Raw genomic sequence first — 72089 nt, forward strand, 5'->3', positions numbered from 1 at the left:
ATTTGTAAAATGGGGATAATAGTAAAATCTACATCTCACAATTTTGTGAGGACCAAATGTGTTATTTATTATAAAGCATTTAGCAAAATCCCTGGAACATATAAGCACTTACGTTAGCTGTTATTATTATTTAATTTACAGCATAATATATATATATATATATATATATATATATATATATATATATATATAAGAACTATTGGTAAAGGAAACACCATGAGGAACACTTCATTATAACAAACTAGCTACTTGCCTCAAAAGGAATGTAAATTAACAAAAAAATTAAATAGGGTCAATCTACATATTTCTACATGAAATAATAATCTGTGATTAAGGAAATTGAAAGAAATTTATTGGTTCTTTGTTAAAAGTAGGTTGACAATGAAATTAAATAATGAAATGCAATTTATTTTATGCTACTTTGAGAACTTTAAACTCCAGGTCACCTCACAATATAATACACAATACTTTCAACCACATCTTTACATAAAACATCTTATAAAATCACATGACTATACTCAAAGAACAATAATTATATTTATACAAAACTAATGAGTAATTAAATTAAGGTGCAGTAGCTTTTTATTTTCAAATAAAATATTAGCACCATACTGGATAAAAATGGTCTAAAACTATTGGTTGGGTTGTTCTTTTTTCTTAAATAACTAAACATAATTCCCTTCCCCTCAACAAAGTATATGTGTTAATATGTAAAATCAGTCTACTATATGTAATTTTATTTTATTTTTTTGCATTTTTCTCCAGTAAAGAAAAAGAAAGTAAAAACCTTCATAAAATTAAAAAGAAGTCACTCAACAGTGGGTCCCAACAGATGCAAAAGTAGACATTTCACGACGTATGGTACTAAAAGGAGAGAGCTCTAGTTCTGTGGTATACTCATTATCATTGTCATCACTGGTCACTGTTGAAGACTTCTGAATGCACTCATCACAGCAGCAGCAGCAGCATTCCATAAAGGCCCGACTGAAAGGTTTGCAAAGACAGAAAAGGAGAACAGGGGTGACACAAGATTTAAAAAACAAAAGAAATTGACTGATGATATGGAGAAGGTCCATTGTCTGCTCAGAGACCCCTGTAGCCATATAGGCTGTGACGATGTTGCAGATGTTCTCAGGAATGATGCAAAATCCATATAAAATGGTCAAGGCGACTACGGTGCAATTCATCTGGCTTTCAAGCTGAATCTGTCTCTTGTTCCCTCTTGTGCAAGCTTTCTCAGCTTTGCGGATTTTCCTTGCAGTCACAAGGGAGCAGGTGATAGTGAAAAGTGTGGGCAAGCAAAAATAGCAGCCAAAATACCACCAGAGTCTTGCACTATCGTAAGTGAGAGCTAGGACATAGATTGTGTCCGGGAGCTCAGGGGAAATCTTGATGACACACCTTTCTGCTGGAACTCTGTCACTAAAACCCAGGTCTTCTTTGCTGAGCTGTCTCAAGACAACCTCCGGGAGTGCTAAAAGTAGAGCACCAACCCAGATGACCGCGAGTTTGGCGGTGGTAGAACTACAATTTTCAATCATTTCATAGTACATTTGAACATTAGTGGCAGCCCGGAAGCGATCTATACATAGAGCACATAAGGTGAATGTGGTGACTCCCAGAGAAGCAACCTGTGAAAGGGAAATGGAACACATTTTAATCCACTGAGAATACCTCAGGCACAGACAAGTGAAACACAGCTAAGTCATCAACCATTCATAGAAGGATGCTGAGGTACCATGGTTTGAAGAATGGAAGTCAGCATCCACAGCTTCACTTGGTTCATCCCTGAGATCTAACGTGAATATTGTTATCATAGATACATCTGAGTTTGAGTCCATATTCTTTTCATTAAGAAAAGTCAGCCTCCACAGTCTCCACTTTAAGAGAGCATTACTAAAGTATCAAGCTACCTGTTACATGAAGCACAGTAAGATACAGGTAGTGAATCACTTTATTATTTATAAGTACAGGTCCTAATATTTTGTGGGTAAATTGGATAATTTAAAAATAAACAAAATAGGGCATCAAGAAACCCAGCAACAAAGAATTATTGTTGTTCAGAAGTGTTCCAATCTTTGTGACCCCATTTGGAGTTTTCTTGATAAAGATACTAGAATGGTTGGTCATTTTATTCTCCAGTTCATTTTGCAGATGAGCAAACAAGCAAACAAATGTGCCCAAAGTCACACATAACTGGTAAGCCAGATTTGAATTTAGGAAGGTTGAGTCTTCATGATTCTAGGGCTGGTACCACCTTGCCTAGCTGCCCCAATAAAAAAATTGTACATTATTATAGAGGAAGCTGATAGAGATCAGCCATTAAAATCCAAATATTTAACAGATAAACCAAACCTTAGAAAAGTTCAGTAGCTTGTCCAAAGTCAGAGTCAATTAATGGCAGAGCTAGGAATAGATCTCAAGTGGTGCACTGAACAGAGTACCAGGCCCAGAGTCAGGAAGACCTGAGTTCAAATATGACTCAGACACTTCTTAGTTGTGTGACTTTAGACAAATCACTTAACCTGTTTCCTTCGGTTTTTTTCATCTGTAAATTGAAGAAATGGCAAACTACTCCAGTATCTTTACCAAGAAAATCCTAAATAAGATCATAAAAAGTCATCACTGAAAAAGAATTGAACAAAAACTTAGCTCCTAGTCTAAAGTTCTTCCCCATCCCATGAAACTTTCCTCTATAGAAAGAATATGTCTACAAAGCAATTCACTGAAAGCATAATAGGAATCTCTGAGGCATCTCATCTCATTCTCTCATTTTATAGATGCCCCAAAATGATTTTAAGGGACTTGTCCAAGATTCCCAGCAAAGTAAGCCTCAGAGCTGAGACCAGGTCCATTGAGCCAAAACCAGTGGAGAGAAATACAGTATGAGTACTACAATGCTATTTATTGAGCTGAATTGGCCCCAATCATGTTTTTGGATGAGGATCTGCAGGATTATAAAGAATATTTCAGACAGCAATGGATCCAAGCAAACAGCCTAAATATGAGGAAAATAATGGTAAGAAACAATTCACAGAAGAAATGTACACCTCACTTTTGGTTGAAGAGACTTTCTCTGACCATCAAAATAGTCTTGACATCTAACCTATGGGTTAATTGATGAAGTAAAAGGTCTCATTTTACAATGAAGCATCCAGTGGATTCAATCCACTAAGAACGGGGAATATGGAGAGGTATCTCTCTCTTTGTTTTGTTAAACATTCTAGAACTTTTCTCTCTCTCCAATTCTTTAGTGGTCAATGTTTTAAGGGAGTAATAGAGAAAAAAAAATTGGTTCAGATAAAATGGAGCTATAGATATGGAAGATGAGGTAGAACTTAAAACTTCTCATTTTACTTAAGGAACCTGGGGCCTAGAACTACAAAACCTAAAGTTGCAGAGAAATGTATTGGAAGACTGGAGAGCGATTTGGAACTATGCTCAAAAAGTTATCAAACTGTGCATACCCTTTGATCCAGCAGTGTTACTACTGGGCTTATATCTCAAAGAGATCTTAAAGAAGGGAAAGGGACCCACATTGCAAAAATGTTTATGACAACCCTCTTTGTAGTGGCCAGAAACTGGAAACCGAATAGATGACCATCAATTGGAGAATGGCTGAATAAATTGTGGTATATGAATATTATGTAATATTATTGTTCTGTAAGAAATAACCAGCAGGATGATTTCAGAAAGACCTGGAGAGACTTACATGAATTGATGCTGAGTGAAATGAGCAGGACTAGGATATCATTATATACTTCAACGACAATACTATATGATGATCAATTCTGATGGATGTGGCCCTCTTCAACAATGAGATGAACCAAATCAATTCCAATAGAGCAGTAATGGATTGAGCTAGCCACACCAGCAAACTCTGAGAAATGGGTATAAACTACTACATAGAATTCCCAATCCCTCTATTTATGTCCACCTGCTTTTTTATTTCCTTCACAGGTTAATTGTACACTATTTCAAAGTCCGATTATTCATGTGCACCAAAATAACTGTATGGACATGTATACATATATTGTATTTAACATATACTTTAACATATTTAACATCTATTGGTCTACCTATTGGAGGAGGGGGTGGGGGGAAGGAGAAGTTGGAGCAAAAGGTTTTGCAACTATCAATACTGAAAAAATTACCTATGTGTATATCTTGTAAATAAAAAGCTATAATAAAAAATAAAAAAGAAAGAAAAAAAGAAATTTATTGGAAGAATCAGGCTTTGAACATCATACTGACTTATTTTACATAGAATTTGGGGAATAATTCATGAATATATGCAGTTATATCATGGAGAAACTCCTATCAAAAATATGTTTTCCATCTTAAGGGTATATATATAAAATGCAATGATGAAAGATCACTTCAAAAAAATAGCTTACATTATTTCATGCTTTAAGGTTTTACAGATATTTTACATGTATTTTCTTATTTAAACTTTACAACAGTTTTGTGAGGTAGGCAGGGTTTTATTCTAAATTTCCTGTTGTAGGTAAAGGGAGCCATAAGTGTAATTTTCCTTTTAAAATAGCTTAGATTTCCTCTAAATTCATTTATATTCCAGATGTTATGAAATGAATCTGAATTATAAGTCTATTAAAGGGTCCTTCTCAGTGGTTTTTCCAAATTATAATTAAGAAACATCTATAACGAATAAATTGCATGACAGTAATTAACTCACAAAATCATTTGAATATTAGTTGGTGCCATCTAAATTTTGCTTATCCAAACTTGAAATGCCTTCATGGTATGGTCAATACAATGATTTCTATCATAATTTTGAAATGCATTTGTTTATGTACAACTCATTAAAAATTCTTCGAGGATGAATGGTACAATTATGGACAATTATAAAACTATCATGTATACTGAATCTTCAGTATTTAATAGCCATGTCTGATTGATAAATTTCAGTGTCATTACAAAATGTTATGCTTTTCTTTGAAGCAGTGTCCTGAGAGAAATGGTATGAAAAAGATGCAATCTCTCATTAATTAAACTGCAACAGGAAGAATAATTAAAAGTGACAAAAACAGAACTATAAACATTTTTAATAGGCAAGACTATTATTAATTTAGTAAATTTTCAAGATCAGAGAAAACTCATAGTAAAAAAATGAAACATAATTAGAAAAATCAGAATTTGATTTTCAGGACATATTGAGCATTTTAAAAGGGGTGACACCTATGTAGAAAAAAAAGGGTGCCAAATTTAAAATGCTAATTAAAAAATGTCTATCCTTTTCATGTTAGAAAGAATGCTAAAAGTACATCTCCTTTCATACACTGTCCAAACAATTGTTTCGGTTCTGCAGAACACTTACTAGAAAAGTTTTAAGTTCATCCTTTTTGGCATGTGTGAGCATGGAAATAGATGTCCCTTTCTGCTAATTATAGAGAAGACATAGAGTGAGCTCTTGAAGATCCATGATAAAAGCTGTCCTTCATGAACTCCACATGCCCTCCTCCCTTTTCTGAATGACTCTGGTTTTTACTTCCAAATAGTACCAGTACTTAGAATTTAAAACTTAGCCCAGTGCTAAAAAATGTGACCTCAGTCAATTATAGATGATTTTATTCTCTCAATTTTTTGCATCTCCTTCTTTGTCTTTCTTATACCTTCTTGCTTTTTTCCTACTATCTTAATCATTTTAATTTCTCTTTTTCCTTCCCTTTTCCCCAGAGCCTAAGATCTTTCATTGGTATCTACTACAGGCAAGTATCTCAAAAAATATTTACAAAATAGAATTTATCTTCCCTCCCACAAAAAAATCAAAATCATTCTCCATCCTTCCTAATTTCTGTAAAGGCACCACCATCCTATCAATCACCTAGGTTTACAACCTTGGAGTCATCGTTGCCTATTCACTCCACATATCCAGCTGTCAAATCTTGTCCCTTCTTTTTTCTGCAATGTCCTTTGCATCTAACTCCCTTTCTGCCACTCTCATGGATACCATTAATGTCAGCTCTTGCAATCTCTCCCCTGAACTGTTGCAATTGTTCCTTATTGTTTTTACCATGTTCAGTCTCTCTTGCCTTTCCAATCTGCCACCTGCTGAATTCATATACCTAAATAGACATCTAAACATGTCAATCACCAGCTCAAGAACCCCTAGTAATTCATTATTTCTTTAGGATCAAACACCAATTACTCTTATTTAAAGTTTTTACCCAACTGACTCCAGCCTATATTTCCAGGCTGACTAAAATGCTATTATTGTTCAATCATGTTGAACTCTTTTTGATCCATTTGGGATTTTCTGGCATAGATACTGGGGTGTTTTGCCACTTCCTTCTCCAGCTTATTTTACTGATGAAGAAACTGAGGCACACAGGGTGAAGTGACTTACCCAGGGTCACATAGCTAATAAGTGTCTGAGGCCATATTTGAATTCAGGTCTTCCTGCCTCCAGGCCTAGCACCCTATCCACTGCATTACTGAAATGCCCCTTCTTTCAGCCAAACTGGAAGCCAGCCATGTATGTGACACTCCACCTCCACATCAAAGAATTCCTAATTTCCTTCAGGGTTCGGTTCAAGCCATTTCCCATAAAATAATCTGTCCTTACCCTTCCTCCAACAAAATTTACTATGCAAAGATTTGTATTTACTTATCTGCTGATATATATTTATTTCCTCCTAGTACCATTTATATTTCTTGAGGACCATTTTATGTTTGCCTTTGTACCCATTGCACTTAATTAGTATCTGGTACATACTAAGTAGGGCCTTAATAAATACTTATTGAATTAGTGAAAAGATGAATTACTCTATGGCTATGGGGGGAGGGGGGTTGGATATAAGAATATAACACTTTTTAAAAGTCCATGAGCCATGTTCTATCATGGATTTAAAAAAAAAAACCTCAGTAGGTCTTAGGTAAAATAAAATACAATAAAAAAATGTGCCCTGGAGTCAGGATGATCTGACTTTAAATCCTCCTTCAGACACTAATTAACTGTGTGATTCTGAGCAAGTTGCTTAACCTCTATTTGCCTCAGTTTGCTCAATTGTAAAATAATAGTACCTGCTTTCAAAGATAAAGGATCGCAAAGGATAAAATAACATTTGTGAAGTGCTTAGCATGGTTCCTGTTACATAGTATGTGTTATATTGTTGTTCGGTCCTTTCTATTGTGTCCTAGTCTTTGAGACCCTTTTGGGGTTTGTTTGTTTTTTGGCATTTTTTTCTCAAGCTCATTTTACAGATGAGGAACCTGAGGCAAACAGTGTTAAATGTCTTGCTGGGGGTCATGCAGCTAATGTCTGAGACCATATTTGAACTTATGAAGGTTAACTCTTCCTGATTCCAAACCTATCCATTGTATCACTTAGCTGCCCAAATGCTATATAAATGCTAGCTATTATTATCATTATGCTTGTTATGCTTGTTATTATTATTATAATTTGAATTCTTACATATAGAAAGAAAGCTATAGTAATATATTTACCAATAGTGATTTCAAAACTAGTAATTTTTCTAAGCTTTCACAAAACTACACTATATATGAAACACTTTTATTTCTTAGTGCGGTACTGTGTACTTGATAATCTCAGACTCCATTTGTCCCACCACCCAATCATCCAAATTAGTTCCAGGGAGTGATTTTGGACAAAGAGCAAAAATTTGACCCATTATATTTTGTTTTGTTGTAGTGGGGATCTTACATTAAATTTCTTCTCATTCAAAGAGACTGAAGGGGGAAAAAAACACAAAAGTATTCCTCAGGAACAGTAATCTGCTGGGATCCTGCCATAGAAATTGATCCACCACTGAGTGGTTTAATACAAACAAAACAGGGGAAGGGAAAACAATTGGGAGCAAGAGTAAACCAACTGTGAAAATGATACTGTTGAAAGAGATGATGAAGGCCAAATAAAGGTACCATTGTTATAAAACAAGCAAAGCCCTTTGGAATCCTTCTAGTACATATCAATAATTCTATTTCAATACCAAAAGGAAGAAGAATATACAATGATTGTATTCAGAGAGAAATCCTTATTTTTGAAGGTCAACTTAATTGTAAGCTTGAAATCCCTGTAGTGCAAAAATTTAATCAAAAGTTAAGTTTAGAGAGAGAAGAAAATATTATTTTTAATACAATTGCAATTTTCCTAAATCCAAGCTCACTTTCATTTGGTTCCAGAACAGTTTGTCCTATGCATTAGAAATATGTTTAAGTATATGAACCTATGTACCATTCTTTGTGTACAGTGACCCTCTAAGACTTCAGTTTTGTTGTTATTATCCTTGTTGTCACAGACACTTTTGACAAGTTGATGAAATATTTGGATCCTTTCTCAGAATAATGTTGTTAAATGAATAAAATGAAATCTATAGGGTTAAAAAGAAAATGAAATGAATTATATTAAAACACAGTTGTCAGAATGTTAAAAAAAAGTTTAGGGATCTCAGTTTAAGAACACCTGCTCTAAAACAAGAATATTAGTTTACAAAAAAAAAAACAAAAAACATTCATTTTAACTAAGTGTTAAAGCTTTTCCTTCATCTAAGTCATCTCTCAATGCCAGATTGTAGAGTACAGATAATTCTTGGCCCTACATGATTATGCCAGTAGAGAGAGATTAAATGTCTTGCTTGTGGTCGCAGAATAAGTGTCCACAATGGAATTTGAATCCAGATATTCCTAACATGCTAGATGTAGTAACAAATAGCTCACACTTAATAAAGAACCTGAAAATTTGCAAACTCATATCAATGCAATGATATAAATGGTTCAAATATTATTATCCCTATTTTATAGATGAGAAATTTGAGATTCTGAAAGATTATGTGATTTATGATCACAAAGAGAGCTAGTAAGTGTATGAGTCAAAATTTAAATGTGGGTCTCCTGACAAAGTCTAATATTATATCTCACTACTCCATTCTGGTCAGTAGTACCAAACTAGAAAGCCTTCAGTTACACAAAAACATTATAAGTCTGTTACCTGAGACAGGCTACATAAATCCAGAAACATTTATCACTAGAATTTGGCTACCCAAATAATTCTTTCAACTAAAGAAACCCAAAAGAACCATGTACTAAGATGATGAGATGCTGAGCTGGTTATCCTAGAGCTGAGTACTCACACTGATAAAATTAGAGAACTCTTTCTCTCTTTCTTCCTCACCTTCCTTTCCTTCCTTCTTTCCTTTCTTCCTTCCTTCCTTCCTTCCTTCTTTCTTTCCTTCCTTCCTTCCTTCCTTTCCTCCCTCCCTCCCTCCTTTTCTTCTTCTTTCCTTCCTTCTTCCTTCCTTCCTTCTTCCTTCCTTCCTTCTTCCTTCTCTGTCTTCTTGTCTCCTTCCTCTTCTTCCCTTTTCCTTTCTTTTATTTTCTTTTGCTGCAGCAACTCATAAAACTACTTATTAAGTTGGAATGCTAAAGATGTGTTGACATAGGTAGACAGAATACCTACATTGGTATAATCATGCAACTTTTGAAATATTAAAGTACCACTGATAAGTTATTCTCATGAGACTAACAGGAAAAAAGAGGATGAACACTGAGTATAAAATTCTAGAATTACAATATTTACATCTTATCTGGTCTAACTACTTCTGTTCATTGATAAAGAAACTTGAAGCCCAGACTTTAAGAGATTTTCCTAAAGTGACACAGTAAGTAGTATTACTAGTATTTGAAGCCAAGTCCCTGAATAAAATCCAGTGATTATTACACAGTGCCGTGTTTGGAATGCTTTTATTTGCATCCTAATGCCTTAGTTTAGTAGGTGATGCAGTGGAAGCCAGAAAGATTTCTTTTTCTGATTTCAAATCGGACTTCAGATATTTAGTAGCAATGTGACGCTGAGCAAGTCACTTCACCCTATCTGACTCAGTTTCCTCATCTGCAAAAAATGAGCTGGAGAAGGAAATGGCAACTTTTCCTGTATCTTTGCCAAGAAAACCCCAAATGTGGTCACAAAGTGTTGGACATGACTGAACACAACAATAATCTATTTACACTTTTCAGCACTGAAAAGCAATTTCTTCTCCAAAAAAGAGTTCCTGAACACCAAGGGAGAGATTTTGTTTCTCTTTTTTTGTAAGATTCAAAGCAAATGGTACATATAGGGCTCATGTATTTACGTGTGATGTGTTTATGGCTTCGATGATTGCGTCTTTTGAGTAGAATCCTGCTAAAAATGGGGTTCCTATAAGAGCCAAGCTGCCTAATATAATTGCAGAGGATGTGATTGGAAGAAGCGTAAGTAGTCCTCCTATTTTACGGATATCTTGTTCGTCATTAAGGTTATGGATAATAGAGCCAGAGCATAGGAATAGTATTGCTTTGAAGAAAGCGTGGGTGCAAATATGTAGGAATGCTAGGTATGGTTGGTTTAGGCCAAGGGCTACTATTATTAGGCCTAGTTGACTTGATGTGGAAAAAGCTACGATTTTTTTGATATCATTTTGGGTAACGGCACAAATAGCGGTAAATAGGGTTGTAATTCCTCCTAAGCATAGTACTATTTCTCAGACTGCAGTGAATCGATAATCTTTTATGAAAAATTTGCATTTAGAATGAATGTAAATAGTGACACTGAAAATGAAATACTTAAAATGGGCTAATTAAATCAAAATCAGGACAGAATGAAAGAGATTGTTTTATCTCCACAAATATATACCTCTCTAGGGTAAAGATTTCATGGCTAGCCAGACAGAGTAAAGGAGAAGTTCTTTCTTCCTTTTTTGATAGAGATTTTATTTGACATGCAAGCATACTCATTGAGTCATTAAAACAATGTCAGACCATTTGGACAAAGTCTATTTCACTAATATAATTACAGTCTTAAATTCATGACAAGAATATGAAAGAAAGGAGCAAGACTGGTATAATAGCATCATTTTTTATAACTTTTTCTTCCACTCTACTAGCACTTTTGCATAAACTTTGAAACAATCCTAATACTCACCTCAAAGTGGTTGCCATTTTAGAGAGAATCATGGAAGCAATATGATACAATTAAAAGAAAATAAATTTGGAGTGAGGAGAACTATGTTTGGATTTCAGTTCTGCCACTAACCAACTGTGACATTGGTCAAATCCTTTAATTTCACTTAACTTCAGTCTTCTCATGTATAAAATAAGAAAATGGTCCTGGATGACTTCTAAAATGACTTCAGCTCTAAATACATGATCCGGAAAAATGCAAGGATTTTTTCTCCCTTAATGGCTAAAGAGCAACTCAACCAAAGCTTCCACCAATCATAGTACCAATAGTACAGTATGGCTAGTTTATATAATGAAAATTTAGTTATCTCCCACTGAGGTGTTTATTGAGGGCTTCTCACTGTGATAGTTCAATCAGGAATATTCCTTTATATTGAAAAAATACATAAAAAGAAATAATATTATCCTTTGTCTTAAACTAAGTCACCAGTAGGAATTCATGGGAAATAACTCCAACACTCAATATTTTGTGAATAATTAGCAAATGATTTCAAAATAGAACACATTTGCTAAAATAAGGTCAAACAAATCTCCTCAAAGTCTTTGTTTTTTCTTAGGAATCCAATAATGATGTCCCTAGTCCATTACCAGCAACATTTGTACTTAGATTTGTTTTTTTTTCCCCCAATGGTGCTAATAATTCCATTCACTTATTAACATTCTCTTAACTTCCTTTCCTTGTCACTGCTGACACACATTACATGCTATTCAGAGTATAAATTTAGAGATGATTGTAAGTCTTTCTCCATTCAACACATGCTTATTAAGAACCCACCATAAGCCAGGTTCTATGAATACTAAGAGAAAAAAAAACAGACTAATCTCTGTCCTCAGAAAACTTGTATTTTTTTGGGAGGAGGAACAACTTGTACATTGATAAGCAAATTATACACACACACACACACACACACACACACCCCTGGTATTACTAATGTCTTGATGCAGTTTTTTAATAACTTCAGAAGTATAAATGCTACAAACTTACAAAAATTTCAAAGGTTATCATTTAAATGTTTAAATATTAATATGTTTCTTATTAAAATTCAATATAACCACCATCTGTACTATATATTGCTCTAGTCAATTTTAGAGCTTTGTTAAAAACATCAACTGCTGCTCAATGACTGAAAAGACTGCATTTGTAATCATAGCCTTAAGATCATCCAGAGAATAAGGTCTTGATGCATACATGACAGCTTTGACATGACTTGACACCAAAGGTCTAATGATTACTGACTACTGTGGTCAAGCAAGGTGGCCAAGCAAGAAGATGTCCTCTTCCAATCCACCAGTCTGTAAAATTCACATCCAGAAATTCCCACACAAATACATAACGACAAGGTGTCCATCTTGTGAAAATTAAAATTAAAAATTTATTATTCAAAATTAACAAAACTAATGAACATTAAATAAACTTCCAAATGATTTCTTGTAAGTTTTTTATTATACTTTTGATGTTATTAAAGCTGAAAACTATACTAAAGTGTGTGTGTGTGTGTGTGTGTGTGTGTGTGTGTGTGTGTGTGTAAGGTAATTTTGGGAGGGGGAAGGAAGGAAAACTGGAAGAGGTTTATAGAGAGTCCTTTCCCCCAATAGAGCTCCATTTATGTCTGAAATTACATAGTCAAATTTCTTTCCATGTGGTCCAGAAGATGTAATTTATTAAAAGTCCTGACATTCGAGTGCTGGATTTGGAGTTAGGGAAATATGGTTCAAATTCCAAAAATCATGAGCTTGAACAATTCATTTAACCTCTTGGGTCTTTAGCTTCTTCATCTGTAAAATGAAGGAGTTGCCTAAGGTCCCTTTCAGCTCTCAATCTATCATATGATCAGGTTCATAGATTCTTTACCCAACATAAGCCTGATTTGAGACAATAAGATTGCCTCAGATAGGAGAATGGAGGGTCAAATAGGAGAGAGCAGAAGATGGAGCATAGAAAGGCTTCTGGAATAAAATAAAAAAATGAAACACTCCAAAAGAGAAAAAAATGCCAAAACTAAACTTCACCTATTTCTCAGCTTTCCCTAGGACTACAGAATCTGACTATGGGACACTGAACACATTGAAGTATATCAGCTCATATAAGAATCAAACTGGGGGCCTCGTTAGCCATTATAGCATCATGGTCTACCCATCAGATACAATAAACATTAATAATGAACTAAAAAAAGGTTCTTCTAGACCATTTAAGATTAAACCTGTGGCTGCACCCTATGCAAATTGCCATTACACATTAAAAAAACTTTTGGAAAGTTTTCATGGAAAATACCTGTGCTCTCTTTCTAAAACAGAAAGAATAGATTTTTATATTTATCCAAAATGTTTTTTAAAAAAACCCAAAACCTAAGGAACAGATTGTTTTCACTGAAAGTAACTGTTCTGATATAGAGAGATCAGTAGCCTAGTCAGAACAAAATGGTCCTGGTTTAACTACTAAGTGTAAAACCTTGACAGTAAGCCTGAGGGAGAGCCTGGACCTTTCCTAGAAGGGACACTGGGCCTGGGCCAAATCACATTGTGTCTCCATACCCTTCTCCCTAACATTTTTTCAAAGGTGAAATCAGATTGACAAGAACAGTAAGAACTGCCCTGAGTTGGAAAATAGGCTACAAAAGGCAACAAATAGGCTAAGAATGGAACAAAAAGCTACGTGGAAAGGTAGAGAGGGCAGTTCCATCCATTCTTGCTGAAAACAGAGGAAGATATAAGCAGATTCTTGGTGTGTTCCTTGGAAACTAGCAAATGATGTCATTATGGCAGTATGAGTATTCCTTGGGAGGCTAGGACCCTTAGAGATCATGGCAGTTTGTCAAAATTTAAAGATAGCTTTCAAATTTGGACAGTTTACATGAAACTCAATTTTTCCCTCTAAAAAACTATGAATCTTCCTCTTGTGGCAAAAGGAGAAGATCCCTTTCTGAGCACCCAGATTTAAATCTCAACTTTAACATTCTCAACCTATATGGACTTTCTTTGGAACTTTCACCTGTAAAGTGAAAATGGCTGAATTATCTCTCTTAAGTCCCTTTCCCTTCTAGATGCTACAATTTATTTTATACATTTTTTTCAAGGATGAATGAGATAATATACATGAATATATACAATAGAATATAAGCTTCTTGAGGACAGAAACTATTTCTCTTTTGTCATATTTCCAGTACCTAGTATGGTATCTGACCCATTGTTTGTTTGTTTGCTTGTTTTTAATTTGGACTGTAATTTTATTAGTTTGGGGAATTTCCAGTGAGGGAACTCCCTCCACTAAGGCAGACAGAGTTGTTCTGAAACTGATCATTAAATAGTTGCCTGAAACATTATGAGGTTAAATGTCTTGCTTAGAATTACACAATGTATATCAGAGGCAAGACCAGAACTTCCTGACTTCCAGGTCCCATTCTCGATCCACCCCAGCTTGGCATAAGGTAGAGACTTATGGTTAGTGTATGTTTATTTTTTCCATGAAATTAGATATTCTCAGTAGAAAGTGCTGTTTTTATCACATAGGAAATTTAAAACATCCTAATTTTTAAATGAATGCTTGCTACCCAATCCCACTTAATCCTTACCCTTCCTTTAAGCCAATTTCAAATATCATCTCTTCCATAAAGCCTCCACTGTTATGTTAAACTATCCAGAAATAATTGTCCTCCCTTCTGAATGGTATAACATAACACTATAGATCTGCCTTAAGCACTTATCAACAATCTATATTATACTTATTGATGTAACCACTTTTCTACTAAACAACATTCCATGAAGGACCCAATTGTGTTTTTGTCCACTTTGCATTCTTTTATCTCATTATCTAAAACAGTACCTTGTTCTTATAGGGATTTGGTGACTATGTATAGAATGAATTTATTTATGTATACCTTCATTGAATATTTCCAAGTTGGAATTATTAACTTTGTAATCAAAATAAAATATAACTTTGAAAAATTTCTAGCAATGTTTTAACTTCTTCAAACTTCTCTAAACAGTTGAGCCAGATGACACTTAAAGGCAAGGTAAATGGTAACAAGAAAATAATTATCAAAAGATATTTATGATTATCCCAGTTGGGACTATTAACTTCCTAATTAAAATAAAATATACTTTTGAAAAATTCTAGCAATGTTCTAACTTCTTCCAACTTCTCTAAACAATTGAGCCAGCTGTCACTTATAGATAAGGTAATGGTAACAAGAAAATAATTATCAAAAGATTCATAACTGGCACATTTTATACCAAAGAACAGGTAAAAGTTCTAGAAATTTAGAAATCTAGAGTCTGATTAACTCATTAGGAATTCAAGAGTATGTTTCACCCTAGTCCTTCTAAATGGTGCCAGTATCCCAGATGAACTACCTTCTCAAAATCTATTCAGGAAGCCTAGAAACAGTGTATTGCTTTCATTTGGAATCCCTCTGAAACCTGCTTTGACATGGTTAGTCCTTTCTTACTTTCATTCCTTCTCCACCCCTATAAGGGATAATATGAAAGCATCAAGATAGCATTGGCATTATTTTTTTTCAAGACAAGGGACATCTGGAACCAACTTTTATTTCAATAAGCAATAAGAAAGATAGACATCCAGGTCAAGGTCTTAAATGTGAAGATGTCCACTAGGTCAATTACATTAAAATATTTATTTGGCAGAAACTAAAATCAACACATAGCCAGATATTTCTTCAATAACTGCATTATGTAGTCGATCTCAACCTGGGGGACATAGAACCTCCTTAATGGCCTGATGCACAATCAGTAGTAAGACAGACTTTCTTTTAATGCATTGTTTTGGGTTTTTTTTTTTTTTTTAATCACTGGTCCTGTAATATTCTAAGTGCAAAAGACCTGGAAGGTTATAAAGAAAGTTTTATGAATCAGGATCATAAAATAATCTTTTCACATCTGTAAGGTTATGAAGACTTTCAGGTTCTGTTTTATAAAACTAAAGCATACAAAATTTAATCTGTAGTTGTGAAAATTTAAGCTAAAAATAAAAATCCAACCAGATCTTAGGTAGAAATAAAATCCAAATAATAAATGCTATGCAAATGTGAACTGATATAAATGTATATAAAAACAGGGCAAGGACAGCATACAGAAAAATAATAGTTTGGTTCAAATGAGTAGCTATAATTTATGCCATAATCTAGAACTCATGATCTACACTGATGTACTTTGTGTTCTCTCTCTCCTCTCTCTCTCTCTCTCTCTCTCTCTCTCTCTCTCTCTCTCTCTCTCTCAATTACATTGAGTATTTAAGCCATATGAATTATCCAAAAAGTTTACTAATAATAATATATTTGGTATGCTGAATATACTAAAATAAATCTCCTATTAGCTTTCTATTATATTTAATAACAATACTAAATAGAGGTAATTTATAACTATATATGTGTCTGTTTATATATATGAACAAGAATATATACATACATATTTAAATAAAACATACATATGTAAATGCATATATACACAACTGTATATATCTATCTATGTATATACATGCATGTGTATATATGTATGTGTATACTGTTTGGTGATATAGTGAATAGAGAACCAGGCCTGGAGTTAGGAAGACTCACCTTCATGAGTACAAATCTGGCCTCAGGCACTTACTAGCTATATAACCCTGGGTAAGTCACTTTACCCTTATTGCCTCAGTTTTCTCATCTGTAAAAAGGATCTATATCTATATGTACACATGTATATGTATGTATATATGCCTGTGTATATAATACCTTTATACATAGCCAGATATACATATATGTGTGTATTATAATTAAAAATTGAAAGGTAATTAATATCTACCCCAAGGAAGAATAATTAGCCCGTTCATAAATAGTGTTTCTGTTTATATTTCATCAGCAAGTTTAAGAAAAATATATAGACAGCCATAAATATGGGAAAAAGTTCTTAAATCATAGAATCTATAAGGCAATGTTATATAATGAATAGAATGCTAGACTTGGAGTCAGGAAGACCTAGATTCAAACCTCACCTTAATCACTTTACTAAGCTGTGCTATTCTAAGCAAGTCACTTGCTCATTGTGCCTCAATTTACTCGTTTGTTAAATGAGGTTAGTCCCAATAGTCTCCCCGACATCTTAATACCTTTGTACACATGATCATAATCTAATGAATTAAAGAGAAACTATCTAGTCCAAATGATATCTAGTCAGAAATCTTCTTTAAAAAAGATCATAGATAAGTAATCATTGACTTTCTACTTGAAGACTTCCAGTAAGAAGAAACCTCACTGGGAATGATAAAGTTTATAAAACTCAAATCAAAACTTTTGCAATGCTCATAATTATAATATAAGCAGGAGGGTTAATTGTAACTAATTGATGTTGTTAAATAGTAGGATAAACAGATGTGTAATGAATCTATTTACTAACTGTTCTTTGCTGACAGTGTGTATTAGCTGGCAGTTTGTTTGGTCTTTAGCTATATCTTATACACAAAAATAAATGTTGACCATGAAACTAAAAATAAAACATTTTCACTGGCAGACAAATACTGAAAAGGATTATAAATAGATAGATAATAATATAATTACAAGGAAACAAAACATTTTCAAAATAGTGTATTCAACACGACAAGTGCAATTTCACTTTACAATATTTATTGCTGAAGATCTGGTCATAAAATTGCATGAATCAATTTTAAAAAAGCTACTTTGGGGTTAACCAGACACTCAATTAAATTAATTGAGATTGTACAATAACCACATATTCTATGCTTGAAAATAAGAAGTTTTCTTCCCTAATATCCTTATCTTCAAACCAAGATAGTTGGTTTGGACCAGACTTAATTCTAGTTCTAAAGAGATAACTCCATGGAGTTGAACATCTATGAGATAGCATTAAAAAAAAAAAAAAAAAAAAAAAACTGAATTTAAAGTTAACCAAATTTCAACTATAGATCTTACCACTATGAATGCCTTCTCCAGGTTTAATTTTCCTCACTTGAATTTTCATTCAAGGATTGTGCTAGATGATGTCTGCAGTCCAAAATGGCTCTAAATTTATGCTCAGTCACTCTGACATAACACTTCCTTTCTCAGCTAGTCACCTGAGTATCTGCTGTGTACTACATACTAGGTTAGCTTCCAAAAAGACAAAATAATTCATCATGTTCAAACTCTATCTTCAAGGAGCTTACAGTGACCAAGGAAAGAACTGGCAAATGTGTATGAAGGAATTAGTCATGGTATAGGACAAATTTTTCAGCGTATGGAACTGAGGGCTAAAGAGTATAAGTTCGGATCCTAGTTTACCTACTTATTTATTATCTACATGATCTTAATCACTTCACCTCTATGCTCTTGGTTTCCTCATCTGTTAAATATATGAATTAGACTAAATGACTTCTCAAGTACCATATAGCTCTAAATATATGATTTTATGAAAAGTATCACAAGAGAGAAAGGCATTAGCATACTCCACTAAATTGGCTGTACGAGACCCCAGAGGGGTACATCATTATAGGAAGGAGTTGGTTATAAATGGGTGGGAATGAATGATGTTACAGTAGAGTTTGACAAAGCTATAGTGAATTTTGATATCAAAGACACTTATTAAAAAATCATGAGGATATCATATATTGAAGCACTATTTGTAAAAATGAAATATAAATTACAGTTTGGAAGAGGAAAAAAACATCAAAAGTAAAAATGAAATTACTACATTGTGACATAGACAGACCCTTTCTGCAATATCATGTTCAGTTCAATATGCCAAATTTTAGGAAGCATATGGATGAGCTAGAGTGTTTAAAGGATTATAAGGATGGTAAAACGTGCAATTTATGATGCAGAGTAGCCCTGAAAAGGAAAGATGGGGGAACCTGACCACTATCTTCAAATATTGGAGGAGCTATCAGGGATAAGAGAAATATAGTTTATTTTGATTGACTCCTGAGGATAGCATTAAAACTTTGAATAAGTTACAAAGAAGGAAATGTTGACTTAATATAAGAAAAAACTTCCTAACAGTTAGTTGTCCAAAGAAGCAACAGTGGCTTTAGGAGATTGTGAGAGCCACATCCCAGAAAGTATTTAAGTAGAGTGGAGGCATATTTCCCAGGGATGGTATGAAGGAGTTGCAGGTCCTAGGTGAAATTTGGATTCTTTCTAGATGAAATCATGAATTCTTTAGTCCTGCCCACTCTTAAGATTCTCTGATTTCTGGTTTTAGTCATCATGATAACTACATGGAGATCTAACTCAAAATAGAGCCCCTTGAGGTGGGTCCTAAACAATGCCTAAGATTTGGAGTAGATAGAAGGATTAACAAAAGTCATTTTACATGGAGGGACTAACATGAGCAAAGACACAGAAATACACACACACACACACACACACACACAAAACCCACACAGAGTAAGTTTAGGAAGTGACTGGAAAAAAATTAGAGATGTATATGCCAAAAAGGAAATAAGAATAGAAAAACAATGTGCAAGGGAGATACGTGGTTGAAAAGTAAAATAACTGACAAAAAATAGCAGTGCTGAGGAAAAGATAAAACATAGAAAGTGAAAAATATGAATAAGAGATCTACAATTTCTGGGTATTTTTAAACAGGTACTTTAAAGCAGGTGGAACAGAAATTCTTGGGAAAATGTCAGAGGAGATGCTATAAATAATTTTTAGTTTCATTTAAATTTTTAAAGTAATTTGATAGTTTGGGAATATATAAAATGGATTACCATAGAATCACGGAATTTCAGAATTTGAAGGGACTTCAACAGCCATTCTGAAACTCATATCTGAAAAATAATTCCCACCAAAGCATATCCAACAAGTGATCATCCACCCTCACCATGAAGATTTCTAATGGAAGGAAAATGGTGTTGCACATCCTTCATTCTTGAAGAGGACCAATGATATTAACAGGGTGATGTCTTGATTTGCAAAGGAATTGATTTAAAGTCTGAGACAACACTCATTCATAAATAAAGGCTAGACAAGAACAGAAATATACCATTAACAGAAGTAGCCCTTGTGGGTAGTTCTAATTCTGAGTTTTTCCTGCCTTTAAGCTTAAATTTGCCTCTTTGCCATCTCTAACCATGCTTTCTGGGGGCCAATTCTTCTCCAGTACTTTAGCCAGCTTTCCAAGTTTGGTATCATCTACAAATTTATTGGGTATGCTTTCAGCCAAGTCATCTGTGTCGATGTATGCCTTCAATTAAGTTATTAATAAAAAAAAAAAAAGTTGAACATCAGTGGGCCAATAACTGATTCCTGAGGCAATTCACTGGCTAGCTCCTACTAGACTGACCTTAAAGCACAAATGAGTCTAGACATTAAACAAGTTTTGCGTTAATATAGTGGTATTATCACTGATTCTATATTTCTCTATGTTTTCCATCAGAACTGTTTATGATACTTTATCAAATACTTTGCTAAAGTCTGGGTAAACTATAACTGTAGCATTCCTCCAATATTCGAGTTTAGTAACTCTATCAGAAAAAGAAAATATGAGTAGTCTGCCATAATCTATTATTGAAAAAGTCATGCTGGCTCTTTATAATCACTGTTTACTTTTCTCCAATGCTCTATTCTAGTTGCTGCTGGGTGGTACATTGGATATAGTACAGGGCTCAAAGTTAGGAGAAATTCATTTTCTTGAGTTCAAATATGGCCTCTGATTGAACTAGCTGCATGAGCCTGAGCAAATCACTTAACCTTGTTTGTCTCAGTTTCCTCATGTATAAAATGAGCTGGAGAATAAAATGGCAAACCACTTTGGCAAGCAAACTCTGAAGGGGAGGAAGGGGGTCCTACTGAACAAAATGTTCTATTTCAGTCATTGAAGTTAAGACATATATTGTATATATATATATTTTTTGTTAAATTTAAGAATATAGTTTAAAGGGATTGAAAATTTACTTTTTTAATGGAATGGAGATTACTCCTACAAGTCACTGAGCTTTATTGAATTGAGCATCTCTTAATTTTTGTCAATTTATGAGAATCACAGCACAAAAATATAAGACTAGAGGAAACTTTAACAATAGAGTGAAGGAAAGTCATTATGGTTAAGGGGTTTGTATTATTCAGAGTTTTAAATTCAGAATTTTCTGATTTTTATAAAAAGAGCTGCCTAAAAAGTAGGGAAAGTTAAAAAAATAAGAAATACTAAATAGAACTTTTACTATATTGATTTTTGTTTTTGTCAGTTAGGGATGCCACATGCAATAAATGCCAGGAAACTTTCTAACCCTTGTAAAGATGTTAGTGTCTTCTAGAGGCAGAATTGCATCTTCCTCTTGCATTTTTGGTAATTATAGTTTATGGCTTACACTTGCTGATAGGAATTTCAATAACACTTTTGATAGTTTGGTATTTTAAAATCTTCCTATTAAATGCATTTTAGAAATCTTTTGGCACGAGTAAAAGCCGGAGTAGCAATAAAGAACACCTTGGAGAACAAAGAGAGAGATAAATCCCCAATTTAAAAAAAGAAGAGGGAAAAGATACAAACGTAAAATGAAACCCAAACACAAAAGAATTGAAAGTACCAAAATACAGAGGACAGAGGTTAGAATCTCAGGAATGAAACTTACTAAATGATTTTATATCTGTGGATTTCAGTTTCCCCAGAAATTGTAGAATCATGAGCTACTATTTACTATTAAATCAGGGGATAGAGTAAGGGATCTCAAGGATCCCTTTAAAATCTAATTTCTACAATCCTATAAAAGATAAAAAATCACTTTTAAGAGAGTAGGGGGATAAAAGTCAAAAGAAGAACTTTTTAGGAAGCAGAAGAGTAAATTCTGGGAGCAGCAGATTCCAATAGTTCCACCTCTCCAAGAAGACATTAAGAAATCAGAGGAAACTCAATTAAAGTAAAGATATATATATACATATATATATATATATATATACATATATATATATATATACATACAAATGTTATATATCATATACCTTCGGATTATAGACATTGGATCTTTTAAGTCCAAATTTCTCATTCTAAAGATGAGATCTAAAGATAATTATTAGATCACTTAGCTAACAATTATTTCCATTTGGATTCCAACTTGGAGCTTTTTGACTCTAAGATCAATAATCTTACCACAATATCATCTTGTATTTCTTAAAATTTCCTACAATGAGCATGTGTGTCTACTACACTATGTCCTTCACATAGTAGGTGCCTAATACATGTTTGAATTGATTTTAATTTCATCACTGACTAAATGAAGTGTTTTCTGTAATTCTGAATTACTTCTGAATTACTTTCTGTAACTTTAAGGGATTCTTTTTCTCCTGAGTTTTACTTTGAAAACTCCATTCTTAACTAGGTGGTTGTGTTGTGTTCCTTTTACCTTTATAGGTTTTTTTTCCATTTTTCTAATTTTATTCCCAGTTTGTACAACTTTCTGATTTTATGTCAGTCTTTAATTTTCAGCTGAAGTCAGGCTAATGTTTTTCTCTCACTTAAGAACTATTTTTCTGTTCACCCAAGAGTTTACCTTTAATCAGTAAAACCTATATCCATTCTACTATCAGACATAAATGGAATCAAAGGAACCTTTATATATAATGGATGCTGACAAGTTAACTAGCAAAATTCTCATATGCCCAACACCTTTAAATTAAACAATTCAGAAATGAATAATCTACCATATAAATCCTGTATTTCTAAGCTAACTGCCCCTGGCAACAGCTGAAATTCTGGACCTTGTGTAAAGAAATGATGACAATTGATTTAACAAGCATGGAATGCAACTATATCTACTCCTGTCAGGCTGATAAAGCATTCAATTTCCTGCCTTCTGCTTTTAGTTCTTTTAAACAGGATTAGTTTTTTTATTTCACTTCTCCTCTACCTTACGTACAGGAATAATGTACCAGGATGATCCTGGCACTGCTACTAGACAGAATCATGGGCTACTGTAATATTTACAGATTTCAATTCTTTGGGTCCTTAAATGAATTGGACAATTTGAATGGAGCTAAGCAGGGGCCAGCTGGCTAAGAACACAACTGGCAAAGGAGCACTTGGGCACTTTCCAATGGCTGTTGTTTAAATGAGAGGCCATTTTTAAAGCAAATTCCAACCACTACACTCAAGGCAATAATTGCAGAGGGAAGAAAAGTTTTTTGTTTTTTTTTTTTTTGTTTGTTTGTTTGTTTGTTTTTGTGGATGTTAATGATTATATACTCAAAGTTTTCCATTTCCCTCTTGAGAAAATTTCAGTTACCAAAGGTTTTTGTATTTTTTTTAAAGCAAATTATCCCTTAAAATTAGTGTGGAGCACAATGTTACATGTAACAGAATTTGACATATATTAAAAAACCACCACCAACAAAAAAACCAAAACAAAACAAAAAAACCTTGTCTTATGATAACCAAAGTCTCCTTTTAAGCTCATTTCTTTAAAAAAAAAAAAAAAAAAAAAAAAAAAAAAGGTTGTGGAATTAAGGAGAGAGGGAAGAAAATGAAAAAAAAAAAAAGTTCCATCACCTTAGCATGGAAGACAGACACCTTAGGTGACATGGGAGATTGTGAAATATATTTAAATATTTCAAATGAGGCCAGTTATACCTTTGTGGAAAACATTTTGCCTCAAACCAAGTTTTTAAGAAGGAAAGGAAAGAAGAAAGTTTAGTATGGTGCTTGATGATTCATATTTTCACATCTGGACACAATAGATCCATCCACATTTTCTGAGTGGAAAGCTGGGGGTGGGGGTAAGGGAAGGGGAGGGAATTGAGAAGAGACAAAAGTTTCTTTCCTTGTCCTGCTGAGTTCTGATGGTCCAAACCATTCCTATCTGGAGAGGCAAGCTTGTGTATCTCAGCTGCCAGTCCAAATGTATAATATGTCACAGGTGCCAAAGCGGGCAGCTCAAAGGGCATACACAAGCACTATCCAGACTAGTCTAGACATTCTATCAGCAGTTTTTCACCCCCCAGGGGTGGCAGAAGAGTTTAAAGGTGTTAAGCAAAGCCTCCAGTAGAAGCAGGAAAAGTGAGACAGGATGTAAGGGAAGCAGAACAAGAGGGGAAAAGGAGTGTTGATCAGGGAGTGGGGGGTGTGCTGAGTAATGCCTTGGGCAACACACCCACTTAAGGGATTGTAAGGCCAGTGGTGGTGACCCACAGCAAGGCTTTATTACCTCGAGATAGGGCACGATCTTGCAGGAGAAATCCTCTAGAAGCCATTTCTTGGTGAGCTCATGGAAGATGACCAGCGGCAGACAGAAAAAGATGATGAGGAAATCCCAGAAGGCCAGGTTAGCCAGGAGGGAGTTGGAGATGCTCCGCATGTAGTAGTTGTGGCACACGATGCACATCACAGCCAAGTTGCCTATTATGCCAGTGCCGAAGATCACCACGGACAGACACATAACAGCATAAGCTCCATAGGACTCCCGGGTCAGCGGATAAAAGGGGTTCTTGAGCTTGGGGCGCCGGTTCGTGCCGTTTCCCCCGCGGGGACCGCTCTTCTCCTGGAGTGCCCCTTCAGAGGATCCGTTTAAAGGCAATGCTTTAGCGGAGGTAGCTACTGTCTCCTCCTGCGCTTTTCTATCCACAGTGATTGCGCTCCCCGAGATAGGGGGACTGGTCAATGGGTCACCATGGGGTTTCCCCGCTCTCCTCCACCTGGAGAAAGGCTCCAGAGCTCCGGAGTGGGTCCTGACATTCTGCTCTTTGCTGCCTCCTCCATCAATATCCTTTTCACTCTTCTCTTCAGCCGTGTCCAAGGAAAATCTAAGGGCAACCGGTAGCTCAATCACCGCTGCTCTGAGAGGAACTAGCCAAATGTCAGGCCGCCTCTGTGCGGGGAAATGCGAAGTCCTGTGAGTCTCTGCCAGGTCTCCGAAGGGAGCCGTCAATGCATTTCCTTCTTTTTCCTCCTTCTTCTCTTTTTGTGCTTTGGCTACAGCTGTTCTCCTGGGGCTGCTGGACAACACTTTCTGCAACACGTCTCCCGATCCCCAAACTTCCCAGCCACGCTGTTCCGGGGTCAGTGCAGGCAAGTCTTTCTTCCCTAACCTGGTCTGGTTCCCAACTGCTAGGGCAGGAGAAACCGCGAGCTGCAGCAGGAGCAAGAGGCGTAAGGTGCAGAAGAGGGGCGCGCCTGGGGGTCGCATGGCTCAGCGTCACTCGGCACCTCGGGGCTGGCAGTGACTCCTTAGGACCGGCACCTGCTGCCCAATTTGGCTCCGAGAGTTAGACACATGTCACTGCAGGGAAGAGCTCCTCGGCGCACGGAAGGTGGCTTCCCCTGGGCCCACGAGGAGGAAAAGGCTGGAACCCCCTACACTATTCCGTTTGACGTTCTGTTCATTCCCCTAACTAAAGCCAGTCTAGGCTGAGCAACACCAGCGGAGTCAGAGTGGGGATCCTCCTTCCTCGTCGGAACAGGGACTGACCTTTGAAAAGTTGCAATCAACGCCTCTGACTATTAAAAGCATTAATGTTACAAGTGGGAAAGATAAAAAGCCCCCACTGAAAACCAACGCTCCTCCCTCTTTTTTTTTTTTTTTTTCCCTGTGACTCTGCCTTCTTAGTAACAGTTGCTCTGGCTCTCCGGTTGTCTATTTACATCCTCTGGATGTTGCTTTATCCCGTTGCAAGCAAAGGTCTCGGGAGACAGGGAAGAACAAGTCCTCTCCCCCAGACGATTGCTCGCCTAAGACAATCCTTCTCCTCCAGCACCTCTCCTAGTAAACAGGTTGCGTGGAGCCGTACTGGAAAGCGAGTCGCCCTAGAAAACTCTGGCTCCGCCTGACGTCTGGGACAAGCTCAGTTGTTACGGTTGGGGAGAACCCGGCATCTCGAGTCAAAGTTGCTTCCTCTCCTGCCCCAAGTTGCCCGGGGAGCAGGCCAGGCTGTCGGGTGACCAGTCCCTGGAAAGGACAACGCGCGGGGCCACGGGCTCTCCCGGAGAGCTGACTGCACTGGCACCCGCCGGAGCATGAAGTGGCGACTGACTGCCGGAGCAACCCGGGTGAAAAGCGCTAGGATTGAAACAGCTGCGACCGGGGCGGTGCATGGCCGGGGGGAAGGAGGAGGGCTGAGCAGTGGTTCCAGCTGCCGCCGCCGCCGCCGCCACCGCCGCCGCCGCCGCGCGTGTCCGTGAGAGCGCACAGCTCCTCTCTTCTTCCGACTCCTCCTCGGAGAGATGCTGGTTTGTGAGGAGACGGGTTCCCCTGGTGGTTTAGGGCTCACTAAATCCACACACACTACATTCAAGCCCTTTGTAATTGCTTCCACTTTCGGGAGGAGAGAGGGGTGGGGAATGTGGGGATGACTAGTGCGGGCGGTAGGGTGGAGAAGCCAAGCCCCCCAGGGCTGGGTTTCGGGGTTAGGGTTGGACTCGGGTAGTTCTTCCAGCCGTTGTAACTGGTCAGACGAGTCTGATTGCCCGGGCAGTCGAGAGGGGCCGGAGCCAGGCCAGGAAGGTACTCACAGGCGAGCCACCCAAAGCTATCTTGGCTACTGAGCATGCCCAGGCCAGAGCCACTGGGAGTTGCAAGGTGCGGCTCACACTTCCCTAGGTTTTCCCAGGAGCAGAAGGAAGACGCTGGAGAAACGATTAACTGCTACTGGGAGTGGGAAGGACAATAGGAAAAGTCTCAGCAGCATGGATCCGCTCTTACTGGGCTGCTAAATTAACAAGAGTCCATCCTAAGGGAGCGTAAATCCACACAAAGAACGTTCCGAATAGGATCTGTTTGTGGAGAATGGGAAGTCCCGGCTCGGCCCCACACCCCGTGTGGGCAAATTGGGTGGGTAGTTGGGCTTCCTTGTTTAGAGAAGGGATTCAGTGGGAGAGTCTTAAACAGGCTCTAGTTTTCTGGTGCCTTGACCCAAATGAAGAGGCAGCCTCAGGCTCCACAGCTTTTTTCCCCAAGCCTTGCCAGGAAAGTCTCGCCTTCCTCCGTCCCCCACACTCTCCGTCTCTCCAAGGAGGACCAAGCCCTTGTTTCTGTTTTCCTTTTCGGCAGCAAAAGGGGCTCAGGAAATTATCTGAATTTATAACCCTCTGGTCAGGCCTGAAAAACAGATCTGTGCCTCCCCTAACAGATGCCAATAATAATACATTAACATCTCTACTTCCCACAGTCCTGTATAATCTGAGACTATATGCCAGTTAACGCTTAAAAATATAAGAACTGGAATTTGTCATTTCCATTGCCTGCTTTGACACCAACTGAAAGAACAGCTTGAATGTCTTATTCCACCACAAAATTACAAAGAAAATGTGTTAGGACTGGTACTCTAAGAAAGGAGAATAGAGAACAATGCCCTTAATTAGTCCACCTTAGAAAACCTTTGTTATAGGACCCTCAATTACACAGTAATTAGAAAGATAAGACTCGACAGATTTTTTAGATGAAGGAAACAAATGAGGTAAATGAGCCACTAATACCAAGGGAGAGAGGCAAGTGGGGGAGGGGAAAATTGGTCAAATTGCCTCTCTACCCACCCTGACCATTTCTTTCCAGCGCTGAGTATGCCCTCATATGCCTCTAATGTGTTGATATTTGGGAAAGAGAAGGGAGAAGAGGAAATGAAGGTGAAATGGGGAAGGGAGAAATGCTCAGAAGTAACAGAATCTGAATAAAAGCTGTCAAAATAACTGCAAGGAGGGCTCTCTCACTCCCAAGATTATTGCACATATGTGCAAATTTAGTCTTTCTAGTTATAGAATGTTTATTCTCTTGCCTGCAACCAAGGTGGGGGTTGGGTAGAGGTGCAGGGAAACTCTCTTTTATATTCACTATCTAACTAAACACATCTAGTTTGGGCAGAGCATTATCCTCAACAGGTAACGGGTAACTGCAACACTTTTCCATACAACATTAAAAATGACATAGAAAAACAAAGAGTTCTAGGAAAAGGGGCACTGAATTTGAAGTCAGTCCCTGTTCTCAAATCTATACTCTGTTAAACTACCTATGGGACCTTAGACAAGTCCCTTTTACCTGTTTAGTTCTTCATCCATTCAAATGTAAAAATAATGGAATTAGATTAGGTGATATTTCAAATTCCTCCCAGCTCTAAATTCCATTATTCTAGAAACATTATGAACTGAAACAGTGCCTGACAAATGTATTGTTGTTGTTGTTTAGTAGTGTCTGACTCTTTATGATCCTGATTGAGATATTTTTGGTAAAGATATTGGGATGATTTGTCATGTCCTTCTCCAGTTCATTTTACAGGATGAGGAAACTGAGGTAAAGAGTATGAAGTGACTTTTCCAGAATCACACAATCCATAGGTATCTGAGGTCAGATTTGAACTCAGATAGATTTTCCTAACTTCAGGCCTAGTGATCTATCCACTGTGTACTTGGTTGTCCACTTGGCAAATAGGCTCTTAATAAATGCCTATGGATTCTTATGGGACTGGAAGAATATCTACCTCTCTTTTTCCACTACTATCTGTACCCATCTGCAAGCAATGGCACACCATTTCTTTATGGGGATTTTAACATAATGCTTCTAGATAGAATTCATCTGAATCATTTATATTCCCTTTTATCTCTTTATTTTTATTGACACAGAAAATAGTTCCCAAAACAACTGTGTGTTTTAGAGATTTTGAGGGAGAATTTCCCCAAACTTGGGAAAAAAAAGAAAATGGAAAACTCTATGACTGTTGGTAAGAACACTCTCCAATTCACCATTTGGAGGCTTGGTCTGGCAACCAATCATTGACTTGGGAAAAAAATTTTAAAAAACACATCTGAGAGTGTGAATATCACAAAGAAGACCATACATGAAAAGCAAGCAAAAAAGTCTGTCCAATTAGTAAATTTATTTCAAATAAACACAAATAACATCAAACATTTTATTTAAGCCTGAAGACTTTAAAAAAAGGTGGTACTTCTTCCAATGATAGGTGTATGCAATGGGAGAAATTGAGACTCAGTAGCCATTCTACTCACTTTGAGTCTCTGTAAAAATATCGATCAGAAATTGAGATGACTAATCATTGTCTGGTTTATGTCATCATTATTTATCTATAAGGACTGATTTGAACATGGGCTTAGCTAGGTCAGCATTCCATTGAGCTTGTAAAACAATATTGATTTTTGTACACAAAAAACACATATAAATAATAGCCTCTCTTGGTATTTCTGTCTAGTTTATTATACCTTATTCAGTATTTGTTGTGATGGAAAGGAAATATAAAATTAAGGAACAGAATTGATTAAATTGAAGTTTGAAATACAAATTTGACTTAAGTTGAATGAAATAAGACTTATTACTCATTATAACGTCTTCTTCAAATATGAATTCCTTAAAAAAACATTTTAATGCCATTCACTGAATTAAAAAGGATGTCTAATTCATATATCTAAAAAAGGACAATATGCAAACAATGACATGTAACTTTTTATGAGGATTTAAAAATTGTGCTTCTAGAAATCATTTCTCTGAATTATTTGTTAGTCTATTTTATGTCTTTGTTTTTATTGTTCTTAATCATTTTTAGTGCATAGATCACTATTTAGCAGGATAGAAGTCCCCAGCAACTATACTTGTGAGCTTTGGACCTCAAATCAAGAGCAGCTGAGTTCAAATTCAGCCTTGGATACTTACTGGCTATGTGACTCTGGACAAGTCATTTAACCTCTGTCTCAATTATATCAAGTATAAACAGGGATAATAATAGCATCTAATTCCCAAGGATATTGTGAAGATCAAATAAGATGCTGTTCATAAAATCCCTGGCACATAATTTATTTTTTCCTTTTCTTCTTGTCACCAGAACCTTAACTAGGTTTGGGTTACTGGAGGCCCCTAGTCCCTGAAGAACCCCAGAGGTCTCTGGGCCCTATAACTTAGAGAATAGACAATGCTTATAGTATATCAGCAGCACAGGAACAACTGCATTTATTATTTCACAAGAGTAATTAGTTAAAATAGGAAAGTACTAAGTGGAATGCTTTATTTCCTCTGACCTCTGAACATACTCCCTAGGTGATCTTATTCCCAGGTGCATCTCCATCTATAACAGCAGCCTTGACAACAGCCTTGCAGATATCACAGGGTCTTCACCAGTATCCATACCCACTAACTACAGAACTGAATAGATGGGTATATATTTTATGCCAACTGCTCAAAGAAAAAGTTTGTGCTGTTTGACCCAGATTCAAAAATTTCTTGTCCTGGCTTTGCTTGTCACTACAAGGGAAAAACAGAACAACTCAGAATTAATGGTATAATTGATAGTGCTTTGGAAGAGACCCAATGAGGTGATGTCTGTTTTTTTTTTTTAATTTATTAAATATCACAAGTAAATTATTATTTCGTGCCAGATAAAAAAACACATATAGTCAATGTCAGTCAATCAACAGTAGTATAAAGAGTAGTTCACAAGTTACCTGAGAGACCCTTTTGTTATTCAGGAGACTAAGTATATTGAAAAGAACCCAGTCTCAGAAGATTTGGATAAACCTTCAGGCTTTGCTACTTTCTAGTCAAATAATATTGGCAAATCACTTTGCTTCTCAGAATCTCAGTTTGCTCACCTGTAAAATAGTAATACTATTGCTTTTACTTACACACAATCTTACAAGGATTATAAGAAACAGTATGAAATTGCTCAATAAACATAAAGCATTACATCATAAAGAATTTTAAAGATATTTCAAGTGAATTCATGCTGATATTGGGAAGCATTTTGGGATCACCATCTACCAAAGAAAGATGGTAGAATGTCTGCCTTAAGGAATGCATTTGTTAAGTATAGGTACTTAATTTCTTGATTTAGATCCATTTGGGGTGGAGGAGGAGCATTTGGATTTCTGATAGTGTCAATTAGAAGGCCAAGACAGAGACAGAGACATCAACTTGGATCCTTTCTTATTTTTCAAGCAGGTGGGACCCAGGATGTCATCAAAAGGTCAACAATCCCAAATACTTAATATTTTGATGATAATAATAATAATAAATGGATAATCTGAGATATCTAGAAATCAAGTAACATCCTTGGATATACTTTACTATCTCAAGCAGAATTTGAAGCCACATCTTCCTGATTCTAAGTCCAGCACTCCATGCTGCTTTTCACATTACTTGAATATTCCATCCAGTAGAAGACATTAATTCAGGTATGCTTCATAATATGTATGTATTCCCAATTCACATTAGATTCTTGAGATGTGCTTCTCTTAATTTTTGAACAATTTAGAATTGTCCTGCAAGTAAAGTTCTTTCTTTGAGCCATATAAAAGTATTTCTTACTCCTAATATTGTTTTAACCCAAACAACAAGCTTTTAAAAGAGTTCTTTTAAGAATGATTGGCCCCAAACAATCCAGTAGAGAAGATGTAAGTCAAATCAATCCACAGAAAGGTCCATTTTTATGCAAAATATATAAAATTAGATATGTAGCTATTAAGATTGAATTGATTCTAGTATCCGATGTCCATAAAAAAATGAAAGTGTATCTCTATTTGAGGAATAAGAAGCTAAAAGAGAAAGAGTTTTTATAGATGGGAATACAACATTGATTTTGCTTTCTTGGTGACCTATTAATTTTTTGGCTACAGCAAAGAAATCAATTAGATGTACAAGTCTGAGCCTTGGATCTCTGGCACTTTTCAAAATTATTCCTTTGATTAGCAGTTGAATATGAGTAATGGCCAAACAAGGAATGATTTATGAGAGCTGTGAAACTCTACTCCAAGGAGTGGTCAAGAAAGGAGCCAACAAAGCTTATCCAGATTAATCATCCTAACTCCTACAGATTAGCTGCTTTTATTTTTCATTTCAGCCTTTTTCTTTCGAACACATGCTACAGTATAGGACAAGGTTTATATTCATCTTGTGATCTAAATTTTTGGGTATTTTTTCAAGGTGGGACAACTCAGTGAACCTACAAACCCTTTTTAGTTGACCTGACTTTATGGAAGGTGCCTGATCAGTTTTGTGAAGATAATTAATATTAAACAGACAAATTAACAAATAAACTAATAGATCAATAAATAATTAGCATTTTTATAATGCTTTCAGGTTTACAAAGTACCTTACAAAAGTCTTATTTGATCTGGGAGGTAGGTGCTATTATTATCATCTTCATTTTACAGAGGAGGAAATGGAGGCAAATAGGGTTAAGTGACTTAATGGTCCACGGTCACACAGCTAGGAAGTATCTGAGGACTGATCTGAAGTCAATCCCTTCTGACTCCAAGGCAGTGAGATGGTGCAGTGGATAGAGTGCTGGCCCTTGAGTTCAAATTCTACCTAAACCATTTACTATCTGTGTGATCCTAGGCAAGTCACTTAACCCTAACTACCTCAGTATTCTCATTTGTAAAATAAACTGGAGAAGAAAATAGTAAACTATTCCAGTATCTTTGCCAAGAAAACCTCAAATGGGGTCACAATTGCCAACCTTGAATCTAAAGGAATGATGAAGCATACTATTACCTCCTAACAGAGACGTGATAAACTCAAGATGCAGAATGAGATGTATGTTTTTAGATATGGAAATTGATTTTGCTTGCCTGTGCATATTAGTTATAAAACTTCCTTGAGGAGATTTATATGAACTGATGCAAAATGAAGTGAGCAGAACTAGGGGAACATTGTATACAGTAATAACAATATTGTAATGATGACCATTTGTGAAAGACTTAGCTACTCTGATCAACAAGTGATTCAAGATAATTCCAAAGGACTTTTGTAGAGTGTTGAAACTCTGAAAAGGTGTGCTTGAATCAGACAGCAGAGCACTTAAGGCTAATTACCTATTCAATGTGAGATAATGGATCTATCTATCTATCTATGTATCTATCTATCTATCTATATATAAGATAGATAGATACATAGATAGATAGATAAATAGATAGATATAGATATAGATAAGATGGTGTTATGATGGCTCTCCTCACCATTGGCACTTGCTGAATGTTTGATGGTGAAATAATCGTAAGCAAGAATTGGAGGGCTAAGGGAGAGAAGTCAGAGTTGGCTACAGGACAAGAAGAGAGGTTGGAGAGTCCAGACACCAGATAGGATACATCTTTGGCAAACCTCGTGGCCCCTTACCTGGCTCCTTCACTTCTCCCCTTAAAGACCAAAGACTTTGATCAATCCTGACTCTGATTGATCCTGAGGCCCTCCAGGGAGCTAGCCTGGACATTATGTTTGGCGCCCGAACACGGACTTCTTTAGTGAAATTATGATCAAGCTTTGTGCAGGTCCTTAGTCCATCTTGGGGGTGCCAGATATTATAGACATTTTTCTACATGGCTAATATGGAAATATAATTTGCATGACTTTACATGCATAATGAATATCACAGTGCTTGCCTTCTCAATAGATGGGGAAGAGACTGGGTAGGGAGAGAAGATGGCACTCAAAATTTTAAAAAAAGAATTCTTTAAAGATATGAGCTATTATTACTTTATTACCACATTTAATGTCAGCTCCTTGATGTAGGGACTATTTTTCTTTTTAATCCTTACATCCCCAATGCCTAGTACAGTGTCTAAATATCAATCTTTGTTGCATATGACTGAAGAAATCTTTCTAACTTTTATACCTCAAGGTTCTGAGGAGAAGTGTGTAGAAGCCAGCTTGAACTAGCTCAAAAAAACTGACTGTTTAATTTTGTGTTAGCATTTATACCTCAGAAACTGGCAAATGGTATAAACTAAGCTTGATTTATTATTTTATTTATGGCCTAAACTTAAAGCAATGAAAAAATATTGATAAGAAAAATTAAGCTTAAAAGTATGATGTGTGTGTGTGTGTGTGTGTGTGTGTGTGTGTGTGTGTACTTTTCCCCCTCAAGAATCAACTGTTAAACATTTACCAGCACATCACTGGGTTTAAGGAATCCTGAAGAGTTTGTATCTTTTCTAGTATTATTAACTCAACCTTTCATTGGCTGTGTTTCCCCCATTACCATCATTATTTGGCATCTATGATCAGTATTTCAGTTTCATGTAACCATTTAGCATTCAGAACTATTCTCCAGAAAGAGTAGCAGTCTTTTACCAAGTTTTCTTGCATGAGTTCTGAGACTGAGTCAGTAAACTTAAAAAAAAAATAGAAAATATCTAAGGGGAAAGTAGAATAATGAATAGAAGTGAGTAGAAGAATGCCTCTCTTTAATGTTTAGGTTTTATGTACTCCTTGATGAAGAGTGGAGAATAGAGAAAATATTTGAGAAACACTTTGAGTCTTTTACAACAGAGGCATCAAACATGTGGCCTTTAATTCCATTAGGCCCACAATATTTTCAAGTACCAAACCAGATTAAAATATAATTGTAAAATATTGAACAAAATAAGCAAAAATATGTTAAAAGTAGATAGTACATTTTAAAACTTCACCATGTGGCTAGAAGGGATCTGCCTGTACAGATTCTTTCTGAGTTGGATACTATTTCTTTTGAAGAAAAAACATTCTAAGACAGTCTTTCTTTTGGTACTATCTTCATATGACTTTTTGCTGGGTGCTTTGCAGATTGAGTTGAATCAGCATGCTTTCTGACCTTGATAAATTTATAATATGAGATAGGGGAGAGAGCTGCAAAAAGAACAGTTGGACAGCAAAGTATGTAACTTTACTGTTACCTCTTGGAGTTCATATATTCCTTTAATCTAGAGTGGCACTCTAAAAAGTTTAATGTACAGTACTTATTTTTCATAGAAAAAGACAGCTTGATTTTCTGTCCTAAAATTGATTGTGAAGAAATTGATAGAAACTGTATTTAAGACACCTGGAATTGTGGGAACTTAACAGTAAATAAACTGGATAAAGTATTGTTCTTAGGAACACCTGAGTTTAAATTCTGCCTCACACACTGTTTTTGTGACCCTGGGCAAATCATTTAATTGTTTACCTCTATTTCCTCATTTGTTAAATGAGATTAATAATAGCACCTAACTCCCAGGATTGTTGTGAGGATCAGATGGGATATTTGTAATGCAAACTGTAAACCTTAAAAAACCATATAAATGCTATTATTATTGTTATTATTATTATTACTATTATTATTATTATTCCTTACTATCTTTGATCATTTTTCATGTTGATAACAATCAGTGACCCTGGCAATAGCCAATTAAAAAGCATTATATTATTGAAAGGTAACATGATGTAAGGAAGGAAGAGGTGACTTTCTCATTAAGTAGCTGTTATGACCTTAGGCAGGTTATGGAACTGCTCTGGACCTCAGTTTCATCACTTGTAAAATGAGGAGCCTGGATGTCTGAGGCAAACTAGGGAAAGAGACAAAATTAAAGTATCACTTGAAATTTTCAAATAATAAATATTTCAAATTCTTCAAATTGATAGAAAACTATTTTTTGTAAGGCAGAACATGGAGAAGTTGAAAACCTTTTAGACCTTGTCTCTAGGGACAATTCCAATAGTGATTTATCATTACCAAAACAGGAAGGAAAACAGTACTTAGTGATTTTAGAAACTTACTTGAAAAATACTATGCAGGCAAGGTGCCTTAAAGGAAATGCAGATAAAAAGTATTGTGTGGTTCATTGTCATGCATAAGTGAACATTTTGAAATGAGGGGTAGTCATACTTTAAATGAAACTTTTTTCAGGTGCCAGTCAGCTAAGGAATCTCTCTGTCCTATGAATGACTTCTTTCTGACTAATCCATAAGCCTGGGACTTTCCCCTTCATTTTAATTATTGCAAACAGTTTCTTTATCTCTCAAATACACCTTGATGCTTTTACAGGGTCCTCCATATGTTTTAGATGTTTTAGATGATAAATTCCTTAAGATAGGATGCTATAGTTCAACTACATCTATTTAGAATGTAGTAAGGTATAGTTTTAAAAATGTTTCTTGTTTGACTCATTATCCAAAATATATTTTCTTCTTAATTACGCAGAGAATTGCTGTGAGGAAAACATTTTATATTTCATAAAGCAATAAAAAAACAAGATAAAACACCATCCTTATTTTTATTATCAAAATATTTCTCATACATCAGGTTCTCTTCTCATTCTGTTTAGAGTGAATTTCACCCAAATGATCAGTAGATTATGGAAAGAATATTCAATCTTGGATCAAAAGATCTGGCTTCAAATCATGAATCTGCCATTAACTACTGTGACATTTTGGACTAATTATTCTAACTCTCTGGATCTTAGTTTCATAGGATCTTATAATTATCAATCAATTGATAAATATGTATAAAGTACCTACTATGTACCAATTAGGGGCTAAATCAGTGGTGAAGTATAGAGCACTGAACCTGAAGTCAGGAAGACATCTCTCAGAATTCAAATTTGGCCTTAAACACTTATTAGTGATGTGACACTGGACATGGCCCTTAACCTGATTTATCTCAGTTTCCTCTTCTGTAAAATGAGCTGGAGAAAATAATGGCAAGTACTTCAGTATCTCTTCCAAGAAAACTTCAAATGTGGTACAGAGTCGGACACAATTAAAAAATGACAATAATAATATATGCTAGGCACAGGGGATACAAAAAGAGGCAAAAAAAAAAAAATAGTTCTGCCCTCAAATAGTTTACAGTCTAATGGATGAGATAACATGTAAATAAATATATGCAAGAGAATTTAGAAACCACGTAGTTCAATCTCATTTTATAGATGAAGAACTGAAGCCCAGAGCTGACTTACTCAAAGCCACATGAGTAGCAAATAGCAAAACTGAGATTTCAAACCAGATTCTCTCACTTTCAGTCATGGTGCCATGGCACATGTGTTTGAAAAGAAAAGATGAGGCAATGTTTATTGTGATATTCTTCTCTAAAATATAATCTTCTCTGGGAGCAGGTTTCTTGGGGGGCTTCTGGGAGCAGCCTTCGTTTCAGTTCAGTGTAATAATCACCTCACATGCAGCCAGGAGTTAAAATCCAAATCCTTTATTGTCTCCTTCCAAGTCTTGTCTCCTTCCTTGGGCCTGGTTATCTTTCTTAGAGGCCTATCTCTCTACTTGGTCCCAAGAGCTCCTGCCGCTAGTCCTTTGCCTCTACAGCTTCAGCTTCCAGCCAACACAAAGGTGGAAAATGGAATGAATCTGACTTTGCCTCTGAGAGTGGGCTTGTGTCTCAGTGGGCTTGTCCTTTAGTGGGCTGCTCCTTATATATGCTCTCTTAAAGGTGTGAATCTTGTGGAACTCTAATAAGTACTAAGTACATCTAGGGAACTGTTAAGCACCCTGCTAAACAACCATTGTCTCTATCAATCCCATTGACTTAGCACCTTGTAAGAATTCTAACAGTTTATAAGGAATACATGTATTGTGACCTTGTAGTTCATGTGTTTCCATGTGAGTTTACTGGGATTTAGCTTATAGGGAGGCACAAATAAGATATCCCTAGTCTCCTTCATGCATCCCTCTCTAAGAACAGATTTTGATCCTGCTAGGATGAAAGCAGGGGATTAGCACCTTGAGGCTGGCTTTTTTGCTTTCTTCAGAAAGAGTTAAATTGGGCTGGAATTGTAGCTATACCCCTTTAAATATTGTTAATATAAGGGATAATTTTTAGGTTCAAGCCATTCTTTTTATCTCTAGCCTTTTAATGGGGAAAGAGTATTTCAAGCTAAATCCAAAGGCGCAACTATCCACCAATTCTGTTACCCAAAGGCTATTAAATAAATGATAGCTAAGCTAATTTATCCAAGCCAATAGTAAATAGAAATCAGAATTGTGCAGATCAAAATATATCAAACATTTGCACCCAGAAAGAGGACTGTGGGGACTGAGTGTGGATCACAACAAAGTAATTTTCACTTTCTGATGTTCTTTGCTTGCATTTTGTTTTCCTTCTTATTTTTTCCCTTTTTCGATCTGTTTTTTTTCTTGTTCAGCATGATAATTGTGGATATATGAATTGCACATGTTTAATATATATTGGTACTTGCCATCTGGGGGAAGGGATGGGGAGAAAGGGGAAAAAAGTTGGAATGGCAAGGGTGAATGTTGAAAACTATCTATGTATATATTTTGAAAATAAAAAGCTTTAAAAATAAAAACTAATAATAATAAAACAAAAATGAGCTCTGTCAGTGGGAACAAGATATTTCAGCTCAACCAAGAGAAGTCCCAATTTCATTTAAGGGGAAATTCCTCAAAGTTTCGAGTGTGATAAAATGGGGATAGGGTCATGATGACGGTACTGGATTCTCTTCATTTTGATATCTTCTTTGACCCCTTTTCTTCTAGGAACTATCACTGAAGAGAACCTGGAATTGTATATATTCCCCCAAGAAATTAGAAGCCAAAAGAACAAGACTCTCTCTTGCCCCAAACTATAACCAATTCCTCTCTTTATTCAGGCAGGAAGCTTCAAGTAATTATTCTCCATCAAGGAGAAGAATTTTATATAGGTAGATTTGAGGACTATTCCTTCCCCTTTCTATTTAAACTTGATATCAAGTTTATTTTGCATTTTAATAGCCTTTATTCCCTCACCAAATCCCAAAATAAGTCGAATCAACATTTGAGATAAACTTCTCCAAATTAAGTAGACTGGTCTTTGGATAACAAGCATACAATCTAGGATTCTATCTTAGAAATCTTTCCAATATGGTGGGACATGGCACAGTTTGTAGTCTGTTGACAAAGGCCAGGATCACCTCTTCCATGTCTTAATAAGGAACTGTTGCAGAAATCTAATGGAAATTAGATATTTAGTTATTTGTATATAAATGAGGGGTAGGAAAGTGGTTTGGAATCTGATTTATTAAGGCTTTGTCTGATGATTTTAGACCATCAACTGTGCAAAAAAAAGATGTATGCAGTAAATCCTAATTAGAGGGCTAAAAAAAAATCTTATTTGTGTTAGGCCTGCAAAAGTAAGTGTTTAAGTTCCCTGATTTTAACAAAGTTGATCAAGAATGTTAAGATAATAAAATATTATTGCACCTTGGGAAATAAGGAAACAGATAGTTTCAGAAAAATCAGGAAAGTCTTGTATGAACTGATGCAGAATGAAGTAAACAGAACTAGGAAAAAAAATTATATAACATCAATATTGTAAGGACAGTCTCAAAAGACTTCAAAACTTTAATCAATATAGTGCCCTACCATAATTCCAAGGAACTGATATTAATGCTACCCATCTCCTGAAAAATAGACTCAAGATGTAGCATGAGATACATACTTTTGAGCATGGCCAATGTGAATTTTAATTTGCTTGATTATGCCTGGTTATTACAAGGGTATTATTTTTCTTGTTTATTGTATTGGGGTATGTTGGATTGGAGTAAGAGATAATGAATGTTTGTTAGTTGAAAAAAATAATCATGGCATTTGTAAAAAGATATAAACATAATGGGAATGCAAAGAATTTGAAATTTTCATAAATCTATATTCTTAGAACATGATGAGTATATACAATACTTTGTAGGGTTTTCCTAAGGGCATCTCAAAATTGAAATCAAACAAAGCTAGACATTCTCTCTCACTGTGTGAATTCAGCAATGCATGGTTGCTAATGGCAGTTTTTGCTACTGCTGGGAACCTTGGACTACCAAGGCTGCCATGAGCCTCCCCTGCAGGAGATTTGGAATTCTTGGGGGGGGTGGAGAATTTTCTACAAGAGCAGATCTGCCAAAGCAGATCTGTCAGGATCCACTCCTAAAGGTTTGTTCTCTGTGCTGACAAGAAAATAAAGAAAAATCACAGGAAAGGCAAATATCTCCATCAGAGATCAACCATAAATTAAAAGGTTTCCTGGGGATATAAAGCCAGAGGAGCACAAACATAGCTTTTTATTTACCAAAATGAATGGATTTTTGGCAATATTCAATGGCTATATTCAGCTAGGCAAGTTGGCTGAACTGCATCAGTGAAATCCCAGGTACAATTCAAATTAGGTTAAAACTTATTGGTAGGGACTGTATATAGATTCATTAGACTGGACCTTGGCATCACATCCTACAATTTTGTGACTAGCTGCTCTGTTCTACCTTCTATTTGTAGTCTAAAGAAATAAAAATTGGTAATGATGATTTGACTAATAACCTGTTAAATTCATCAGTGAATAAAGTTATTTGATTCCAGTGCTGTGAATTGAATGACACAAAGCCAGTTGCACCATTCACTGATCCTAGGAGAGATTAATCTTACTACAGTGTTTGAGCATTTAATGCAATTTAAATGAAGTACATTTTAAAAGAGTCTGCAAAATCTGCATACACAAGTGATACATTTTCATAATATTTAAAATAAAAATTCACAAATTTGTTGTTAGTACAATTAAGAAATTGCAATAGTTAGAGTTGTTTAAAAATCTGAATAAGCTTTAAAAATGTATGCTATTGTATATATAATGGGGTCAATTTAATGTAGTAGATAATGCATGCTGGGTTTGGAGTTAGGAAAAAACTGGGCTAAAGTTTCTATCTAATACTTGTTTATTTTATGGTTTTGGCGAGTCACTTCACATATCTGAGCCTCAGATTTTCATCTGTAAAATGGGATTAATTATACTATGTAGTAAATAGCTCACAGGGCTGTTGTGAGGCTCAAATGAAAGTGTCTGTAAAGTGCTTTAGAAATCTTAAATTATTTATATCAGGTATTATTACTATGAATAAGATATTTGGAGTCCATAAAGTATTGTTATGTGTCAAGATGTTAAAAATATAGATTTTTAGAGCATTTAGAATATGGATGAAAAGGTAAGTTATTGATTATGAAAAATTTGTAGTGCCCTAAGTAGTACCTAGGTGATCTGAAGAGGGTAATGAGCTTTCCTAAAAACCTTATCATAGATTGAATTAGGCTTTAGGGATAACTTTCTTTGCAATATATTATTTTTCTATTTCACTTTTTGGACAGTTCATGTTAATAGAGTTCTTTGCATTCAAATTATTCATTTCCATGGTTTTTATGGTCTCATTTTATTATTTGGCATTTCAGGAACTCCCATTTTTAGATCTGTTTTTAAAGGCCTGTTTCTTTTAAATTTTTTTTTAAATACTGAGGTTTGAAACTTAAAAGCAACTTCAGACTATTAAACACAACAAAGGAAACCCTGCAAGCTATCAAGGCTATTTGAAAATAAATAAATTTGCTTTTAACAAAAATATGGTATTTATACTTTATAAGGACTATTTTTAAAGCAGAGTAAAAGTCATAGTTAACCTGTTAATTCAAAATAGAAATAATATGAATGTCCTTGATCGTTAGTGTTCTCTACAATGATTCAAAAGCAATTAATGATTTTTTTAAAAAAAATTTCATAGTAGGTTATTTAATCCAACCCCATACCTAATACAGTAATACTTTATATAGTATCCTTGATATGTAATAATTCTTTTTGTCTCTCTCTCTCTCTCTCTCTCTCTCTCTCTCTCTCTCTCTCTCTCTTTCTGCTGAAAGTACAGCAGCCATTTATACCTCTCCCCCACTGCTAATTTTGGCAGCTTTGACCTGCTCCATTTTCATCCAGGGATGATTCATCCTTTTTTAGGCAGCATGTCTCCCTTTTGGGGGTAGAGATGGGGATGAAGGGGACTTACCCTATTTGTGTCAGATAATGAAAACATATTATTGGCCTGAACACAAGTGCAGTTTAATACTCCAAATACTCAAATGATCCACCAATCTTAGTCCAGTCTTCCCAATAGTAGGGACTACAGGATTGTGTGCCTATATATTTGTGTGTGTGTGTGTGTGTGTGAGAGAGAGAGAGAGAGAGAGAGAGAGAGAGAGAGAGAGAGAGAGAGAAACCCAGTCATTCAATGTCTTTTTAAAGAATGTCTAGATATGGGAATCTAGTACTACACATGGCTGACCATTTCATGGTTGGATGGCTCTGGTTGTTATAAAAGTCTGTCCTATTTCTCCTTTGTAAAGCTGGGTCATCATATGTTACCACATATGAGGTCTATCAGCAGAACCATTTTGACTCCAACCCTCCCATGGTCCCCAGTGACCCTTTCTTTAACTTTTAAGGATAAAAATCTCTTTTATCCCTAGTACTTTAAATCACCAGCCTGGCTTTTTTCTAAGGAATGAGGATAGAGGGAACACCATGACCATCCAATTTAACATTTTGTTGGTAAAATATAACTTTATAATTTACCCATGTGACTACTCCATGGCTTTTACTTTTCAAAGAAAAGATAAGGAAGAGAGGAGAGAGCCTTGTAATTAGTTAAATTCATCCAATTCTAAAATTAAAGGCTGAGAATACAAAATGTTTTTCAAAAGATACAGCAACTATTTTGAACACATACTTCAATTCAGAATTTTGGTTTATAAATAGAATTTGATCTACAGTATTATGGTGGAGAGAGTACTAGGTATGAAATTGGGGATGTGTATTTGAATCCGCATCTGTGATATTTATTAGTTATGTCACCTCTATCAAGGCACTTAGTTTCTGTGGAACTAATTTCCTATACAATATAAGGATTGGATTACATGATTTAGAATAGATGTCAAATTCACTAGCCTGAATCAGATTAAAATTTAATTTGAAAATGTTTCATAAAATAAATAATAATACAATACAACATAGATAATGTCAATTTATGGTTTTCTAAGTCACTATGTGGCTTACAGGGAGAGATAGTATGTTTTTTTTTTTTTATAACTGACGCTGATTTAGAATCTTTCTTTCATTTTTCAATCCTACACATTAACAAGATGGAGTATTATCCACCTCTAGTCTACAAGAATCAAAACATCTACTTTTACAGCTATATTTATGCACTCCTACTCCAGAATAGACTCAGTGATTCAGTTTGCCAGTTATACAAACAAAAGCCCTAGTACAATAAATTCAAAAGACCCGAAAAACACTTTTTTAGCAAAATTTTTCTTTTGTCTGTTTTTGAACAAATTTGTCTTCAATATTGACTTGGTCAAATATATTCTCTAATTTTATTGGAAACAAAACAGATTTATGCATAGCAGCAACATTTTCTATGAAGTAATTTCCCCTCCTCCCACTATCATGAAGAAACTTGGAAGTAAAAGGAATATTGGGGAACAGCCTAAAAATCATTAGTGACCCAGTGTACCACTGACCTAATTTTCTCCTTTTCCTTCTTTTTCTATTCCATTACATACCAGGTATTTTCCATTTTGAGTGGTTCCTATTTTTAATAATTATAATATTTAATGTTTATATAGTACTTTTTAACTTTTCAAAATGTTTCCAAATATTACCTCATTTTCTGTTTGCATCATTTGTCAATTATATTAAATAAAGCCTGATGACCATTAAATGATGAATCTAAGTCATACAGACCTTGCCATGTCATTTAAATTCTATGTGCCTCAGTTTCCTCAAACAGGTTATCCCAAAAATCTTTGTGCAGTGTTATGCTTTAATTGTTTAACACTGCACTAAAACATTTAGGACATTATGTTTTTAAAATGAGGAAGTTAGATTATATGATCTGTAAAGTGCTTTCCAGTTGTCATGTTCTGTGAGTTTAGTATCTAGTTATTAGAAGAAAGCAGGAGTAAAATCCTAGTGCTCTGATCTCTAATCCCATGCTATTCCTTCTCAACTTTATGTATAGACTTCTTTGCCATTTGTCTAAAAGAACATGGTAGGTGGATTTTTGAATTGTAGAGAAAATGGTGCCTAGGATCTATTATCTTAGTGTACCCTGACAGTCAGTGGCCCAAATATAAATTCTGAAATGCCTGTGATATTTTCATGTAAAATACTCCATGTGTATTCAGAGTTTTCTTTTTCTTGAAAACAGACAATAATCAACTATAACAATCAAGTTGTAGTTTAACAGTTAATTCTTTTGTGTCCCCATTTTTTTGCTATTGGTTTGCTATTTCCTTCTCCAGCTCATTTTACAATTGAGGTGATTGAGGCAAATAGAGTTAAATAACTTGTCTAGGATCACATAGATAGTAAGTGTGTAAGAGGGAATTTAAACTCAAATTTTCTCAGGTCCAGATCTGGCACTTTATCTGCTGCTATACTTAGCTCTCCTGTCCTTTAGCAACATGAATTTTTACCTAGTCAGCCATGAAGTGGTAATCATTTCTTAAATGCCTACTTTCTGTTAGGTATTAGGTGAGGATACATACCACAAATTGGAAACAGTCCCTGCCCTCAAAATAGATAGCTACCAGGTAAAGTGAGCTCCTCCCCCTCTGCTCTACTGCCCCCAGTCCCAACTTTAATGGCACTCATTTTATGCTATTTTCCTCAAGTATAGTTTATGGTATTTGCCTTGTACTCAGGTAATTCCAAGTTCCAGATGTAATGACCATGAAGGTAAGATGTGTATTAACTTCCACAAAAGGAATTCCACATTTTCAAACCACCACCTTGGATTTATACTGAAAGAAATAATTATAGACATTGAAAGCCTACTTCTCATTCTTCCCAAGATTCAGATGAATTATTACGATTATTAAATATTCATAGGGCATACACAATGTTTTAAACATAAAATAAAGTCTCTGATGAATCCCTTCTCAGAGTTAAAGGGAAGAACAATGATTAAGGGGAAGGAATCTGTTGGAAGGAGACAGCACTTGTTAGTCTCCTAGAAAACACTGTTTTAAAGTAGATAAAAGAATTCTACACCTAGAAAATCCCTGTCCATAGATCTTTTTTAGGGGTTGTGATAGAAGGGTTACAAAATCCAGAATCAAGATCCATGACTTGTCCCATTCTTGGGACTATCTCCCAGGACCTAGGGTTACAAGTCTCCTAAATTTAAGTTCTTCAGTGTTGAAAGCTAGCCTTAGCTGTGAACTTATTATAAAGGCATTTTTCTACCAATGAAATCAAATAATTTCCAAATATCTTTAGAGTGTGCTGGGATCACCCTGAATTGATGAACAATTATCTCCATGCCTATATTTTTCCACATAGTGTCTCATAACTTTATAGATTTGGAGCTGGAAAGGATCTTAAGCCTCATTTTATATGTAAGGAAATTGAGGGCACAAGACGTCTAAAACCTGCCCAAGGTCATATATGGAAGTGACGCTCAGGATTTGAACTCAGGTTCTAACATTCCAGGTTAAGCAGTCTTTCCAGTGCACTTATGAATGTTATTACACTCAGGAGCTTCTCTTTGAAACAAAGGCTCATTTTCTTAATAATACCAGCTTCCTTCAGTATCACCATTGTAAGCTTGATAGCCAATGGGATCTTAGAGTCTGGGAAGAATTTTGATTGAGGTCCACCTTTGATTGAGGGCAATGAGAAGGTCCAGGTGCATGTGATCAGACTGCAACACATCACAAACAAATAATTACAGAAGAGACATTGTGGAAAGCATGTCGTCAAGGAATAAGAGGATGGGCAAAATGAAGATGGTGTGGATATGTGGAAGGAGCCAGCAACAATGAATATGGTTCCACTGGGCTCCATTGCCATCCTGGTGAAGTCAAGAAAAAGAGGGAGGTCTCTGGAAAGTTGGATGGACTCCCTTTGGTGAACTTAAGGGAGGAACAAGAGCCCTTTAGGAAGGACAATGACAGATGGGATGTAATTTTCACTGAAAATACTCTCATTGATGAGCTCACCTGTGCATTAGAGCATCCACGACAATAGATTCAGAGCAGTGATAAAGAAGCTTAATTAACTCTTGTGTTGCCCAGAGATAGAGGGGTAGACTGAAGTGACCTGGAGTCACAAGACAATAGAATCAGATTGATATTCTGACATTTATTAGCTGAATGGAATAAGATAAGTCACTTCATGTCTGTCTCAGGGCCTTTTCTGCTTCATCTGTAAAATGGAAGTGAAGGCAGGGAAGATTAGTCTAGGTGATCTCCACGGTATCTTTCTGTTTCAAATAATAACCTAGTAATTTAGCTTTAATACTGGAAAAACACTTTCCATCTGTTATTTCATTTGATCCTCACAAAAAAATCCTTGTGATGTAGGTGCTCTTAGTATAGTGTGTGGCACATAGAAGGCACTGAATTGACTACTGTTAGCCCCCCATAACGGATGAGGAAATTGAGGTGGAAAGAAGCTAAGTGACTGTCTCAAAAGCACACAGAGGCAAAATCTAAACTGCTGACTCCAAGTCTAGCATTTTAAACAATATACCAACCAGTCACCGTCAGAGTCATATACACTAAGATTCTGTGATGACCATACAGTGTAAGAGAGTGAAGAAATGCCTTTTGCCACCCTCCACCTCCTTCCACCCTCCTCTCTGATATTATCACTAGCCTTATTCTTCTTGCCAGCTCACAAATGTGACATTGTCCTTTGGAGGCTGTGTCCTGATTAGATGTATTCTCTTACTCCATTGAATTTCTAGGCACAATTTTCATACCGTCAGTCAAGGTGAAGAATCCTGTGGGGAACAGCTCCCTCCCCTGAAAATTGAGAGCATAGCTTTCTTTTGTCCAAGTTCAGCCAGGGACTTAACCAATCACTGCTTCCTCAGGCAGCCAGGCAGGGCAGGTAGGCAGGCAGGCAGGCAGGCAGGCAGGCAGGCAGGCAGGCAGGCGATGGATTTAATGTGACCACTGGAGGAAATTACACTTGCTCTTCAGTTTTATGTTTAAGGCTTGTGGTTGTGAATCAGAGTTTTATGTATAAACAGAGAGATTATTTACACATAAACTGTGCATAGATGGACTTATATAACTGTGATGCCATTTTTCCCTCCTCAGAATAAAAGAAACCATTTTATGAAGAGTTTTGGAAGAGATAGAAAGCTGTTCAGTTTTAATTTATGTTTATTTCCAACTTGTGAATTTTACAGAAAAAAACTTCTGGCAGTTAGTCAATAGGCAAGAGGAACACTTATGTATAGGAGACTAATGAATTTTGACATATGTATACATGCCAAATATTATTATTTAAAGTGTTAGCCTTCTAATAAAACTGACAGAGATGGCAGAAAGATCTGGCATAGAAGCAGGAAGATCGAAGGCCAGGAGAGATCTAATTAGTGCTGCCAGATATTTTTATTTGATGATTCAAGTTTGAAATGAAATGTTAATACATGTAATGCTGGAAATAGGACAACATAAATAACTCATTTTCTCCCTTGTGCATATTGGACATGTTTCACATCCCAATGAATTGAGGTTTGAAATAGCTCAGCAAAATTGAAATGGGTATGTGTGGGTAATGACTCTGAGATAAGATTCACTTGATTCTATTCATAAATATTTGAATGGGTACTATGTGGTCTATATCCCAGTAATAAATAAAGTTTTGTTTTTGCTGGCCCCTTTAGATATAATATGTTGGAAAAGGAAAGGAATAATAATGACAAAGCATAAGATGAAGCCATAACCAGCCCTTTTTGTAGTGGCTAGAAGCTGGAAACTGAATGGATGCCCATCAGTTGGAGAATGGCTGAATAAATTGTGGTATATGAATATTATGGAATATTATTGTTTTGTAAGAAATGACCAACAGGATGATTTCAGAAAGGCCTGGAGAGACTTACACGAACTGATGCTGAGTGAAATGAGCAGGACCAGGAGATCATTATATACTTCAACAACAATACTAGATGATGACCAGTTCTGATGGACCTGGCCATCCTCAGCAATGAGATCAACCAAATCATTTCCAATGGAGCAGTAATGAACTGAACCAGCTACGCCCAGAGAAAGAACTCTGGGTGATGACTAAAAACCATTACATTGAATTCCCAATCCCTATATTTATGCCCACCTGCATTCTTGATTTCCTTCACAAGCTAATTGTACAATATTTCAGAGTCTGATTCTTTTTGTACAGCAAAATAACAGTTTGGTCATGTATACTTATTGTTTATCTAATTTATATTTTAATATATTTAACATCTACTGGCCATCCTGCCATCTGGGGGAGGGGGTAGGGGAGTAAGAGGTGAAAAATTGGAACAAGAGGTTTGACAATTGTTAATGCTGTAAAGTTACCCATGCATATAACCTGTAAATAAAAGGCTATTAAAAAAAAAAGATGAAGCCATAACAAAAGCATGGCAGTGTTATTACATATATATATATATATATATATATATATATATATATATATATATATAAAATTCAATACTTTTAGTAGGATGTATACTCCTTGAGGATACATATATTCTCTGTGTTTGGTGTGTGTATCCCTATAACCTATGTAGTGACTGGAACATAGAAATGTCTAATATATGTTTGTTGAATTGAATTAATATGATTAATTCCTCTATCTACCTAAGGATTTTTAACCTAGAGTTTGTGAATTAAAAAAAAAAATTTGGCTTCCTTTATAATGCTATGTGTTTTATTTATTTAATTAAAAACATAATTCTTTGAAGGAGTCCATCAGCTTAGTCAGATTGCTAATGGAATCCATGACAAAAAAAATTTAAAAATTATTGTTCTGTGAGATCACAACATTCTTAAACTTAATAGATAATTTTGGAGACTTGCTTTGGCTACAAATATATAATCTTATTATACCTACAAAGCTTTTCATCCAAGGATATTAGCTACAAAAAGAGAGAAAAATGAGACAGGGTTTGGGAAAGGAGTAAGACAATCCTCTCCAAATCTAGGTAGGATAGTCCCCCTGTGACATATTTACAGTTCTTTGCTAATCATATACATGAAACTTTTAAAATTTGGTATGGACCTACCAGGATTCATGTTTATCACTATGATAGCATGATTAAACATCTGAAGATGATTTTAGAGTAATAGGACTTCCTTTTGCTTCACCTTTTCAATTTAGATAAATGATGCACAAAACTACTTATCCTTTCTCAAGCTTGCCCTTTTGGTTTAGTTCTACATAGGAAGTAGTGCTTGGAGTCCAGTCATTTCAGTTACATCTTACTCTTCGTGACCCCATTTGTGGTTTTCTTGGCAAAAATACTGGATTGGTTTGTCATTTCCTTCTCCAACCCATTTTATAGATGCAGAAACAGAGGCAAATAGGAATAAGTGACTTGCCAGGGTCACACAGTTAGTAAGTGTCTGAGGCCAGTTTGAACTCGGGCAGAGTCTCCCCAATTCTAGACCCAGCTCTCTATATATTATGGTGCCACCTAGCATCCCAAAACATTAAGAAACTGAATGTGAGATTTTAAATTTATATTTCTTATACTTTTCCCTGCTGAATTAATGTTTATTTTTCTGCCTGTAAGTTTGTCAATTGAAAAGAACAGATGACCTTCTTTTATTCATTTTATTTCCTTCTTTTTGTCAGGAAAGGCTTTTCAAAATTTTATTTTAGACTGAATTAGCAGACAAGGATACAGAGATGCTGCAGGATTTTAGGTCTGTTTTTTAATCAGCATCTTGGCAGTCAACTCGGCTGCCATATTACCTCATAGGAATGGCAGAATCCAGGATGACTCAAGAAGATTGTAGTTCTTAAGATAACTTTCCAGGTTTTGCTTTTTAAAAAAATAAAGGAAAGGTACCATCTCTATATGTATTATTGACTTAGCAAATTTACTGGGCCTATTTTTAATTGAGGTAAGGTATTTTTTTCATGACTTTCAGCAGAATCTAAGAAACCTTTCCAGAAGTTCTGCCCATCATACAGACAACTGTAGATGTACAGTAATTTCATAACAACACAAGAAATATAGTTACCATTAAGTTTGCTTCAGTTAATTGTCAGAATTTTTGAAACAACTAAACTATCCTGAGCCAGTTTCTAGACATTAAAGCATGTAGTAGGTTCAGAAAATAAGTTAACTTTCTCTCAAGATTTATTCAATACTTTATATATTGGGTTGTCTTGCATCTGTGAAATAAACCAGTGAACAATGACTGGAGATTAGCATAGTTCATAACACACACACACACACACACACACAACCCTTAGAAAATACTATTAGTCAATGAATGAGGATATGAAGAAGCCTAAGAAGAAGAGTCATTGATGGAGTCATTGAAGGTGTGGTTCAGAACAAAGAATTAGAAATGAAGAAGATGCTCTTCAATTGGGGAAATAGCTAAATAAATTGTGGTACACAAATATAATATATTGTTACTGTGCCATAAGAAATTACAAATGTAACAAGTATATAGAAGCATGGACAGATTCACATGATCTGATGCAAGGTGAGTAAGGAAGGACCAAGAAAACAATGTATACGATGATAACAACAAGAAATGGGAAGATCGTTAAAAAGAAATCAAGTAAAAATTTAAAAAAAGACATCAATAAAAACTTATTATAAAACAACAACATGTGGTCAGCAAAGTCAGAGAACTAGAAGGATGCCATGTTTTTCACTTAGCTTCATCTCATGGAGAACTTTCCAAGTTTTTCTGAGAGCATTCTGCTCATCATTTCCCATAGAACTATAATATTTCATTATAATCACACACCACAATGTATTCAGCCATTCCCCAACTGATGTGTAGTCCCTCAATTTCTAACTCTTTGCCCTGAGAAAAGATCTGCTATAAATATTTTTTAAACATAGGTCCTTTTCACTTAAATTTCTTTTTCCTTTATTAAAGCTTTTTATTTTTCAAAACATATGTGTGGACAATTTTTTCAACATTAGCCCTTGCAAAATCTTGTGTTCCAATTTCCTCCCCTTCTCTTAACCCTCCCCAAGATGGCAAGTAGTCCAATATATGTCAAACATGGTAGAAATATATGGTAAATCCAATATATGCATACATATTTATACAATTATCTTGCTGCAGAAGAAAAGTCAAATTAAACCAGAAAAAAATGAGAAGCAAAACAAAATGCAAGCAAACAACAACAAAAAGAGTGCAATTGTTATATTGTGAGCCACACTCAGTTCTCCCAGTCTTCTCTCTGGGTTTGAATCATCTCATTGTTGAAGAGAGCCACGTCCATTAGAATTAACCATTGTATAATCTTATTGTTGCCATGTATAATGATCTCCTGGTTCTGCTCATTTCACTGGGCATCAGTTCATGTAAGTCTCTCCAGGCCTCTCTAAAATCATCCCGCTGGCCGTTTCTTATAGAACAATAACATTCCATAGCATTCAGTTATTCAGCCATTTCCAAGTGATGGGCATCCACTCAGCTTCCAGTTTCTTACCACTCCAAAAAGGGCTGGCACAACATTCTTGCACATACAGGTCCCTTTCCCTTCTTTAAGATCTCTTTGGGATATAAGCCCAGTAGGAACTCTGCTAGGTTAAAGGGTATGCACAGTTTGATAAGTTTTTGATTATAGTTCCAAATCGCTCTCCAGAATGGCTAGATCAGTTCAGTTCCACCAGCAATGTATTAGTGTCCCAGTTTTACCATATCCCCTCCAATATTCATCATTATCTTTTCCTATCATCTTAGCCAATCTGAGAAGTATGTCACTTTTTATTTTTAATCTCTTTTGGGATACATACCTAGAAGTGGTATTATTAAGTCAAAGGGTATATATAATTTCATAGCCCTTTAAGCCTAGTTGAAAAGGCACTACAAAATGGCTGACTCAATTCATAATTTCATGAACAATGCATTAATGTTTCATTTCCCTGCCCCCTCATTTTCCCTCCAGCATTTGTCATTTCTCTCCTATCTCTCATTAACCAATCTAATAGATATGAGATAGTATCTCAGAATTTAATTTTAATTTCTCCAATTTAAAGCATTTTTATGTGGCTAAAAATAATTTGATTAGTTCATCTGAAAGCTGTTCATATCTCTTGATCATTTATTAACTGGGGAAGGGCATATATATATATATATATATATATATATATATATATATATATATATATATTTGAGTCAGTTCCCTAGATGTTTAAGAAATAAAGCCTTCAAAAAAAAAAAAAAGAAAGAAAGAAGGCTTTCAATGGCAGAAAGTAGGCATACCTAATACCGTATACCAAGATCAGGTTGAAAAGGTTCATGATTTAGACATAAAGAATGATATTATAACCAAATTAGAAGGATATAGGATAGTTTACCTCTCAGATTTGTGGAGGAGGAAGGAATTTGTGACCAAAAAAAATTAGAGATCACAAAATAGATAATTTTGACCATATTAATTTTAAATGTTTTGTACAAAAAATCATTGCAGACAAGATAAGAAGCAAAGCAATAAACTGGGAAAACATTTTTAGATCCAGAGAGGCTGATAAAGGCCTCATTTCTAAAATATATAGAGAATTGACTCAAATTTATAATAGTTCAAGCCATTCTCCAATTGATAAATTGTCAAAGGATAGGAATAAACAATTTTCAGATGAAGAAATTAAAACTATTTGTAGTCACATGAAAAAGTGCTCCAAGTCATTATTAATCAGAGAAATGCAAATTAAGACAACCTCTGTGATGCCACTACACACCTATCAGATTGGCTAAGATGACAGGAAACGATAATGACCAATGTTGGAGGGGATGCGGGAAAACTGGGATAGTGATATATTGCTAGTGGACCTGTGAATGGATCCAACCATTCTGGAGAACAGTTTAGAACTATGCTCAAAAAGTTATCAAACTGTGCATATTCTTTGATCCAGAAGTGTTTCTACTGGGATTATATCCCAAAGAGATCTCAAAGGAGGGAAAAGAGATCCGCATGTGCAAAAATGTTTGTGGCAGCCCTTTTTTGTATTGGCAAGAAACTGGAAACTGAATGGATGCCCATCAATTGGAGAATGGCTGAATAAATTATGGTACATGAATATTATGGAATATTATTGTTCTGTAAGAAACAACCAGCAGGGTGAATATAGAGAGGCTTGGAGATACCTACAGGAACTGATGGTAAATGAAATGAGCAGAACCAGGAGATCATTATATACAATAACAAGACTATACAGATATCAATTCTTATGGACATGTCTCTCTTCAACAATGAGATGATGCAATCCAGTTCCACTTGTTCAGTGATGAAGAGAGCCATCTACACCCAGAGAGAAAACCATGGGAACAGAGTATGAAACATAACATAGCATTCTCACTATTTCTGTTGTTATTTGCTTGCATTGTGTTTTCTTTCTCAGTTTTTCTTTTTATTCCTTCTTGATCTGATTTTCCTTGTAAAGCAAGATAATTGTATAAATAAATATACATATATTGGATTTAACATGTATTTTAACATTTAACATGTATTGGACTACCTGCCAGTTAGGGGAGGGTATGGGGGGAAAGAGGAGAAAATTTGGAACAAAAGATTTTTCAAGGGTCAATGCTGGAAAAATTGCCCATGCTATGTTTTATAAATAAAAATCTTTAATAACAAAAGAAATAAGGCCTTCAGGAAATAAATTTGAGGAAGCAGAAAACTTGAGATAATTTTGCATAATAGCCATTGTAAACACAGTTATGGACGTCAACTTGTTCTGCTTGTGGTCTTTTAAAATTCTCTAATAGAGAAGAAACTATTAAAAAAATTTAAAAATTGTCCAAAATTTTCTTGGACATTCTCTTTACTAATCTCTCTAACCAAATATCCATCTCCAGCTCTATTTATGAAGAAGTCCTATATTAATATAAGATCATGCCCCATGCTGATACTAGTTCATGGCACTGAGGAAGTCTGCATTTTCTCTACAAGATCTTTATGTCCTGTGCATAGAAATTAGAAACAAACTTCTTAAAGATAGAGAATAGTTTGCTTGCATCCTCTATTGTGCTTTAAAGACAGTGTAAAGAATTTCAGATTCTCAAAGATGGAAAGGAGCTCTTAAATCATGTAACCCAACCCTTACTTGGGTAATAATTCCCTTTACAGTATCCCTGATAATGTAACTCTCTAGCTTTCTCTTAAAGTCCTCTTATGAGGAAGAAACTGACTCTGGAGGAAAACATTCTATTTTTCAGGGCTTCTAATTGTTTTCTTTTGTATTCCCCTTTAAATCTGACTCTGTTTCTTCTAATACTAGGTCAAGCAGAATAATTTGTAATTGTTCTTCATCATGATACTTCTTCAAATATTGAAGATAGCTGCTGTATTCCCTCCTAAGTCACTTTTTTCTCCATGCTCTACTTGTTTCTCATATGCCATGGTTTCTCTTCCCTTTACTGTTTTCTTCTTAGCACAAGGACTGGCACACAGTTAGATGCTTAATGTCTGTTCTCTTCCCATCTTCTCCTTTCTTTTATATGTAGAGTTTGCCTATATTTTACCTAACAAGTTGTGCCCTCCGTGTGGTCTGAGTAGGGCAAAACCCAATGGGCTATCACCTCCTTCAGCCAAGAGCGAGAAGGGGTGGTGGAGTCAATAACCTGAGTTCACATCTAGCATCAGACTCTTCCAGTTTGACCTTGGCCAAGTCACTTAACTTCTGTCCATCTCAGTTTCTTTAATCATATTCATAGCACCTACCTCCTAAGGTTGCTGTGAGAAAATAATGGTAAAGCATTTAGTACAGTATAGGTGAGATATAAAAAGTAGGAATTATTATTGTGATTTGGTTATTCATCCATGTTCAATATTTCATGATGCTGGGTATCATACCATCCATGGGATTTTCTTGGCAAAGACACTGGAGTATTCTGCCATTTCTTTCTCTAGTGGATTAAGCCAAATAGAGGTTAAGTGACTTGACAGTGTTATTCAGTATTCAGTGTCTGAAGTGAAAGCTGAACTCCAGGCCCTACTGTTCTATCCACTAAGCTACCTAGTGGCCTCCTATTATCATTATTATTACTCTAAAAAATTACTTAAAAAATAATTCCATTGCTTACATGGGAAAGCATGGAAAATTGTTTTCTCTGAAAAGTAATTCTTAAGATATTTAATAACATAGTATAATAACAACATTTGTACTGGACCTTAAGTGATCTCTTTACAAGTCAGGATTTCATAGGAGACACCAAAAAAATCCAGGAAAATATAATGCTGATAAAAAATTCTGCTTCCACATATAAAATAAAAGTTTTTCTTTCCTTCCCCCAGTCCTCTTGTGCCGTATTTCTAATAAAGTAAATTAAACATTTCAGTTTGCTGTGGATAACCAGTACATGCCCATATTCATATAACCCAAGGGATAAACATCAAACACTATCACATTCAATCAATAGGAGCGGAATCTGTGTGTGCTTTCTTCTCTCTTTGTTTCCTTGTCTTATTGTGCCTTTATCTATATCCCCTTTCATTTCCCATCTACTGTTTTCTTTCCCATTTCCTATGCTTCTGCTTTTTTTTTTTTTTTTTTTTTGGTGATTTCTTTTTATTATTGGAACACTATTAGTCCTTCAGGACTCACTAGATTTTCTCTCATTTTTTCACTTTATTTTTCATTTTCCAAGACAGTTATTTCATCTCTAATGTTGGTCCATATTAACCCTTGCTATGTCTAGTTTGTTTTCTTCCAGCATATTTCTTTTTCCATATTCCTGAGTAACAACCTAGACCAATTACCCTTTTGGGGCATCTGTTTTGATCTTTTTTGGTGTGTTTCAGAACTAAAACCCTTCCTCTTTTCTCTACACCCTTTTATCATTCTTTCAAATCCTAATCAACAATTCCATTTATAATCTCTCTTTTTATATCTAATTATTTTTCCTCCACAAAATCAAGGAAATGGAAAATAAAAGCTTTTATTATTATTATTATTTTATTTATTTATTATTTTATTATTTTTACTTCTTTGCCTAAAATAAATCTCAACATGCATATAACCCATCATGGTTATACACCATTTTTACAATGACCATATGGCTGATACGTGAATAATTAGCTCCAATTACCTTAAGGAAATTGATTTTCAAAGAGATGAAAATACTTGTTTAAGGTATTACATGATGGAGCGAGTGTTCATCCTCCAAGTTTTCTTACTAATGCTCTTTACATATAGAATTTTAGAGCTAGAAAGCCAGTAGAGATCATCTGCTTCAACCTTTTAAAGATGTGCATATAGGCCCAGAAAAGTTCAGTAGCTTGCCAAAGAGAAAGCAGTCACTAAGAGGAAACATTTCAGATTTGAACCTGTCTTACTATTCCTGGTTCAATGGTACCTTTCTCACTATACATTTAACTATGATTATTGACCTATTTGATCTTAGACAAATACTTCTATCATGAAGCATCTGGAGTTGAATTTGAACTCAGGAAGACTCATCTTCCTGACTCCAGATCATGATGGCTGACTCCAGGTCCAACATTGTACCCAACTATTCTATTCCTAGAATCAGGATGAATTGTATCCCAAAGTAATGAAATAATTTATGAGCATGATTTCTGAACTGCCATGAAAAATTGTGGAGAACAGGAGAGGGAGTACAAGATTATAGATGGGCAGATGTAGCACTCCTTAAATGGAGACTAGAGGACACCTGATCAGTGATGATGTAAAGGAGATTCTTGTTTTAGGTATGGGCTGGCCTAAGTAAACCCTTCTAGATCTGAAATCCTATCATTCTATGCACTTGGCAATCCTCCATTCCCCTTACCCTTTGGCAGTGATATTCTTCCTTTAAAAAGTAAAGAGATTTCAGAAATGAAGAGCATGAGAAGTTGTAAAGAGGTATTAGAATCAACTAGAAGTGTAATGGATTATTTGAGGGATTGGGGAATTTGCCCTCATAAATCATCTTCAGAAAAAAGATTATTGTTAAGAAGAGTAGATGAGAGCCTGAAGATGTCACATTTTCTCTTTGATTATGGAAGATTACATGCCAGAACATAATATATTTCATGGGTAGAGAAAGTTTTTTATTTATACTTATGTAGGATAAACATATGCATCTCATATTTCACATTTTCTAAAATCAGTTTTTTCTACTCATTATAAGATTTTCATTTATGATCTATCAGTTTAACATGTAGATTACTTTCATAAGCAATTTTCTTGTTTCCAAATTTTTCTAGGTTCTTGAGAGTTTCTTCTAGTATTGTCTGAAGCAGACATCTAGAGACGTTAACAGTAGCTTTATGTAAACTCTGTATTGTCTTGACTCATCATATAACATACTTTCCATTGGACTGTTTAGGGTTTCTGACAGAGATTATTTCCCACAACTTTGGTTTTATGTAGATACAGAATTGCCTGCTGGTGCCAAACTTGTTCAGCACATAAACACTCAAGGTGACAGGAAACACTGATATTTCCCTGCAATTCAACTTTTGCTTATGAAAATGGTGGTGTCAGAATATGATAATCTCATTCCATCTCATCTCTATAAGATAGACAAATTGTGGGGAGATAAAAGTTGGCAAGTCTTATTGAAGACTCCAGGGAAAAAAAAGGGAAAAGAAGCTGTTAAATTCTCAAAAGCTTCCCTGAGTGCTGTCATTCTGACATAACAGTTCCCTTGGGCTGTTAGGTCATATCTAATTTTCTCAGTCTGGCAAATGATAGAATCCTCCAGCTGCCAGGCCTTTGTGATGCAAGTGTTAAAAGGAAGAGAAAGGAGAGAATAGGTGGGAGGGAATTCATGTAAAACCTCATGTTTTTCAAAAGCACAGCAACGGTATTGTAAGGTCTGATGCACCTATGGGATGGAGGGAAAGTGGAATTTGATCTAATAAAAGATCTGTGTTTACTTGGTTTGGCATTTATTTAAAGATGACTTGCAATTTTTTTATACCCCACCCCAGTCCTATTTTTCCCAGTAGACAACTTCACCTGAATGTTCTGTCAGCTATCAAACTCAACATGTGTAAAACCAAACTTGACACCAGCCCCTGAAAACCTATCTGATAATAACTATTTTTATGGATGGCATGAATATAATTATATTCACCCCGACTTGAAATCTGAGAAACATTTTAGAATCATTGAATCTCAGATATGGAAGAGGTTTCAGAGATCATCTAGTTCAGCCAAGCCTCATTCCTCACTTAAACCATTCTCATCAGATCTTGCTTGCTATCAGACCTTCAAAAAAATCTACCAACTATTAAGTCAATCCACTGATGATCCTAATCATCAAAGAGATTTTCTTTATAGTTAGCCCAAACTTGCCTGGTTTTAACCTTTCATTTTTGTTCTGTTTTTGATTCTTGGGATCAAATAAAGCAAGATTAAGCCTTCTTTAGAATAACCTTTAAAATATCTGAGGAGAACTCCAAATCCTACTTCTCTCAAATATACCTGCTTAAAGCATCTCACTTCAAGGTTATACTTGTCCAGGTCTTCCTATTGTTTTATGTTTTTCCAACATTGTATCAGGTTGTATGAGGCTTTTCAACAGCAGGGATGCATACAGCAGGACTCCAATCCTTTTAAACTGTTAACATACCCTTATATCATATTAACCCATTCTTAATCATACTGAGTTTGTTGCATATTAAAAATTCCAAGTCTTTTTTTTTAATAGGAGCTATTGTCTTGATAACTGATAACATAAAAAAATCCTCACTAAGATCTTGGCAACTAGTCATATCACTTCCTGTCAAATAGAGGGAGAAGAAATGGAAGCAATATCAAAATTTATATTTGGACTCAAAGATCACTGCAGACGGTGTCAGAATTTATATTTGAACTCAAAAATCACTACAGACAGTGACTATAGCCATGAAATTAAAAGACATTTGTTCCCTGGAAGGAAAGTTATGGCATATCTGGACAGCATACTAAAAAGCAGAGACATCACCTTGCTAAAAAAGATCTGAATAGTCAAAGCAAATCAAGTTTATATGAGAGAGAGAGAGAGAGAGAGAGAGAGAGAGAGAGAGAGAAAGAGAAAATGCTTGAGAGTTGGACTCTAAGAAAAACTGAGCATCACAGAATTATTGTTTTTGAATTGGGGTGTTGGAGAAGATTTTTGAGATTCCCTTAGACAACAAGAAGATCAAATCACTGAAATAAATACTTAAAGAAATTAATTCAGGATATTCATTTTAAAGTCAAATACTGAAGCTGAAACTGAAATACTTTGGCTATATAATAAAAAGATAGGATTCACTGAAAAAGGCCTTAATGTTGGGAAAGGTTAAAGGCAAAAGACAAAAAGGACAGATGGACAGTATCATGAAAAGAATGAACAAGAACTTGGATAGACTTTGAGAAACAGTGGAGACTATCTAGAAAGGCCTGGTGTGCTGTGGTCTGTGAGTTCACAAAGATTTGGACAGGACTGAACTATTGAAGAGATTTAGGGTTGGATGGGAACTCTGTGGACAATTAACCTAAACCACAAGCAAAAAGGAATTCCTACTAAAACACACCTGAAAATTCCTCTATTTTCTATTAAAGTGTCAGATGAGATGGAACCTATTATCTTCAGAGGGAGCCTATTATTATTTTTAAATTTACTTGTTAATCTTCTTTTCGCCAAATTAAATACAATGAAGTTTTTTTTTTTTTTTGACCAATCCACATGTGACAGAGGCTCAAGTTGATGAAGTGCAAGTGATGAGGCTAGTGGTCCAGAATTGGGGTGGGGAATCCCCTTTGGTCAATGCATGTCCAATGCGAAAGAATATGAAAACCAAAATCCGTTTGTGGCAAAAGATATTTATTGTTGGCACTGAGAAGCCAGCTTTGCTAGGAAGACAGACTTCTTAGTGGATGAGGTCCTGTCAGGGAAATACCAAGAGTAAACACAAAGAAGAGAATGTCTTGACAATGAGCAAGAGTCCTAGAAGAACTGCTTTGCTAAGAAGAGAACTTCCATGGCAAGCATAATCCTGTTTTGGACTTCTGCAAAGATTTGGGGTTCAGAGTTGTCTTTTATTAGCTGTCTGAGGCCTGGGGCTGGGAGCTGTGTGGGCTAATCAATTGAATAAAATCACTTAAATGGGAGTTTGAAGGCTTCTTCCCAGAGTCTAGGAATTCCCTGAAGGGGATTTGGCCCACCCCCAAAAGATCTCAGTTTCAATTGTTATGCCATAGTCTTCTTGAACTGTTCTACCTCAGTTTCTCTACACTAGTTTCCCTAATTGTCCTGACTGAATTTCGCTAAATTGTTCTGCCTCAGTTTCCTTAAGTGTTCTGTCTCAATCCCTTTAGTTGTAACCCCCCCCTCTGGTTCATTAAAACTGAGGATCATTTGCTCTAAGGTTATAAATTGTCAATGTGAGACTCAAGATGAGGGATTAGACTTCCTGGATTCTAACTCCTTCTGCCCTCAAGAATTTATGGCACTACCCTCTAAATATTCCAAAAGATAAGACTATCCGGGATACCTCATTGACACCTTTACTTCTGTTTAGACATCCTGACTCTGGCTTCTAGTAAGACTTTATAGCCTCCCCCAATCCTGACAGAACCAAATGGTTCTGAAAACTTCCCACTCTTTTCTTTCTTTGTTTCAAAGTCATATAAGAAGACTTAGGATTCTCACATTCGTCACTGGATACTTTGAGACAAGAGTCATGTCCAGTCAATTATACTCTCCAATTTTTTTTATAGCTTTTTATTTACAAGTTATATGCATGGGTAATCTTACAGCATTGACAATTGCCAAACCTTTTGTTCCACTTTTTCCCCTTGTTCCCCCCATTCCCTCCCCTTGATGGCAGGTTGACCAAAACATGTTAAATATGTTAAAGTATAAATTAAATATAAGTATACATGACCAAACCGTTATTTTGCCATACAGAAAGAATCAGACTTTGAAATAGTGTACTATTAGCCTGTGAAGGAAACCAAAAATGCAGGCAGACAAAAATATAGGGATTGGGAATTCTATGTAATGGTTCATAGTCATCTCCCAGAGTTCTTTCACTGGGTGTACCATGTGGTCCTAGTGCAGACCACTCCAGCTCACTTTTTAATATTCAAGTAAATTCCATGACAGTACCACAAGTGGTACTTATATTTTTTATATCCATTGTACAGATTAAAATATTAAAACTGAATGAGGGAAAATGATTTTTCTGGGGTCATCTGGCTAGGAAGTATCAGAGTTAAGATTTGAATTCCTGTCTTCTCAATTCCATATTTAATATTTTGTACATTCTGCTGCACATAGTATATTTTCTCCTATATCTGCTTTTGTTACTTATATAAGTAATCTTAGTGAGGAATCCCAGTGAGTTTCTGGCATAACTTTGGGTAAATTTGCTTGCTGAGAATTTTGGAACATGCTCACAGTTATCTGATAAAATCTCAGAAGCACAAGAAGGGTTGGCCACTCTTCTAGTACCTTTTTCCCCAGAAACTTGGCCAGTTCCTGAAGAAAATATAATTCTCCTAAAGAAATGAACAAATATTGTCCTTAGTGAGCCTCTGGTGATGAAGTATCCTGTACCTGAGGGGGCTTCTCCATCGCAATAGTCACATATCACATGAGAATGCTTAGCATAGTGCCTTCTTTGTTCTCATTCTATAAATAACCCTTAGTGGAAAGGAACTTTGAGGATTAAGTTAGGAAGGCTTGTACAACTTGCTTAATAATGCCTCCCACTTGAAACTCTGAATAGTTGTGGCCATGGATTCTCCAGCCAAGGAATTCAGATATTGATGTTTCCTCATAGTGGTGATGATATATGTTATATGTTGCCTATTTGTTTCTTATATTGTCTTGGTGATCACTGTGTTTGTTAATTGTGCATTACTTATATGCTGTAAGTTTTCTCTTTTCTTATATCTTGTTTAAATCAAGGTCCTGAACAGTAATAAACTTCTGTATTTCCCCATTTGAAGCCTGTGCCTTTTGAATGCAAAATCCTCCAAAACTAAATTAATCCTACAACTCTGTATCAATTTATATTAATCTGTCCTGAGCACTCTAAAGCCCTTATATTTATCATTCCTTATAATGCTGTAATACTCCATTTCATTCATATACTAGTTTGTGAAACCATTTCCCAGCTAATGTATATATGCTTTGTTTACAGTGTTCTGGTATCATAAAAGGGCTGCTCTTTTTTATTTTTGTATAGGACACTTCTATAATTCTTAACATATTGTTTATAATGCAATAAATTATATAATAATAAACTAACTTAATTTCAAAGGCCTTCAATTAAACAAAATCACTTAAATGGAAGCATTTAATATACTGATTTGTATACTATTAGTATACTATTTATATACTATGTATGTAATATAAAGTATTAATAATACTTTATGATGCACATATATATCCTTGAAAATGAAATATATATAATTGTATAATACAGTATTTATAATGGAAAAGAAAAATTAAGCATGTGGAATTAATGAGTTGCTTCTTCAATTTACTATAAATATCATATCTCATAAAAGTGTGTCGACTTCCAATTGATTAATGTATGTAACACTATGATGAATTTTTTTTATTTTTTCCTTTCCAACTTACTCACCCCTTAAAAAAAACAAAAACCTACAATTAAGAAATATTTTACAAACATCACACCCCATGCCAAAAAAATGTGCTTTGGTACATTGATGTTGCTGAATAACTGATGTATCTACTCAATACTTTGTCTATCATCCCTCTTTTTTCCTTATTTTTCTTTTTTAGCAGAGACGTCTTGCTCCAGTGCTATTATTACATTTATTTTGTAAGCCATAAAGATTTCAATTCCTTATCAAAATTTATAGAACTATATGACATTGCAGTACAGGCAATTGAAATTTATTTTCTTTGAAAGATGTTAAAGTTTGAAGTTCTAACACTTAGCTTAGTTTAACTATTCTCCATTATTTATACTTCAGTTGATATAATGGTTCTCTGACTGACTAATAATTATGAACATCAGTAAAAAACATGCTAAAGTTTAGTAAGGGAAATAGAACTAAAGTAAGTTGCCAATAATTGGTATAGAAAAAACATCTTTTACTTGTTTTAATAGTGGTCGATAAAACATAGTTTGCCAAAAAACAAACTGAAGGATACAAATACTTTTATAGTAAAAGAGCTATTGTGTACTATCCATTAATTATCAAATATTTGAAATTTACTAATTCATATGCTGTGTAACTTTAGTCAACTAATTTAATTTCTTTGTGCCTCAGTTTCTTCATCTATAAAATAAAAATAGTTCTAGTAATATCAATATAAGTTGATTCTTGTGAGGAAAGCACTTCATAAATGGCAAAACAAAATCTAAACATAGTATTTGTACAAATTAAATGTTTAATGAATTCTTGTTGATCACTAGAACAGTATGAAATGTTAGAACTGAGAAATCTGTTTTGTTTAGCTCAGTATGATAAAGCAAGGAACCAATAAGACCCAGAACTTGAGTTTATTTCTCTTGGAAGAAGGAAAATATTTAACAACCAACTTTCTGGGTGAAAAATATGCTCAGGGCACCCTTTTCAGTTTAATCCATCATTAACATTTTCTCCATAACTTCCTCAAATCTAGATAATCAATAAAGCAATAACTCAAACCCTGATTTGTAGTGCTTTGAAAATATAAGCTTACTCTGAAAATTTAACATTCAATCCTCCTGAGCCAGGAGTTGACTATAGCATATTCCTGCCCTGTGGTTAACTGTATTATTCTATGTCCTTGTCATCCCACTCTTAGGGTGAGGGAAGACTAAGATTGTATTCAGTTTCCGTAGTGCTCCCTTCATTCTAGTTTTCTTTCAAGTGCATGATGCACAGACAGAAGTGAAATTTTGTAAATTAGAGACTTTGTATTACATTAATTAGCATACTAGGTTTGGAGTCAGGAACTCATGAGTTCAAATCCTACATCTAACCTTTATGAAGTGTTTTATCACAAGTAAATCACTGAATTCATGAGACATATGTTTTATCTGTAAAGAGATAACAATACCTAATTCACAGGGCTTTTGTGAGGTTCAAATGGGATAATGTATTTAAAATGCCATGTAGATATGAGTTATTACTAGGACTGTGTAAAAGCATCTCCATTGATTATAGAAATTTCATATCTCACTGATTGTCATTCAGCAACACAATCTTCATGACAGTGTTGTTTTATTAAGAAATTAATGGCACATGCACAATTAGGAAAACTTAAATTAGATTTAAATTATTAAATTAAATTTAGAACCTTAAGTTAGACTGATACTCAGTAGGCAAAGAGTTACCTACTTTTCTACAGTAGATAGGAAGAATTTCTATTATAAGGACATGTTAATAGAAGTGGTCTGAATGTTCTGACTATACTCTCTAATGGAGAAAACAGAACAAGGAGTAGGAGAAAAGGATTCCTCCCTTATGTCTCTCTACCATTCATTATCACTGCAGAATTCCCCTTAGAGCTCTTCTTCTTGCGATCAAGAAAATTGCTATGACAACCCCCAGAAATTTCTCTAAGAAACATTTTAAATAGGTTGTGTGGTATGGAGTGGTGTGCATGTTGTGTCTATGTGTATATGTTTGTGTTGGAGCAAGGGAATCACGGAGAAAAAGAGGAATCTAATCTAAGATGAAAAGACATTCAAGACTCAAACAGCCGCAATAGAAAACTTATTCATGAATGACTCATTTTAGTTCTTTCAAAAGATTAAAGTTGTAACAAAGAAAGACAGGAGCTTTTAAGGGATGTACATGTTCCATAAAATGGAAAGTGGTTCTTAGAAGTTAAACAGATGGCTGACTTACAGGTAATTAAGTAAAAGAATTCTCAAGGGACAAACCATGGTCCTCTAAGTAGATATGAACTCTGAAGAGAAAATTATTGTCTTAAGCCCAGGTAGCAGAGCCAGGACACTTTCCTTGCTGGCTTGTGAGTTGCTATCTTTCCTGTGCACTCCCTATCTTCATGTTCTGCACTTGACCATGATTTAGAATGTCCAGATTTGTGCTCACAATATGTGAGGGATCAAAATCCCTCCCACATACTGGGAATGCTCATCAATGATCTTGAATGATATCATGACACGAGGACATCATCATGCTTTGGAGACTGAGTGGAGTGTAGCTGAAAGAATATTGCTCCTGAAGACAGAAGACCTGGGTTTGACTTCCTGCTCTGAAATTTATTAGTTGGGTGAGTAACTCTTAAAATGAGGATGAGAGGCAGCATGGGTGCTATGGACAGAGTGCTTGGAGTCAGAGGACCTGTCAAATTTTATTGTTTCATTTATCATCTATGTGTCCTCAAACAGATAACTTAATCTTTATGAGCCAAGGTTTCCTCACCTGTAAAATGAGGGAATTGAGTTAGATGATTTCTAAGGTCTCTTCTAGATCTAAATCCATTACCCATGATCATAGGATAATTAGGATTTGAATTATCATATAATATTTATATTATTCCCCCTCACATAATTGTTGTTTGGGAAGTACTTTGTAAACCATAAATGTAAAATATGGAATCTAGCCCAGCAATATTAGAAGTTATATTATTGGGTTCAATCAATGAGAAAACCCCTCACCCAATGAATGCCCAGTGGTCCCAATCAGTGCTCTCCATGACCTTGTTTTTCTACCCAGAATTGCCTCTGAGAAAAAAATCAGAATGTAGCTTATCTCTAAGTCTTTACCTGCATGGTAAAAAAAGTTTCCAGATCCTGCTTGAGCTAATTAGCATTTTGGATTCAGGATAGCTATTATTTAACTCCAAATAAAATGTAAAAATCACAAATAGCTAATGAATTGTCAGTACAATTCTTCTTCTCTTTCCATAGAGTGTCACCTACTGCTATCTTCACTCTTAGGATCAAGTCAGTCTTCCATAATAGCTTAGATTTGGGTCAGGTTGCCTTCGAAAAGTAAACAAGCAGGGGTTTGATAAATTGGCAACTCTATTCCAAGGTGTCCCCTTTTTCAATTCAGGAATCCAAACAGGCTACCAACCTTATATGTTAAGGAATTAGAAGCTCCTCCCACCTCCTAAAAGATAATGTAGTTGGAGTTGCTAGATAGGAAACCTCTCAAATTCCCAGGAATCCTCTTCATCCTCAGAGACACTGATGGGAATCCAACTTTAGGGTATTCATTGAGAGATTATGATTACTTCTAGAATAAGAATGAACTTGAAGTTGTGAAAGAGGCAATCTTCTTCCCATTATTCATGTGCTGTGTGAATATCTCATAATTAGAGAGAGTGAAGTTCAAATATTTTGCTTTTTCATGTTTAGCCTCATGCTGTTCCTCCAGCTGCAGGAGACCACATGCACAATTTTGTTTTCCACAAGAATTTGTCATCACCCAGGAACTGCAAACTTCCTCTTTCAGAAGGTTGGATGCTGGAACTTTCAAACGTGGGTTTGACAGAAAGGCAATCCTTAGGTTGGCACAGCCCAGGATTCCCGTTCTCTCTTTAGGATAATTTGTAAACTCTTGAACTTGGAGTAGACAAAAGGACGACACTAATATGTTGAACTCCTTTTTTCTTCATGGATGACTAAGGTTGAGGTATTCTCACCACTAGGCTGTTTCCATTCTCTTAGGGTCTCAGAGTTAAGAGCATGTTCAGTTGCCTCAGGTTCCTGATATTGCCACTCACGTTGCTCTCCCTGTTCCCTGTTTAACCACTGCTAGGGCTAAAAAGAATGTTCTGTTAGTTCAGAGCTGTTTGGAAGGGAGGGAAAAGGGGAGAGAGATGTGGTAATTTGCAGGTTCCTCCTCCCTCTGCCCAGGATCTAAATTTGCTCTTAGGGAACTGGTCTCTCATCTGAGCTCAGAAAAGGTTAAAAAAAAAAAGAAGCAAAAAGGGAGGCCTCTACAACTGACTCCTCCCATCATCTTTATATTCCAACAGAACGTCATTAGCTGAACTTAAGCAGTATCGCACAAGAAATGTTTTTGTATTAGTTGAAAAAACTAGGTCATATTGTATGCATTATCTAAAAAAGGAGCCAGTACAGAACTGATGCCTTGGGGAAGGGAGCCAAGGACTTACACTGGAGAAAACAGAATGCTTTGGCCTCTGCCTCAATTCCTACTTTTTACCTTTGTCTTAGAGAACTCTCAGGAATTTAAAGGACAGACCTTTCTCTGGTGTCCTGGTGGTGTCCCAGACAGTAGTAGCTGGCAGTAATATCTGCACAGGAACCAAGGAGTCTGGAGGCAGTGAGGGAAGCAGAATCGGAGCTCCCTAAGAAGCACACAGAAAAGCTGCCCACACTTGTGATAAACATCGTCAAGATGTCCTCAAAAGGACTCCCTCTGTGGTCCCCACATGTGATCTTGGAGTTTGATCCCACTGCTCCTAGGACACTATATTTACTTCTGGAAGAGTGTGTCATGGATTTATTTTGGGGGAGTTAGGGGAAGAATTTTTTAAATTTTTTTTATTATAGCTTTTTATTTAGAAGTTATTTGCATGGGTAATTTTATAGCATTGACAATTGCCAAACCTTTTGTTCCAATTTTTCCCCTCCTTTCCCCCACTCCCTTCCCCAGATGACAGGTTGACGAATACATGTTAAATATGTTAAAGTATAAATTAAATAAAAAATAAGTATACATGTCCAAACAGTTATTTTGCTGTACAGAAAGAATCGGATTCTGGTGTCCTGTGAAGGAAGTCAAAAATGCAGGCACACAAAAATAGAGGGATTCGGAATTCTATGTAATGGTTCTTAGTCATCTCCCAGAGTTCTTTCGCTGGGTGAAGCTGGTTCAATTCATTCCTGCTCTATTGGAACTGACTTGGTTCATCTCATTGTTGAAGAGGGTCATGTCCATCAGAATTGATCATCATATAGTATTGTTGTTGAAGTATATAATGATCTCCTGGTCCTGCTCATTTCACTCAGCATCAGTTCATGTAAGTCTCTCCAGGACTTTCTGAAATCATCCTGTTGGTTATTTCTAACTGAACAATAATATTCCATAATATTCATATGCCACAATTTATTCAGCCATTCTCCAATTGATGGGCATCAGTTTCCAGTTTCTGGCCACTACAAAGAGGGCTGCCACAAACATTCTTGCACATACAGGTTCCTTTCCCTTCTTTAAAATCTCTTTGAGATATAAGCCCAGTAGTAACACTGCTGGATCAAAGGGTATGCACAGTTTGATAACTTTTTGAGCATAGTTCCAAATTGTTTTCCAGAATGACTGGATGTATTCACAATTCCACCTACATTGTATTAGTGTCCCTGTTTTCCCACATACCCTCCAACATTCCGCATTATCTTTTCCTGTCCTTCTAGCCAGTCTGACAGGTATGTAGTGGTATTTCAGAGTTGTATTAATTTGCATTTCTCTGATTAATAATGACTTGGAGCATCTTTTCAGATGGCTAGAAATAGTTTCAATTTCTTTAGCTGAGAACTGTCTGTTCAAAAACTTTGACCATTTATCAATTGGAGAATGGCTTGATTTCTTATAAATTAGTCAATTCTCTATATATTTTGGAAATGAGGCCTTTATCAGAACCTTTGACTATAAAAATGTCTTCCCAGTTTATTGCTTCCCTTCTAATCTTGTCTCCATTAGTTCTGGTTGTATAAAAACTTTTCAATTTGACATAATCAAAATTTTCTATTTTGTGATCAGTAATGATCTCTGGTTCTTCTTTGGTCATAAATTCCTTCCTCTTCCACAGATCTGAGAGGTAAACTATCCTATATTCCTCTAATTTATATATAATCTTATTCTTTATGCTTAGGTCATGAATCCATTTTGACCTTATCTTGGTGTACGGTGTTAAGTGTGGGGTCAATGCCTAGTTTCTGTCATACTAGTTCCAATTTCCCCAGCAATTTTTGTCAAATAGTGAGTTCTTGTCCCAAAAGCTGGGATCTTTGGACTTGTCAAACACTAGAGTATTAAAGTTATTGACTGTTTTGTCCTTTGAACCTAACCCATTCCATTAATCAACTAGTCTGTTTCTTAACCAATACCAAATGGTTTGCTAACTGCTGCTTTATAATATAATTTTAGATCGGGTACAGCTAGGCCATCTTCATTTGCTTTTTTTTTTCATTAATTCCCTTGAGATTCTTGACCTTTTGTTTTTCCATATGAACTTTGTTGTTATTTTTTCTAGGTAATTAAAATAGTTTTTTGGCACTCTGATTGGTATAGCGCTAAATAAATAGATTAGTTTAGGTAGTATTGTCATCTTTATTATATTTGCTTGTCCTATCCAAGAGCATTTAATATTTTTCCAATTGGTTAGATCAGACTTAATTTGTGTGGAAAGTGTTTTGTAGTTTTGCTCATAAAGTTTCTGATTTTCCCTTGGCAGATAGATTCCTAAGTATTTTATACTATCAGTAGTTACTTTAAATGGAATTCCTCTTTGTAACTCTAACTGTTGGACTTTGTTAGTGATATATAGGAATGCTGATGACTTATGTGTGTTTATTTTATAACCAGCAACTTTGCTAAAGGTATGGATTATTTCTAATAACTTTTTAGTAGAATCTCTGGGATTCTCTAAGTATACCATCATATCATCAGCAAAGAGTGATAATTTGGTTTCCTCATTACCTACTCTAATTCCTTTAATCTCTTTCTCAATTCTTATTGCCAAAGCTAGGATTTCTAATACAATATTAAATAGTAATGGTGATAGTGGGCAACCTTGTTTCAATCCTGATCTTGTTGGGAATGGTTGCAGTTTGTCCCCATTGCATATGATGTTTACTGTTGGTTTTAAATAGATGCTACTGATTATTTTAAGGAAAAGTCCATTTATTCCTATACTCTCAAGTGTTTTTTAATAGGAATGGATGTTGGATTTTATCAAACGTTTTTTCTGCATCTATTAAGATGATCATATGTTTTTTGTTAATTTGGTTATTAACATGGCCAATTATATTGATAGTTTTCCTAATATTGAACCAGCCCTACATTCCTGGTATAAATCCTACTTGATCATGGTGTATTATCCTGGGGATGATTTTCTGTAGTCTTTTTGCTAATATCTTATTTAAGATTTTAGCATCAATATTCATTAGGGAGATTGGTCTGTAATTTTCTTTCTCTGTTTTCAACCTATCTGGTTTAGGTGTCAGTACCATGTCTGTATCATAAAAGTAATTTGGTAGAACTCCTTTATTCCCTATTTTCTCAAATAGTTTATATAGCTTTGGGGCTGATTGTTCTTTAAATGTTTGGTAGAATTCACATGTAAATCCATCTGGTCCTGAGGATTTTTTCTTAGGAAGTTGATTAATAGCTTGTTCTATTTCTTTTTCTGAAATAGGACTATTTAAGCAATTTACTTCCTCCTCTGTTAATATGGGAAGCCTATATTTTTGGAGGTAGTGATCCATTTCACTTAGGTTATCAAATTTATTAGCATAAAGTTGGGCAAAGTAACTCATTATTTTTCTAATTTCCTCTTCATTGGTGGAAAGCTCTCCCTTTTCCTTTTTAAGATTACTAATTTGATTTTCCTCTCTCCTTTTTCTAATCAGATTTACCAAAGGTTTATCTATTTTATTGGTTTTATCATAAAACCAACTCTTAGTTTTATTTATTAGTTCAATAGTTTTTTTTTTATTTTCAATATTATTAATTTCTCCTTTTAATTTTAGAATTTCAAGTTTAGTATTTGATTGGGGGTTTTTAATTAGGTCTTTTTCTAGCTTTTTTAAGTTGCAAACCCATATCATTGATTTTCTCTTTCTCTATTTTACTCAAGTAAGCCTCTAAGGATATAAAATTTCCCCTTATTACCACCTTAGCTGCATCCCACAAATTTTGGTATGATGTCTCATCATTGTCATTATCTTGAGTGAAATTATTAATTGTGTCTATAATTTGCTGTTTCACCCAATTGTTCTTTAAGATGAGATTATTTAGTTTCCAATTACTTTTTGGTCTATTCACCCCTAACTTTTTGTTGAATGCAGTTTTTATTGCATCATGATCTGAAAAGAAAGCATTTACTATTTCTGCCTTCCTGCATTTAATTTTGAGGTCTTTATGTCCTAATATATGGGCAACTTTTGTATAGGTTCCATGAACTGCTGAGAAGAAAGTATATTCCTTTCTGTCTCCATTCAGTTTTCTCCAAAGATCTGTCATACCTAATTTTTTAAATATTCTGTCTCCTTCTTTAATTTCTTTCTTATTTGTTTTGTGGTTTGATTTATCTAATTCTGAGAGTGCAAGGTTGAGATCTCCCACTATTATAGTTTTGCTGTGTATTTCTTCTTGCAACTCTCTTAACTTCTCCTTTAGGAAGTTAGATGCTATACCACTTGGTACATATATGTTTAGTATTTATATTGCTTCATTGTCTATGCTACCCGTTAGCAAGATATAGTTTCCTTCCTTACCTCTTTTAACTAGATCCATTTTTGCTTTTGCTTGATCTGCGATAAGGATAGCTACCCCTGATTTTTTATTTCACCTGAAGCATAATAGATTCTGTATCTCCCTGCTTTAAATATGTTTCCTGTAAACAACATATTGTACGGTTCTGACTTTTGATCCAGTCTGCTATCTCCCTCCCCTGAATGGGAGAGTTCATCCCATTCACATTTATGGTTAAAATTACTAATTCTGTATTTCCTGCCATCTTATTATCCCCAGATTATGCTTTTCTTCTTGCACCCCGTAACCCTCTTTCACAGTTTTAAACTCATGTGCCCCACTTATATCACGCCGCTCACCCTCTTTAGGATCCCTCCCTCCCCCCTTTGAATTTCTTCCCCTTTCTTGTACCCTTCCCTTATTACTCTTTTCCTTTTCCCTTTTCCTCTCCCCCTTTTTAATGAGGCGAGAGAACATTTTCTATAAAACAAGGATGTCAATTATTTTCTCTTTGAGCCAACTCTGATGAGAGTAAGATTCACACAGTGTTCCTCCTCCTATCTAAATTCCCTCAGATATGATAGGTTTCCTTTGCTTCTTTGTGGGATGTAGTTTCTCTCTTTTTATCCCCCCTTTCCCCCTTTTCTGAGATTATCCCCTTCCCATTTCTACTTCCGTTTTTTGTTATATCAATACATGTAGTCTTTTTGTATATCCATAACAGAAATACAGTTCTCAAGAGCTCCTTTTACCTTTTTCTGCTTCTCTTGAGTCCTGTGGTTGGAGTATCAAATTTTTTTGTTTAGTTCTGTTTTTTTCCTTAGAAACAAATGGAATTCATCTGTTTCATTAAATGTCCATCTTCTTCCCTGGAAGAAAATGCTCAGCTTGGCTTGATTCCAAGTTCTTTTGCCTTTCAGAATATCAGATTCCAGGCCCTTCGATCATTTAATGTGGAGATAGCCAAATCTCGGGTGATCCTTATTGTGGCACCTCAGTATTTGAATTGTTTTTTTCTGGCTGCTTGTAATACTTTTTCCTTAATCAATAGTTCTGAAATTTGGCCACAATATTCCTTGAAATTTTTATTTTAGGGCCTTTTTCAGAAGGTGTTCAATGAATTCTTTCAATGCTTATTTTATCTTCTGATTCTATTTCACCTGGACAGTTCTCTTTGATGATTTCCTGTAGAATAGTATCTAGGCTCTTTTTTCATCATAATTTTCAGAAAGTCCAATAATCCTCAGATTATCTCTCCTCGATCTATTTTCCAGGTCTGTCATTTTTCCAAGCATTTGAAGCTTTCCTCTTAATTTTTC

General features: G+C 35.4%; 1 protein-coding gene across 1 annotated transcript; it reads right to left on the reverse strand.

The window, feature by feature from the left end:
- Positions 1–206: 206 nt before the first annotated feature.
- Positions 207–25078, reverse strand: GPR37 (G protein-coupled receptor 37). Its single transcript, XM_003771575.3, has 2 exons — positions 24101–25078; positions 207–1631 (listed from the first exon to the last, which is right to left on the reverse strand). The coding sequence occupies exons 1-2, from the start codon at positions 25076–25078 to the stop codon at positions 813–815; spliced, it is 1797 nt and encodes a 598-aa protein (XP_003771623.1). The 3' UTR covers positions 207–812.
- Positions 25079–72089: the final 47011 nt, after the last annotated feature.

This window comes from Sarcophilus harrisii, chromosome 5, assembly GCF_902635505.1.
Source record: "Sarcophilus harrisii chromosome 5, mSarHar1.11, whole genome shotgun sequence".
Taxonomy (NCBI): Eukaryota; Metazoa; Chordata; class Mammalia; order Dasyuromorphia; family Dasyuridae; genus Sarcophilus; species Sarcophilus harrisii.

Bases quoted from the DNA above. Each gene is read 5' to 3' on its own strand.
- GPR37 (XM_003771575.3), bottom strand. From the start codon at position 25,078: ATGCGACCCCCAGGCGCGCCCCTCTTCTGCACCTTACGCCTCTTGCTC. The intron at 1,632-24,100 runs GTAATAAAGCCT...TCCCTTTCACAG, and splicing joins AGATCGTGCCCTATCTCGAG to GTTGCTTCTCTGGGAGTCAC.